The sequence below is a fragment of the Oryx dammah genome, unplaced genomic scaffold (genome assembly GCF_014754425.2).
Source record: "Oryx dammah isolate SB20612 unplaced genomic scaffold, SCBI_Odam_1.1 HiC_scaffold_14, whole genome shotgun sequence".
Lineage (NCBI taxonomy): Eukaryota > Metazoa > Chordata > Mammalia > Artiodactyla > Bovidae > Oryx > Oryx dammah.
In genome coordinates, this window is record NW_024070198.1 from 255472 (window position 1) to 327560 (window position 72089).

Consider the following 72089-nt stretch of genomic DNA (forward strand, 5'->3'; position numbering starts at 1 on the left):
GGCCTGAAGGAAGACAAAGACCTGGAAGAACTGACCTATATATATAAATGACTTAACTGCTGCTTTACGGAGTTCCTCCTCACTAAGGGGACACCCACAACCTTTCTCTCTGGGTGTGCATCTCTGCCTTGCTTCTGTCTCAGCTAAACAAACCGTTTCTCTATGTGCTCTCCCACTTGCTGTTGTGCTATGTCTCTAATAAGAAACTTTGTACCTGCATTTACAGTTTCTGCCTCCTTGATATTGCATTTTTCATTGGGGAAAAGATCCAGGGAAAAACAGCCTCTAGCCCTTTCTCATTTGATGGGTAGGATCACTGGTTTTCATCCAGGCTGCCCAGGTCATCCAGGTTCAATTCCTGGGCAGAGAATTAAGATCTCACTTCATACCACTGCTCACTCCTGTCTCTCTGAGATCAGATGGTTACCAAACTGAGATTTAAGGTAAACTGCGGGTTTCACCCAATCTGCTGGCTGGAGACTTCTGACTTTTGCTGTCTGTCTCTCCTCCATGAGATCTTGGTTGCTCTCACTCTCCCTCTTTCCAAGACCTTCAAGGCTTAGTCCTAATCACCTCAGTGAAGGAGCCCAGGAGTTTTTCTCTTTTCTCTCTCCTTCTTTCTCTCACTTTGCCTAAACTACAACTCCCAGCATGCCCCATGCCCAAGGGCTGTATCTTCATCAACTTTGCGAGTAGTGCACTGGGAAATCAGAGCTCAGCACCTGCCACTGCTTGCCAATAAATTGCACCCTGCTACATGATACAGTTTATTTCCTGGGATAGAAAAATTATATCTCCCAGGCTCCTCTGCCTTCCAGCATCTTTTCCCCTGAGAGGCTCTCCTGCACATACACCGTCCTTTACTTTTTCTCCTGCAATTTTCTTACCTACTCTACCCAGAAAGTAAGGTTTCTTTTTCACCTAACACTTATATCCCCTTCAATTTTATCTTAGACACCAAACATCAGGGTAACAGACTTGGGGTTCTTCTGCTGTATATTCTTCCATCTTGCTCTGTGACCAAAAATCCTCTATGGGAATATTCTCAGCCCTCAAATCCTGATCCCTGTGACATTTCCCACTGTGGCAAATTCCAGTTCCTCCATGAGTTCCCCCTTCACTCCAGGCCTTGGCAACCCATACACTGAAATGAATAGCCTATTGAGTTGGCCACTGTAGTACAGACCATGATGCTGCAACAGACCTCTTTCAAGGAGAGCTCTGGCAATGCACTAGAGAAGAAAAGCCCTTCTCCAGCCATGCTGGGTTGGGTTCTCTGCACAGGGTATCAAAGGGGGCCCAGAGATGTCTGGCTACTATTCGATAGGGAAGTAGAGGATGCCCAAAACTCCATCAGAGAAAAAGATTCAAGGGAATTCAGGAGATGCTCTGAATCCCCTTCTGGTGCCTCCCAAATGTATCTGGGACACTAGATTGCATTTCTAGGAGCACTCAGTTCTTGGTTGTAGGCTATTCAACAAGGGAGGATCCCTTTCTAAGCTAGAAGAAAACCCCTGTAAGGGGTAAGAAAGGGGGAAAAAATTAAGTCTTACTGTGGCAGTGCCTGGTCTTTATTTCCCTGGTGGCTCAGACAGTAAAGAATCCACCTGCAATGTGGAAGGCCTGGATTTGATCCCTGAGTTGGGAAGATCTCCTGGAGAAGGTAATAGCTACCCACCCCATGGCCTGGAGAATTCCATGGACAGAGGAGCCTGACAGGCTACAGTCCACGGGGTCACAAAGAGTCAGACACAACTGAACGACTTTCACTTCACATGAAAAAAAAAAAAAAAGTCGGGGGTGGGCCTGAAAGTTAGTCTCTATCTTATTGCCACAGGATGGGAAAATTGACTGAGGTTCCCTTATGTCTAGGACTGTCTCTTATAATCAAAAGCTTGAGGATTCAGAAAAACACTCCTAACATTCTAAAGAATTTCCTTCTAATTTCTCCTCTCTCTTGGTGGGGAGGGGATGGGGGAGAGGAAAGAATCAAGCTTCCCACACTCCTATATTTTCCCTTACTGTTCAGATTCTTCTAATGGGACTAAGACCTCACCTAGCCAGAGAGACAACCCCTCTGGGACAAGATTTTATCAGCCAATATGCCTCTGTTATCAGAGTCAGTTGGAGCTCTCTCTGGTTTAAATTTTAGCTAGAGACTATGACCACAGAAAGAAACAAGACAGTGTGAACACAATATTCTTTAGACTCTGGAAAAAATTGGCTAAGACAAAATTTCTTTTGATTTGCAAAACTGGTTTTTTTTGCACATGAGATTAAAAACAACTAGTTTATTATTATTATTTTTAATGCCTAGAGGAAACTTGAAGTTATCATGTCCATGAGATACACAGCCTACTTTCCTGAGACTTCAGCCTCAGGTTAATTATTAATAGTACTACTTCAAGCCAAGGGGAAAAATAGTGGGGGGGGGGGTGGTAAGAGACATTTTAAATATAAAGCAGAAACTATGAGATCTCTGTATTTCTGGGTATATATGTAAGTCTCAGTATGTGTTTCTGTCTTTGGATAATATTGCTGAGGTTAATTTGTAAATGTTGTTGCTGTTCAGTCATTCAGTCATGTTCGACTCTTTGCAAAGTCATGGAATACAGCATGCCAGGCTTCCCCATCCTTCACCATCTCCTAGACCTAGCTCAAACTCATGTCCATTGAGCTGCTGATGCCATCCAACCATCTCATTCTCTCTTGTCCTCTTCTCCTCCTGCCTTCAGTCTTTCTCAGCATCAAAGTCTTTTCTAATGAGCCAGCTCTTTGTATCAGGTGGCCAAAGTATTGGAACTTCGGCTTCAGCATCAGTCCTTCCAATGAATATTCAGGACTGATTTCCTTTAGGATGGACTGGTTGGATCTCCTTGCCATCCAAGGGACTCTCAAGAGTCTTCTCCAACACCACAGTTCAAAAGCGTCAATTCTTTGGTGTTCAGCCTTCTTTATGGTTCAACTCTCACATCCATACATGACCACTGGAAAAACCATAGCTTTGACTAGATGGACCTTTGTTGGTAAAGTAATGTTGCTGCTTTTTGACATCGCACACAAAGATAAACTCAAAATGGATTAAAGATCTAAATGTAAGACCAGAAACTATAAAACTCCTAGAGGAGAACATAGGCAAAACACTCTCCGACATAAATCACAGCAGGATCCTCTATGATCCACCTCTCAGAATTCTGGAAATAAAAGCAAAAATAAACAAATGGGACCTAATTAAAATTAAAGCTTCTGCACAACAAAGGAAAATATAAGCAAAGTGAAAAGACAGCCTTCTGAATGGGAGAAAATAATAGCAAATGAAGCAACTGACAAACAACTAATCTCAAAAATATACAAGCAACTCCTGCAGCTCAATTCCAGAAAAATAAACCACCCAATCAAAAAATGGGCCAAAAAACTAAATAGACATTTCTCCAAAGAAGACATACGGATGGCTAACAAACACATGAAAAGATGCTCAACATCACTCATTATTAGAGAAATGCAAATCAAAACCACAATGAGGTACCACTTCACACCAGTCAGAATGTCTGCGACCCAAAAATCTGCAAGCAATAAATGCTGGAGAGGGTGTGGAGAGAAGAGAACCCTCCTACACTGTTGGTGGGAATGCAAACTAGTACAACCACTATGGAGAACAGTGTGGAGATTCCTTAAAAAATTGCAAATAGAACTGCCTTATGACCCAGCAATCCCACTGCTGGGCATACACACTGAAGAAAGCAGAATTGAAAGAGACATATGTACCCCAATGTTCATCACAGCACTGTTTATAATAGCCAGGACATGGAAACAACCTAGATGTCCATCAGCAGATGAATGGATAAGAAAGCTGTGGTACATATACACAATGGAGTATTACTCAGCCGTTAAAAAGAATACATTTGAATCAGTTCTGATGAAATGGATGAAACTGGAGCCGATTATACAGAGTGAAGTAAGCCAGAAAGAAAAACACCAATATAGTATACTAACACATATATATGGAATTTAGAAAGATGGCAATGATGACCCTGTATGCAGGACAGCAAAAAAGACACAGATGTGTATAGCGGACTTTTGGACTCAGTGGGAGAGGGAGACGGTGAGATGATTTGGGAGAATGGCATTGAAACATGTATAATATCATGTAAGAATCGAATTGCCAGTCTATGTCCGATGCAGGATATGGCACGCTTGAGGCTGGTATGCGGGGATGACCCAGAGAGATGTTGTGGCGCGCCGCCCTCGCAGCGCGATCATGTTTGGGAACGCATGTACACCCGTGGTGGATTCATGTCAATGTATGGCAAAACCAATACAGAATTGTAAAGTAAAAATAAATAAATAAATAAAATTAATTGAATGAACAACAACAAAAAAATAATATGCTGTCTAGGTTTGTCATAGCTTTTTTCCCAAGGAGTAAGTGTCTTCTAATTTCATGGCTGCAGTCACCATCTACAGTGATTTTGGAGTCCAAGAAAATAAAGTCTGTCACTGTTTCCACTTTTTCCCTATTTATTTGCAATGAAGTGATGGTATGGGATGCCATGATCTTAGTTTATCCAGTGTTGAGTTTTAAGCCAGCTTTTTCACTCTCCTCTTTCACCTTCATCAAGAGGCTCTTCAGTTTCTCTTCACTTTCTGACATGAGGGTGGTGTCATCTCCATATCTAAGGTTATTGACATTACTCCCAGCAATCTTGATTCCAACTTGTGCTTCAACCAGCCTAGTATTTCACATGATGCATTCTACATATAAGTTAAATAAGCAGAGTGACAATTATGCATCTTTGACATACTCTTTTCCCAATTTTGAACCAAAATTCATATCTTTGGATATTGCTAAAAGCCGATTTAAAGAGTAGAAGAAATTCAGCATGCTTATTTTGAGGAAATAATGTTATTAGTAAACAAGATAACCTACATTGTCTGCTCTCATGTTATTGTAAAACACTCTATCAATACAAATGATAATAATTATAATTTATTGCTTGACTGCATGGCAAACATGTTAATATATTTTATCCCTAATCCTTTCATAAACCCTACAAATAGGGATTCCTTGTGTTGTACAAGTATAAAAACTGGTATTCAGAGAGATATATAAGAAGGATTATCTTCCTTCTTGCATCTTGTTAAAACTTTCCACCTATGTATCCACAATTTACAGCTTTGAAATTATATTTAATTCTATGTTAAGCATAACACAGGCAACTCAGTCATGAAGTTGCAGTAGTTTTTTATTTTTTTGTTTTTGGTTTTTTGGCCACTCTTTGTGGCCTGCAGGATCTTAGTTCCCAGACAAAAGATGGAACCCATGTCCCCTGCGGTGGAAGTGTGGAGTCCTAACCACTGGACCACCAGGGAATTCCCTGGTTTTTGGTTTTTGTTTCTTTGAATACTCCTTCACAATCTATATTTTCTTTTCTAACCTCATAAAAATTCTTTCCTGACTTCAACTAATTAGTGGATTGTTATGAATAACATCTGAAGTTCCTTTATTCACTCATTCAGTCATTCAAAAACAGGTTTGAATTTTTAAAAACTGTACACCCACAAGTGTGTAAAATAGTACACACAAGATCTGATTTAATGATGATTATATGCCAAAGCCTTTGACTGTGTGGATCACAACAAACTGTGGAAAATTCTGAAAGAGATGGGAATACCAGACCACCTGACCTGCTCTTGAGAAACCTATATGCAGGTCAGGAAGCAACAGTTAGAACTGGACATGGAACAACAGACTGGTTCCAAATAGGAAAATGAGTACGTCAAGGCTGTATATTGTTACCCTGCTTACTTAACTTATATGCAGAGTACATCATGAGAAACGCTGAACTGGAAGAAGCACAAGCTGGAATCAAGACTGCTGCAAGAAATATCAATAACCTCAGATATGCAGATGACACCAACCTTATGGCAGAAAGTGAAGAGGAACTAAAAAAGGCTCTTGATGAAAGTGAAAGAGGAGAGTGAAAAAGTTGGCTTAAAGCTCAACATTCAGAAAATGAAGATCATGGCATCTGGTCCCATCACTTCATGGGAAATAGATGGGGAAACAGTGGAAACAGTGTCAGATTTTATTTGGGGGGGCTCCAAAATCACCACAGATGGTGATTGTAGCCATGAAATTAAAAGACACTTCCTCCCTGGAAGGAAAGTTGTGACCAACTTAGATAGTATATTGAAAAGCAGAGATATTACCTTGCCAACAATGGTCTGTCTAGTCAAGGCTATGGTTTTTCCAGTGGTCATGTATGGATGTAAGATTTGGACTGTGAAGAAAGCTGAGCACCAAAGAATTGATGCTTTTGAACTGTGGTGTTGGAGAAGACTCTTGAGAGTCCCTTGGACTTCAAGGAGATCCAACCAGTCCATCCTAAAGGAGATCATGCCTGGGTGTTCACTGGAAGGACTGATGCTGAAGCTGAAACTCCAATACTTTGGCCACCTCATGAGAAGAGTTGACTCATTGGAAAAGGTCCTGATGCTTGGAGGGATTGGGGGCAGGAGAAGAGGACAACAGAGGATGAGATGGCTAGATGGCATCACCGACTCAGTGGACATGAGTTTGAGTGAACTCCGGGAGTTGGTGATGGACAGGGAGACCTGGCGTGCTGTGATTTATGGGGTTGCAAAGAGTCGGACAAAACTGAGTGACTGAACTGAACTGAACTGAACTGAACTGAATAGATACCTCAGTATTGCAGGTGTGAGTAGATGGTTTTTACTTTACTCATTTTTTTACCTTATATAAATCTGTTTTGTTTTTCATTTTTTCCAAAATACAACAATAATATTTATCATTAAACATTTTTAAAACTTTGTTTCTAGTAGAAGCCACTGCTATGCTAAATATTGCAATGAGTTCTAAAAATACAAAGGTGACTAAGGCATGATCTATCTGTTTAAATCTCCTGGAAGAGTAGGGAATGGCTGCATAGAGTAGGTGACATTTGAACTATTTTTTTTCAAGCAAGGAAGGGTAGAAGTGCTTTCCAGAAAAGGGAAACAGTATGTGCAAGTCACAGATGCACAAGGATATGGTGTCCTCAGAAAGATAAAATATATGTGAAAAGGAGTGGTCTGAGACAACCAAAGAGATTGGGTGGCATTAGTTTGTGAAAGGCTATGTGTGATATGTTAAGGAATTTGTTAGCAAAAGATGGACAAATAGCTTTTTAGGCAGCTTAATCTCATTTTTAGAAATATCTCTTCCAACGGCAACCCACACTAGTACTCTCATCTGGAAAATCCCATGGATGGAGGAGCCTGGTAAGCTGCAGTCCATGGGGTTGCTAAGAGTCTGATACAACTGAGCGACTTCACTTTCACTTTTCACTTTCATGCATTGGAGAAGGAAATGGCAACCCACTCCAGAGTTCTTGCCTGGACAATCCCAGGGACAGGGGAGCCTCGTGGGCTGCCATCTATGGGGTTGCAAAGAGTCGGACATGACTGAAGTGACTTAGCAGCAGTAGCAGTAGCAGGCACATGGAAAGTGATGAAAATGAGACTGTAAAGAAGAGGATGAATTAGGAGGCTATTGCCATAACCTAGGAAAGGGGTTGAGATCCTGAGATAAGATTCTGCCATGGCTCACACTTCAAAGGAATTTCTAAGTATAATCAGCAGGCTTTCATTAATACGTGGAAGCCAAGAATTATTCTGAGGCTGCTAGTATGACGGACTAATCTAATTCCAGTTCTTTACTCTGCTAAGTAAGTATCCCTAAACAAACACTTTTATTACATCATTTTGCTGATTAAAAACTTACAATGATTTCTTGTGCATGTGTGCTAAGTACGTCAGTCATGTCTGACTCTTTGTGACCCCACAGACTATACCCCACCAGACTCCATTGTCTATGGGAGTTTCCAGGCAAGAATACTGGTGTGGGTTGCCATACCCTCCTCCAGGGGATCTTCTCAACCCAGGGATTGAGCCCAGGTCTCCTGTGTCTGTCTCCTGCATTGACAGGTCTGAGTTCTTTACCTGGGAAGCCCCATTGATCTTTTCAGTTCAGTTCAGTTCAGTCACTCAGTCATGTCTGACTCTTTGCAACCCCATGAATTGCGGCACGCCAGGCCTCCCTGTCCATCACCATCTCCCGGACTTCACTCAAACTCACATCCATCGAGTCAGTGATGCCATCCAGACATCTCATCCTCTGTCATCCCCTTCTCCTCCTGCCCTCAATCCCTCCCAGCATCAAAGTCTTTTCCAATGAGTCAACTCTTCGCATGAGGTGGCCAAAGTTCTGGAGTTTCAGCTTTAGCATCAGTCCTTCCAAAGAAATCCCAGGGCTGATCTCCTTTAGAATGGACTGGTTGGATCTCCTTGCAGTCCAAGAGACTCTCAAGAGCCATCTCTAACACCACAGTTCAAAAGCATCAATTCTTCAGTGCTCAGCCTTCTTCACAGTCCAATTCTCGCATCCATACATGACCACTGGAGAAACCATAGCCTTGACTAAACGGACTTTTGTTGGCAAAGTAATATCTCTGCTTTTCAATATGCTATCTAGGTTACAGGCCATCAAATCAAGGTTTCACTTTGAGGTAATCTGCATTCTCCACCTAAGCTTTTCTCTCTTTAATTGCACACAGATTTACCAAGGCCATTTTTATTTGTTTTTACTGTATTATCTCTGTTTGGTTTCTCTTATTTGAATGAATGTCTTCCCCACTAAAGTCAGTTCACTCAGTTGTGTCTGACTGTTTGTAACCACATGAATCACAGCATGCCAGGCCTCCCTGCTGCTGCTGTTGCTAAGTCACTTCAGTCATGTCTGACTCTGTGTGACCCCACAGACGGCAGCCCACCGGGCTTCCCCATCCCTGGGATTCTCCAGGCAAGAATACTGGAATGGGTTGCCATTTCCTTCTCCAATGCATGAAAGTGAAAAGTGAAAGTGAAGTCGCTCAGTCATGTCCAACTCTTAGCAACCCCATGGACTGCAGCCCACCAGGCTCCTCCATCCATTGGATTTTCCAGGCAAGAGTACTGGCCTCCCCGTCCATCACGAACTCTCAGAGTTCACTCAAATTCACATCCATTGAGTCGGTGATGCCATCCAGCCATCTCATCCTCTGTCGTCCCCTTCTCCTCCTGCCCCCAATCCCTCCCAGCATCAGGGTCTTTTCCAATGAGTCAACTCTTCACATGAGGTGGCCAAAGTATTGGAGTTTCAGCTTCAGCATCAGTCCTTCCAACGCACACCCAGGACTGATCTCCTTTAGAATGGACTGGTTGGATCTCCTTGAAGTCCAAGGGACTCTCAAGAGTCTTCTCCAACACCACAGTTCAAAAGCATCAATTCTTCAGTGCTCAGCTTTCTTCACAGTCCAACTCTCACATCCATACATGACCACTGGAAAAACCATTGCCTTGACTAGACGGACATTTGTTGGCAAAGTAATATCTCTGCTTTTCAATATACTATCTAAGTTGGTCATAACTTTCCTTCTAAGTAGTAAACGTCTTTTAATTTCATGGCTGCAGTCACCATCTGCAGTGATTTTGGAGCCCCCAAAAATAAAGTCTGACACTGTTTCCACTGGTTCCCCATCTATTTGCCATGAAGTGATGGGATCAGAAACCATGATCTTAGTTTTCTGAATGTTGAGCTTTAAGCCAACTTTTTCACTCTCCTTTTTCACTTTCATCAAGAGGCTTTTTAGTTCCTCTTCACTTTCTGCCATAAAGTGAAAGTGAAGTCACTCAGTCGTGTCTGACTCTTTGCGACCCTATGGACTGTAGCCTACCAGGCTCCTCCGTCCATGGAATTTTCCAGGCAAGAGTACTGGCGTGGGTTGCCATTTCCTTCTCCAGGGAATCTTCCCGACCCAGGGATTGAATCCAGGTCTCCCGCATTGCAGGCAGACACTTTACCATCTGAGCCACCTGGGAAGCCCTAAGAGTGATGTCATCTGCATATCTGAGGTTATTGATATTTCTCCCAGCAATCTTGATTCAAGCTTGTGCTTCTTCCAGCCCACTAAAATATGCCATTTAGAACCCTAAGTATCATCTGAGACCCAATTCACTCATTTGTTTACTCACTAAGTGTTTGAGCTCTTGTGTGCCAGATACTGTGCTAGGTCCCAAGGAATCAAAAATGAGAAACAGTAAGGACCTCATGGTTAATAACACTGATAATACAGCATGGTGAGGGTACTGATAAAGATACACACTGGGGGTAGAGTGACGTCAGCAGACAAAAGTGTCTCTCCACAGACAAAAGTGCCTTTGTGGGAGCTATAAGTGTCTATGATGAGGGATCTGGGAGGAATCTTGCCCAAATGTGCACTGGGTAATAGACATACAAACCATGATCTTGGTCCTGGCTTTGGACCCTGCAGTGGCCCATGAACTGGCTCCAGCCCTTAATGTCCTCAGCTCAGGAAAGTGAGAGTGTCTGAGTGACCACCTGGCCTCCCCAGCTGTGTGGAACACAGAAAGGAGCTCATTTCCTTTTCAGCCCATTCATGAACTGAATCACAAACTTCAGGACTGGGGAGTGGGAAGAGTCTGGGAGGACACCAGATAGAATTCTTGGAGAGTGTTGAAAGAACATAGTTCATACTGTGCTGTGGACTCCATCAAGAAACCATAAGCTGCTGGGGATGCATCACTCATGATCCCCATAACTGGTGCACAAGCACTCCCAGATCTTGGCACAACCCAATATACACACATGCCCCCACCCTGTGTCCAGCTCCCTGTGTGCATTTCTGAAAACAGTAGTGATAAAACTGAGTGGGGCCCCCGGGCACAGAGGCCTCATTTTGATCCCTATTTCTTTAGGTAAGATTCCAGCCTTCATGACCTTCCCTGAATTCTGAAGGGCAGTTTCAAACACACCCCTGTTAGTGCATGTAGATATCCCTCATTCTACTTAATGGGTACATAGCAGTAAAGAATCCTCCTGCCAACGCAGGTGATGTGGGAGACACAGGTTCGATAACTGGGTCAGGGAGATACCCTGGAGTAAGAAGTAACAACCCACTCCAGGATTCTTGCCTGGAAAATTCCATACACAGAGGACCACAGTGGGTTACAATCCATGGGGTCACAAAGAGACACAACTGAGCATACACAGAAAACTAGCCAGAATCTGCAGGCCAGAAAGAAAACCATAGCTTTAGTCCCCACCTTGGGGAAAACAAAAGGGAAACTATCAGCACTTGGCAAGGTAGTTAAAGGTTTGAAGATGGCATTTTAGGCACCATGAACAGATTGACCAAAGTGTGAGACTGAGAAGCACCACCCTACCGGAAGTGGAAGGTGTTGGTGGCCAAGGGGAAATGCAGGAAATTTGGTGGGAGGCGGGGAGTGGAAAATGAGTCTGGAGATGCAAGCCACATCAGATCACGACAGTCCAGTTTTAAGAGCTTAGTACTTTAATTCTGCTGGTTGAAATTGGAAATGAATGTGTGAGCCATAGGACACATATAAATCTGATAAAAATGAGCTTCAAAGCAAAAGTGTAATTCAAGGGCTAACCCATTAGTATCTCCATTCTCTCTTTCCCAGACTCCTCTCCAAAACCTCTGAGGCTGTGGGAACTATTATTAAACTTTTTTTTTTTTTTTGGCTGCACCATGCAGCATGGAGGATCGTAGCTACTCCACTAGGGATTGAACCCTCAACCCACAGTGAAAACACTTCACTTTCTGCCGTAAGGGTGGTGTCATCTGCATATTTGAGGTTATTGATATTTCTCCTGGCAATCTTGATTCCAGCTTGTGCTTCTTCCAGGCCAGCGTTTCTCAAGATGTATTCTGCATATAAGTTAAGTAAGCAGAGTGACAATATACAGCCTTGACATACTCCTTTTCCTGTTTGGAACCAGTCTGTCGTTCCATGTCCAGTTCTAACTGTTGCTTCCTGACCTGCATATAGTTTCTCAAGAGCAGGTCAGCTGGTGTAGTATTCCCATCTCTTTCAGAATTTTCCAGTTTATTGTGATCCACACAGTCAAAGGCTTTGGCATAGTCAATAAAGCAGAAATAGATGTTTTCCTGGAACTCTCTTGCTTTTTCAATGATCCATCAGATGTTCACAATTTGATCTCTGGTTCCTCTGCTTTTTCTAAAACCAGCTTGAACATCTGGAAGTTCACAGTTCATGTATTGCTGAAGTCTGGCCTGGAGAATTTTGAGCATTACTTTACTAGCATGTCAGATGAGTGCAACTGTGCGGTAGTTTGAGCATTCTTTGGCATTGCCTTTCTTTGGGATTGGAATGAAAACTGACCTTTTCCACTCCTGTGGCCACTGCTGAGTTTTCCAAATTTGCTGGCATATTGAGTGCAACACTTTCACAGCATCTTCTTTCAGGATTTGAAATAGCTCAACTGGAATTCCATCACCTCCACTAGCTTTGTTCATAGTGATGCTTTCTAAGGCCCACTTGACTTCACATTCCAGCATGTCTGGCTCTAGGTGAGTGATCACACCATCATGATTATCTTGGTTGTGAAGCTCTTTTTTGTACAGTTCTTCTGTGTATTCTTGCCACCTCTTCTTAATATCTTCTGCTTCTGTTAGGTCCATACTCTTTCTGTCCTTTATCAAGCCCATCTTTGCATGAAATGTTCCCTTGATATCTTTAATTTTCTTGAAGAGATCTCTAGTCTTTCCCATTCTGTTGTTTATTTCTTTGCATTGATCGCTGAGGAAGGCTTTCTTACCTCTTCTTGCTATTCTTTGGAACTCTCCATTCAGATGGTTATATATTTCCTTTTCTCCTTTGCTTTTCGTTTCTCTTCTTTTCACAGCTATTTAAGGCCTCCCCAGACAGCTATTTTGCTTTTTTTGCATTTCTTTTCCACGGGGATGGTCTTGATCCCTGTCTCCTGTACAATGTCACAAACTTCTGTCCATAGTTCTTCAGACACTCTATCTATCAGATCTAGTCCCTTAAATCTATTTCTCACTTCCACTGTATAATCATAAGGGATTTGATTTAGGTCATACCTGAATGGCCTAGTGGTTTTCCCTACTTTCTTCAGTTTAAGTCCGAATTTGGCAATAAGGAGTTCATGATCTGAGCCACAGTCAGTTCTCGGTCTGGTTTTTGCTGACTGTATAGAGCTTCTCCATCTTTGGCTACAGAGTATAATCAATCTGATTTTGGTGTTGACCATCTGGTGATGTCCATGTGTAGAGTCTTCTCTTGTGTTGTTGGAAGAGTGTGTTTGCTATGACCAGTGTGTTCTCTTGGCAAAACTCTATTACTCTTTGCCCTGCTTCATTCCGTATTCCAAGGCCAAATTTGCCTGTTACCCCAGGTGTTTCTTGACTTCCTATTTTTGCATTCCATTCCCCAAAGAATGTACTAGGAATTAAAAGAATGATGTGGAGATCTAACACTAATGATCTACAGCCTCCCTTTTAACCTGGGGCAATTAATCTGGATGTGTCATAAGGCTGAGAATTCAGGCTTGATCTCTGAGAGTGGCTGTTCATAACAGAAAAGCTAGTAGTACTTTTGATGATTATATTGAGCAGAAGTGACAAAATGGTGGACTTGAAAGACTTCAAACGTATGGTTAGTCCTCCATCAAGATAGTTGCCATATTGTGTAACTCTAAGAAGCAAGAGGCTAAACCTGTGAATCAAAAATACCATTGAAAAGCAGAATGAAATTTCTTGTAATTTCTCTGGTCTGAGGAAACCAAGAGAATCCTAGAGGGTTGTGCACTATGCACGAGGGTAAACCAGACATAGACTGAATCTCATAAAACTACAACCAGCTTCAACTAAGCACAGACCCTGATTGCCTTAGAGTGATCATCTTTGCACATTATTTGTCTGGCAGAGGAGAGGGTGAGCCCTCTCTTGTGGGAGAGAACAGTGTCTAGAGATTCTACAGTTTCTATACACAGTATATGGCTTTCAATAAAAGCATGAAAGCACATTCACACAGGTGATTCATTTCTTTGAAGTTAACAAAGACTTAAAATAATGGTAATTAAGGACTTCAAAAATAGAAACATGGACAAAATAAACAATTTTGGAACAAAATAGAAAACTAAAATATGTTAAAAAATCAAATGATAGTTCTAGAACTGAGAAAGACAATCTGCACTTAACTACAATATCTGAAATTGAGGGGATAGTTTTAAGAGCAGATTGATATGCAGGAGACAGGATTAGTGAACTGGAAAAGAAAAGATGAATACAAAATTTCCAAACAGAAACTCAAAGGAGAAAAAGAGAAAATATAGGGAAAAGGTTAGGAAACAGGTCTAGTACATTTTATACTGGAGTCCTGAAGGGGAAAAATAGAATGAGACAGAGGAAATATTTGATGAAATAAGGGCCAACATTTTCCAAAACTCATGAAAATGTATCAACCTATAGATAAAGAAGCTCTGTGAACCTCAAGCAAAATAAGATGAAGAAAATTATATGTTGTAACATCACAATAAAACACTTAAGTAAAAAAATATATATATAATCTTAAAAGAAGTCAGAGAAACTAGATACTTTTTAAAGCAGCAACAATAAACCTAATAGCAGATTTCTCAACAGAATTGTGGGATCCAAAGACAATGGAATGATATCTTTAAAGTGCTGAAAGAAAATAGCAAGCTAAATCCTACTTCCAAAGAAAATATACTATATAAATGATAGCAAAACAAAAAAAGAAAGAAAAAGAGTATTTGTCACCAGAAGACTTGCACTAAAAGCAATACTAAATGAAGTTCTTTAGTCAGAAGGCAAATGATCTCATATAGAAACATGAAAATTCAAGAAGCAATGAGGACCACTGGAAAAGTATATATGGAGATCAGAATACTGGCAATAACATATACAATAAGACTGTCTTGTGGAATTTAACATATATGTAGAATCAAACTTCATAATGATAATGTAAAATGTGGGAAAGGAGTTAACAGGGCCCAAATAGTTCTCACATTATGGGAAAATGGTATAAGTAATAATTTACATTAAACTGAGTTAAGGCAAAGATGGGTCTTTTAATTCAGGGTAGTTACAAAAAAAATAAAAGGATGTCTAATATGTTATTAGGGAAAGCTGAGACTATTATAAAACCTAAAACAAAAGAAGACAAGAAAAGAAGAAAAAACAAAACATGATTTTAAACATATCAGGAACATGGGAATTCTCTGGCCATCCAGTGGCTGGGTGCTTTCACTGCTGTGGCCAGGGTTCAATCCCTGGTGGGGAAGCTATGATCCCACAAACTGAACAGCACAGCCAAAATATCAATTATTAATTTTAAAAAATCAGTAACATAGTAGGTAGAAACCAAGCTATATCAGTAATTCCATTAAATGCAAATGACGAAATACTTCAATTAAAATACTAAAATTGTCATGTTGGATTAAAAATCAGAGAAAACCAAACTATAATTAGTACAGGAGACACACGTTTTTTAAAAAGACACAGAAAGACCCAAAATTAAACAACACAGAGATACACTACAATACTAACCGAAAAGAAAGCTGTATTAATATTAGACTTTAAGCTAAAAGCATTATTAGAGATAAAGACATTTCTTAATGAGAAAGGGATCATTCTGCCAGTAAAATATCATGATTTCACCTGCAAGTGTAGTGTGTGTGTGTGTGTGTTTCCAACAACATGACTTCAAAATCTTTACAACAAATATAAACTAAAATACAGACAATTTCACAATCATAAAGGGGAAACTTTGGACTTCCCCGGTTAAGAATCTGCCTTCTAACTCGGGGGATGTGGGTTCGATCCCTGGTAGATGAACTAAGATCCCACCTTGCACGGGACAACTAAGCCTTTGCTCCACAACTAGAGAGAAGAAACCAAAACCTGATGCAGCCAAATAAATATTTTTTAAAAAGAGGGTGGAAAATTTGCACACATCACCCATAATGGCTGTGAGAACAAATATCATAAGCACAATTAACAAACTTGAACTTTCAAGAAAGAACAGTCTTGTCAATAAATTGTGCACCAGGTTGGCCCTCAGCTGGCATCTAGGAACATTGCTTTTGAAACTCTTCCTATGCAATGTGAGGTTATCTGCTGTGCTGGCATCATTTCAGTGAACACCTGCTTACCTTCTGGGAGCCTACAGTTTTGGTGGGCCACATATGCCTACATGGTTTAGCCCCCAGTAAAGCCCCTGAACACTGTGCCTGTGTTCCTGCATCTACCGCTGGAGGAAGACTCCATTCTGTGTGGCCTCTTCAGAGGGAGCTTCATGGTTTCCTCTAGACTCTGATCCGTGTTTTCCCCTTAGAGATGCAGCTGCATACCTCTTCTGTGTTGCTGAAACAGATCAACAAATCTTAGCTGTGAGTATGAGCATATGCTTCATCTTGTGAATTCTTCTATTGGCACATTGAATGTGTGGATGGTCATGGGACCAAGACGAGTGTATTGGAAGTGCTTACACAAATGGCATCACAACTGTTTCCCAAAATGTATATTGAGTTTACAATAAAATACTGTACACACAACTCATAGTGTTCTTTTGCACTAAAAAGATTTCAACAAAAGCAAGCAAAAGATATGAGGAAAGCATAGCTCAGAACTTGGACACATGCCAGCATAATAAAAACAACTTCCTCCTGGGGTGAGAAAGGCATGCCCCTCCCTCTGCCACCACAAAACCTAAGAGAGTGCTGAAAGTAAGTTTTTAAAGAAATGTATCCTATTATATGAAAATGCCTTCAACTGCTAGAACTTTTAGGTGACTATTCCCTCTTCCTATTAATACAAAACCACATTCTTACATATACAATGAGCAGAAATTTAAATGTAACATGATACAAATAAGTGATAGAACACTATTTTAGGTTATCACCAAGACACTATTGCATCACAAAATATTTCTAGAACCAAAAATGTCAGCTGTCCACAAACTTTCTGCTACTTTCTACTACAAAGTTATTACTATTAATGAAAAAACTCCTTGTCAAACTGTATCAATATGCAGTTTAGGAGTTTGCAGATCTCAGTACAAAAAAAAAAAAAAATTTAGAAATGACTAGTTTTGGGCTTCCTTTGTGGCTCAGATGGTAAGGAATCTGCCTGCAGTGAGGAGAGCTGGGTTCGATCCCTAGGTCAGGGAGATCCCCTAGAGAAGGGAATGGCAATGCACTTCAGCATTCTTACCTAGAGAACCCACGGACAGAGGAGCCTGGTGGGCTACAGTCCATAAGGTCGCCGAGTCACACATGACTGAGAGACTAAGCAGCAGCAGCAGCAGTTATCTATACATAGGAATTTCTACTAGTGAAATCAGATGAATCTCTACCTGCTATCTTGTCTGTACAACACAACTGTCAGAGCAGTCAGAGAAGTACTATAAAAAATGAGAACTGTCACAAATAATCGGCATCACATTTTAGGGCCATTAAACTGCAATTAAACTGCTGCTTTAAGAAAAATTTTTGGAAGTCATAGTTAACAGTTGATAGAGTGGTGGAAATAAACTTTTAAAATCTGGATTTGTCATTTATTTTATTATATTAATAGTCACTTCAATAGCTTCACCAAGAATCTCTCTTAATCCAAGGGGAAAATAAATGTCCCTAATCTTTCCACATTAAAAATACAGAACTGTGAAAGAGCAGGATTCTGTAAAACATCAATGAGTAAATCATGTACAAAGAGGTCATTGTGATAAAACAATAAAGGAAATGAAAAACTACATATGGTCATGTTTTTATCATTTTTTAAAAAGTTACTGTTTTGAATACTAACTCAGCACAAGTTACCCTTGTGCTGTTTGTGTTTCTCACCTAACCCATTTGATTCTTTTGAAATTGACAAAGTAACTTTAAAAATTCCCCTAAGAGAATTCATGGAGGAGTAGCAAAAATGAATAATCATATATGGTTTACATAGGCATGTGTAAAGCTTGTTCAGGAATCATATGCTTTTGAGATAGTTGGGGAATAAGGGTTAGGTTATCCTGCACAGCCTGATAAATATACAATAAATGGCAGTTGTCAGTGTCCAGAATCCAATTTCAATACGGTTTCTACCTGTCTCAAAGCACTGAGGACCTTAAAAGGTGGGATTCAAAAGACTACCTATTTTCCTCATTCCCAAGAGGTCCTTAAATTAATGGCTAATCTATGAAAGAAGGTCCTTGTCTTCAGATTTAGTTAGGTACTGATGTACTTTTTTAGAATTAAACATATCAATAAACCCAAAATAGTGATCTGACTGATCATTATGCTGCTTCTGACTTTTAATTAATGATGAGAATTTGTGCTCACTCTTCAAGAGAGTGGCTGTACATTTCATATGTAAGCAAAGGCAAACAAGAGTTAGGCAAGCTTCAAAACTTTAATACAGAAAAACAGACACTTCCAAAAATAAATGTCACACAAATAAAAGGTTTTTAAAAAGTGAAAGATATTCATGGAACAAAACCGTTTATTATCAAAATATACTAAATACTTAAATCTAATGATGTTGAGTGTTCAAATTCTGGGCCAACGTAGCTTATTAATAATATAGTAAAGTAGTGTTTTTCATGATAAGGCTGTTTAAAGACATCACTTAATATACTTTTTAAACCTATATTTTCTTAAACATCCATTTCACAATTCATTTATTTATTTTACATTCATTTGTAAAAACACATTTTATAACACTGGGTTATTTTGTGCTTTAATAATAATGAACCATGGTAAAATACTTCAGTGATTTAAAATCTTTGCTAATGACTATACCCATTACAGAATTTCTGGACACTTATACAGCTACTGCAATAATCAGAAGACCTACAACTCTTCTTAAAAATGACACTCAAGTTTGGTAAACATGCTAATAATTAGAGATGTATTTTTTTCTAAGTTAGATCATCAGGATTTTCTAGTTTTTTTTTTTTTTAATCTGCAAAGATAATCTGCTCATTTAAGTCACTTTAAACTGACAAATTATAAAAAAGAGGAAAAGTGTCATTTTAGAATTTTCTTTATAATTTCTATGGTTAAAACATGGATGTCTTCTTTTAAACTGTGATAGCAGTAAAATTCTATTTTTGAAATTCTAGATTTTAAAATGTTAAGAAATACAATGCTAGTTACATCCACAGGGGTATTTCAATGAAGTAACCTAATTATTCTTCAGGCCTATAAAGATTTTTCTTCAGTGTGGGTGACACTGCCACAGTCACCCACATCCATCTCAGTCCTCTAGAAAATGATTCACTTTATCTGTGATCCAAGATAAATCCTGACACATTCTAAATTCTCTTCTATAACAAAGGACTGACGTATATCACCCTTTAGATTGACAACTTAGTAGACAGATACAAATCTAAAGCAAAATTTATATAATTAACGGTGCTTAAGTTGGACACAACTGAGAGACTAAGCACGCACTCAATGCCAAGTACAACAGACTTCATCCTTACAATTTGGAATTAATTTTCATGCAAAATTTTATATAGAGTATTGATCCTTACTTGTAGATAAGGCAGATTTTTATCTTTCAAAGTAACCAAGACAAATAGTAGAAAAAGCATTTTATTTAAATGGAAAGAGCTACATTAAGATCTGTAAAAGGTGTCAATATAATATTGCTATACAGAAAAAATTCAGATGTGAATAGCAACAAATAAAAGTTATACATCTTTCTACTTAGCAGTGCAATTAATTCACATTGTAATAAAGTTAAGTCAAGTATAACAAAATCAAAACATTTCTCCATAATCAGTATACTGAGAATTACAGTGTAAAGATCATTTCAGGTTTAAGAAACCTGCAATCAATCTACAGAATACCCCAAGACAAGGGAGACAGTTAATTCATTTCATTATCAGCTGTTGGGTTTTTTCAATACTGTTCACAGGAAAAAAGTAACAAGTTGACATACATGTAAATAGAATATATTTAGTCTATACAATAAAAAAATACAAATTATAAAGTGAGCTAACAAAGAATGAAATCTGAATACAGATTTATAAAACTGACAACATCTTAGATAACACATACAGTATTTTTCATGTAAAAACATCTAGTTTCAGCAAAAAATAATTTGGTTGCTTTTCAGATGCATTGTAGATCTTGTAAGCTGAAGATGCAGATGTCCAAGTATCTTAAAAACCATAATAAATGTCTTTCTCGATGCATACAAAATGATAAATGCTCTCATCACAGTCTCAAGAATATTTTTGGAAGTTTGTTTTGTCTTGCTTCAGAAATACATTTAAAATGGGTAAAAATAAGGATTTCATGGTACAATGAAACAGTAAACAGTGCTCAATTTACTGCTAATTGTTGAAAAAAACCTAGATTTTACAGTACTCTGGTATATATGAAATTTTTTTAAATTTTACATTGCATATTTCTGAGTCCATTCTCTTGCGTGTCTGTTGTATCTGTAGATATACAAAAGGGATACAGTAAAAACATACAAATTAAATGTTTTAGAAGATCTGTCTATGCAAAACTAACTTTTTACATTTAATCACAATAATCATACACATACCAATTATTGGGTCAATGTGACTTTGGTTCATACATAAATAAAACAGAAAACATAAGGGATTTCTTAAACTAATAGATCTCTTTACAATCTATATGAAAATGTACCTAAGTTATAAATAACAAAATAAAGAAGTCATAAATAACAAAATAAAGAAGTCAATTTCTAATACAAATCTATAAAAGCCAACCCTGAATGGTCATTATCTGTAAAATACAAATGAATCAATGGTACCAGCAAGGTGTAGGTCAGTTTAGGGGTAGTTAGGGATAACTTCTCTTCCTGGGAGAAAGTAAAGAATATGACATTCAGTACTTTCCAATTACCAACTTCTTAAATTTTAGATTTACTACTTAGAATTATATATAGCTTGACAGTTACTATCAAAAAACATGCATATTATGCAAAGGCAAAATAAATACTACTAAATAGTAAAGGATGAAAAAATAAGTGGGAAGGGGTGAGATTTTTTGCAAAAAGAGTAACAGTTTAAAAAGAAAGATTTACTCCTTTGGAAAGATAAACTTAACAAAAATAATAAGTGTAACTAAATGTACTTAAATACACTGATAATACTTATGTTTTGGCAGACTACATAGAAATGCATAGAAACCAATATAAGCAAACACTTACTTTTCTTTGTCTGATTTATAGATTTGTGCAATATCTGGTACTAAGGGATCATCTGGATTAGGGTCACAAAGCAGAGAACATATGGACAATAAAACTAGATTTAAAAGAGAACACCATATTAGGTAGTGAGTTTTCTACTTTATACAAAAGTACATATGTAAAAATAACTTTAATGAATAGACAATAAACTTATAAAGAAAAAAAAGCAAAATGAACACATTAAATTACATTTGAGATTAAAACACACAGACTCCAAATACACAGTTGGAAAATATTAGAATAGCATCCTAACCTCAGATGTTTCTTAGAGATACTTTTTTACTTTAACAAGAAAACTGTCCACTTTTTATCCTATTTTAATGCAAAAAAATCTGTGTTCTAATCAATTCAAGGTAAAGCAATCAAATTATAGTTAATAGTTCAAACTATTTTGGGTGACTGAGCTCATGCACTTCTTATTTGGGCTTAGAGCTGAAGAGGGAAGATATGTAAATTACTTTCAATGAAATTTTTTATTACATGTACAGTATTTCTATCAAATGCATTTAAAAATAATATGCACAGCTATCATTACATAACTTGTATATTTTACAATGTAAATTAAAATTGAAAAACTATAGTAGTTGTTTCTTGCCATGCTGAATCCAAATACCGATGCAAATATCTATACTTTAAAAAGCAAAAACAAACAAACAAGAAAACTAAGTATCTGAAAAAGAAAGGAACAAGGACTCTGGTTCCTCATTGTCTGCTTCCATGCCACCACTTCCAAGGGGATACATGGAGTCTTTGGAACAATCTTCCATCTTCACCTTCCTCTACTATGTTCATTTTTCCTACTGTTACACATCCAAAGGTGAATTTATAAGGCAGATGTGATCCTTAAATGACCTGGAAAGGGGGCGATAAGGGCTAAGAAAAACTAACATTTCATTCCTCTTTTATCTTCCATCTACCCAATGAAATTTTAAGTCTGTATATTAAACCAACAGGGTAAATTATCTGGGCTCATGTCTCCAGAAAGTTTCTAAACTTAACTCATGATAAAAAGTGAAATACAACATTTAAAATATTAAACAGTGAAAAATGAACACATATAAGGAAAATACAAGCTACTTTATAAACTAAGCAAGAGGGAGGTTCCTCATCTCCCCGCTCCTGCTACCAAGAGCCCTGTACCCTGATTTCACTATTATGCACACAAAACAAATGTTTTAAGGGAAAAGGTAACAATAGTTAACGTTCATTTGAGGCCACAGGATTGGAAAAGGTCAGTTTTCATTCCAATCCCAAAGAAAGGCAATGCCAAAGAATGCTCAAACTACCACAGAATTGCACTCATCTCACACGCTAGTAAGGTAATGCTCAAAATTCTCCAAGGCACGCTTCAGCAATACATGAACCATGAATTTCCAAATGTTCAAGCTGGATTTTGAAAAGGCAGAGGAACCACAGATCAAATTGCCAACATCTGCTGGATCATCAAAAAAGCAAGAGAGTTCCAGAAAAACATTTATTTCTGCTTTATTGACTATGCCAAAGCCTTTGACTGTGTGGATCACAATAAACTGTGGAAAATTCTGAAAGAGATGGGAATACCAGACCACCTGACCTGCCTCTAGAGAAACCTATATGCAGGTCAGGAAGCAACAGTTAGACCTGGACATGGAACAACAGATTGGTTCCACACAGGAAAAGGATTACGTCAAGGCTGTATATTGTCACCCTGCTTATTTAACTTCTATGCAGAGTACATCATGAGAAACGCTGGGCTGGATGAAAGAAACACAAGCTGGAATCAAGACTCCTGGGAGAAATATCAATAACCTCAGATATGCAGATGACACCACCCTTATGGCAGAAAGTGAAGAAGAACTAAAGAGCCTCTTGAGGAAAGTGAAAGAGGAGAGTGAAGAAGTTGGCTTAAAGCTCAACATTCAGAAAACGAAGATCACGGCATCTGGTCCCATCACTTCATGGCAAACAGATGGGGAAACAGTGGAAACAGCAGCTGACTTTATTTTGGGGGGCTCTAAAATCACTGTAGATGGTGACTGCAGCCATGAAATTAAAAGACAGTTACTCCTTGGAAGGAAAGTTATGACCAACCTAGAGAGCATATTAAAAAGCAGAGACATTACTTTGCCAACAAAGGTCTGTCTAGTCAAGGCTATGGTTTTGCTAAGTCACTTCAGTCGTGTCTGACTCTGTGCAACCCCACAGATGGCAGCCCACCAGGCTCCCCCGTCCCTGGGATTCTCCAGGCAAGAACACAGGAGTGGGTTGCCATTTCCTTCTCCAATGCATGAAAGTGAAAAGTGAAAGTGAAGTCACTCCGTCATGTCCAACTCTTAGTGATCCCATGGACTGCAGCCCACCAGGCTCCTCCGTCCATGGGATTTTGCAGTATGGATGTGGCAGTTGGACTATAAAGAAAGCTGAGCGCAGAATTGATGCTTTTGAATTGTGGTGTTGGAGAAGACTCTTGAGAGTCCCATGGACTGCAAGGAGATCCAACCAGTCCATCCTAAAGGAGATCAGTCCTGAGTGGTCACTGGAAGGACTGATGTTGAAGCTGAAACTCCAATACTTTGGCCACCTGATGCAAAGAGCTGACTCACTGGAAAAGACACTGATGCTGGGAAAGATTGAAGACAAGAGAAGGGGACGACAGAGGATGAGATGGTTGGATGGCCTCGCCGACTCAAAGGACATGAGTTTGGGTAAACTCTGGGAGTTGGTGATGGACAGGGAAGCCTGGAGTGCTGCAGTCCATGGGGTTGCAAAGAGTCGGACATGACTGAGCAACTCAACTGAACTGAACTGAGTGCTTTACTATGTGCTAGTTGCATAGTGACCATATGTGGTAATACTATTATAACTTCTTATTTGACATATGAGGAAACTAAGGTTATGTGAAACTGTTCTTAAAGAACCACTTCTAAGCTAACTAATGAGAACTGACTGTACAGCACAAGGAATTCTATTCAATGCTCTATGGTGACCTAAATGAGAAGGCAATCCAAAAGAGAGGGGATACATATATATGTAAAGCTGATTCACTTTGCTGTACAGCAGAAACTAACACAATATTGTAAAGCAAATATACTCCAACAATTTTTTTTTAAGTTTCTACAAGTCGACAAAATGAATTGTTTTTTATAAAAAGCTACCAATATCAGAAGTATTTAACACCTGGCAGTCTGCACTTTCTCTTGTAATTATCTAGCTGCATAATTCAGTCAGTTCAGTCATTCAGTTGTGTCCAACCCTTTGCCACTCCATGGACTGTAGCATACTAGGCTTCCCTGTCCTTTACCAACTGCTGGAGCTTGCTCAAACTCACGTCCATTGAGTTGGTGATGCCATCCAACCATCTCATCCTCTGTGGTCCCCTTCTCCTCCTGCATAAGCTAACTGAATTTCATTTTGTGATACTATTGCAGTAAAGTTTATTAATTTGAATAACATTATGACAGTTATCTTTCCTATATCTAGTATGTAACAGTTATGTGAAAGATTTTTTTAAAAACACTAGCATCTACACAAACATTTTATAGGGACATTTTAGGTCAGAAAAATTGCTATTCATAAACAACTAACTGATCTGAAGCACTGTTACTTATCTAATCCTTGAAATAATCATGGCTGTGGATACTGCTTCCTATAAAGCTTATCAATTTTTACACAAGTTATATAATCAGGTAGCATTTATTTTTAAAAAAATGTTAATGATCGTCAATTCTTCCTCTAAATTCTTCAAGAGAAATAGTATCCTTAAATTTTATAAAAAGGGAAAACTACCAAGTTACTCTGAGGGGCAGATGTTTCTATATCAAAATAGTAACTCAGGCTCTCTTCTGTTAGAAACAAGACAAAATTAAGAGAGTGGCAAAGCAAACAGCATTAGTGAATTAAACAAACAGCTTCAGATGCCCTATATACACATCTCATAATTTAGGAAAGAATAATGCTATATAACTGTGAAAGTTGAGAATCTGCATGGAGTATATATCAGTCCTTACAATGATGCTATTAATTGCCTGAAGTTTAGACTGACTAACATGCTATATGTATTGCATTATTCTAAAGTGTAAATATGTCTTTCTTTTTTTTTTTTTTGGCCATACCATGAAGCTTGTTCCCAGATCAGAGATTGAACCTGGGGCCCTTGGCAGTGAAAGTCTAGAGTCCTACCCATTGGACTGCAAGCGAATTCCTGTCTTTTTAAATCATTTACTTTATCTGCCTAGTTTGCCATTACTTCTTAGATGAAGTAAAAGAGAGGTAAAGCTTTATTATGTCAATAAATAATTCCATTTAATGAACAGGTCCTAAAATCTTATTTTCACTTCTATGTGTGTATCTCTTTCTGTGTCCCTGTCTGTTTTTAAAGATAAAGCCCAAACTAAAGGAATGAAATGTCAACAAGTTTATCCCCAAATTTCTAGTTCTACCATTTTAAATTTCTCTCATTTCATCATTTAGATCAGCCCATCAACCCCCCAAGCATGAGTAATATAAAAGCTATGAAAGGAAAACAAAAGCAAAGCAGAAGAAAACACAACTGATTGGTGTTTTGTTTCAAACTTTAGTCTCTAAGACCTTTTCACTGTATTTTTTATGTCTCACTGTTATTAACTGTTTTAAATCTGATAAATGAAATTACCTTTTGACACAGTCAGAGCTGGTGACCACTGTGACCTCAGGATATCAAGACAAATACTTCCATTACTGTTTATGTTTGGATGGTAAATTTTTGTTGTGAAAGCAATCTAAACATAAAACAAAACAAAATTGTTGATAATCCATGAACTATGAAAGCAAACAGAACCAATTTGCTCTAGGGTAAAATGTCCTCAATTTCATATGACCTTAGAGAAGAAATGTATTCAACACAAACTGGATGAGCATGTACTTTATCCGAATGTAGCTTTAGCTACTGATAATATGAAAGCAAATAAATTCAGTTTCCTGCTCTTCCTAATGCCAAGCAATTGAGAAGTATTTTAGAAATTGTAATAAATAAGTCTGTAATAGCTGGTATGACTAGTTGAGTAGTACCTGAGATAATTAACCATAGCTTTCATTACCCCTCAAACCGATCCTTCCCTTAATTTAATGATCAATTGACACCTGGGTCTAGAAACAGAATGCTGACCCTATTCTGGAGGAAAGTTAAGGGGCCCCAGCTTATTACCTATCCTAAGAAATCTACCAAGAATTCTAATCTTTCACAAAAATTGTTATATCATTTCATATATAAAGTTAATCAGATGTTTTTAAAAATCTAAAGTAATTATCTCGTGAGTGACAGAATTTGTTAATGATTCACTCCCTGACACTCCATCATTTGTTGGTTTCCTCTTTAGAGCTAAGCTAAATTTAATAAGAATGTGTTTTAATCTTTCCTATTTTCGTGCTTAGTTGCTCAGTTGTGTCCAACTCTTTGTGACCCTATGAACTGCAGCTCTCCAGGCTCCTCTATCGCTGGGGATTCTCTAGGCAAAAATGCTTGAGTGGGTTGCCATGCCCTCCTCTAGGGGATCTTCCCAACCTAGAGATCAAACCCAGGTCTCCTACATTGCAGGTGGATTCTTTACCACAGAGCCACCAGGAAAGCCCAAGAATACTGGAGCGGGTAGTCTATCCCTTTTCCAGGGGAACTTCCCAGCCCAGGAATCAAACTGCGGTCTCTTGTATTGCAGGCAGATTCTTTACTAGCTTAGCTAGCTACCAGGAAAGCCCTTAATCTTTCCTATACTAAATATAATAAAAGGACTGTATCTTATTTATTATATTTTGTATTCCCCAGTGCAACAGAATATGGTAGGTGCTCAATAAATATTGGTTGAATACTTTAAAATTGAGAAAGAAGGACCAGCCTTGGAAAGAAAATCCCCTGAATGGAAAAGTCTAATTCTTGACCATAAAAACTTCCAAACTACACATATGTAACAAGGAAGGTAAGACAGGTTAGGGAAGCTAATTTCTAACCTAACAGATACTGCTTTTTGTTAACAGACATAGTAAAATATTTGATGAGGAAACATATTTTAAATTCTGTGGCTTTATATAAAAGTTTGGACACACCAACCCACCCACAGTCTTTTGACATCATGAAAATATCTCTGGATAGAGAGTAAATTCCCTGACATAGGGGTGACATCAATGATAAAAATAAAAATACCTTTGGTGGTTTAAAAGGATAGTCTGTCGGAAAATGTACAGTGAGAAAGAAGACTCCACCTTGATATGCGCTATCAGGCTGAAATTACAAAATAATTACATCAGTGTCTGACTGCTGTATTCATTTGTAATCCAAGATGATTCCCTCCAAATATAATGGATTGAAAAGAAAATGCCATCCTTTTGTCTTAAGTTCAAATCATTTACCTTGAAAATAGGTTTCTCTTTGTAGGCATGAAGGAGGATTTTCCAGCAATCATGCCAAAATCATAGTTTAAAACAAAACAAAAATAGGACACACACAGTAGAGTGGTGTGACTTGCCCAAATAAACCTGTTTGTGAGTACAGGTTGTTAAAGATAAGCATACACACAAGACTCTGTGAGAAAAGAATGATGATTCGCAACAGTAATCAGTATCAAAGAAAAGGGCTGAGGCTAGTATATTTCTTCTTAATTATAAAACCTAAGTTTCCGTGCTCCTTCCCTTAAAGGGCCAAGAATCAAATCTTCACTTAGCAACAGCTTACAAAATAATGTGGAAAATGGGAAAAAGCCACAAATGAAACTAGAGAATTTCAGTTTTATAAAATTATCAAATTAGGAATCAACTTTATAAGAGGAATTTAAGTTTGGCCATATGCCTTTATAGTAATTAGGAAATACTTGTTACAAGCAAGAAAAAAAAAAAAGGATGATTTTAAAAAGGGGGAAAGGGAAAAAAAGTAGCAAAAATACTTTTAAATTTTATTTTAATTTTTTTATCTTAATTAAATGTATAATGTTATACTCTGTCAACATGTTGGGAAGAACAGAAGGCTATCATTACTTCCTACTTAAGTTTCTACATAGATATTAGAGGACCATATCGAATAATTATTCTTACTATATACATTGTTTAATTCTAGTTTAGCAAAAATTATAAGGAATGTAGAAAATATAAGTTATTACAATCAACAGATATGATCTTCTTAGATACTCAATTAAACTATACAGTGGCATATTTACATTACTAAAATAAATGGGGGTAAGAGTAACATAAATTGCTGCATGTGATTCAGCTGAGAAATATTTGTGGAGGGCTATAATTCATAAGGGTGAGAGGTGATATTTTGAAAGTTCTTGGTAAGCAATGAAAAAAGATTCCTATCAAAGTAGTTAAATAAATATGGTGCACTTCACCCTTTAAAAAATGAACTTAATGTAACAATTTAGTGATTTAAAACATTTTCCCAGGACTCCTGCTCTGAAAATTCAGTAACTGGTGTATCTTTTAAAAGTTAAGCATGAGGCAATTATGATTAAAAACTCTATGGCTTCCTGGATAAAGCTCTTTCAAAGGAGGGAGGACAGAATGATGCTCATGGAAACATGTTACTGCTGCTGCTGCTAAGTCGCTTCAGTCATGTCCGACTCTGTGCGACCCCATGGACGGCAGCCCACCAGGCTCCCCCGTCCCTGGGATTCTCAAGGCCACACATGTGACTAACACACTCTTATCCAGAAGCAGACCTGAGGTGTCAGTGCCCATTCTCACGCAATCAGATTTTTGCCCACAAAAAGAAAAGTCACAATTGCTTCTCAGGTGTAGAAAGAAATAATCTTAACAAAGGAAATAAGTATAATAAGAAGCCAGTTACAGAAGAGCAGGTGATTTTGAATTCAGGACAATGCAACAAAAGAGGCAAGCTCATGAGATGGCAACAGAGCCACTGCAAAATTGTATCTGATCTCTCACATAGGGATGAAACGCTGCAGTGAAACTTACTGCTCGTTACTTGTAGGAATTCCATTATTGGGTTAATTAGACTTATATCTAACCTACTAAAATGTTGAGAATAACTATGCTTAGTTCCAAACAACTTTCTGTATTTAAAGAAAGATAAAGCAAACACGAAGCCTGGTTGCAAATTGTGTGTGTTCCATTACTACGCATAATGATCAGGGATTTGGCAAAGCACTGTAAATGTGTTCCGAGCAAGTATTTGCCACCAGGGCTCTAAAAAATCATCATAAATCCTTTACTCATATTTTGCTTCCTGAGTGAGTCAGAGTACAAGAAAATTCAACCCTAGCCACAAACATCTGATCAAAGATGAAATGGTAAGAATGAAGGATGGCTGAAGGGATTAATTTCAAATATATGAATCATACTTACAGGCCCCATAATAGTTGCTTGCCAGTGGAACACTGAAACAAACAAAGGGAGTTTTGGAGTCATTAATAAGAGTTCAAACCTGTACTATTAATGGTAGCAAAATCCTAGCAAGAGAGTAAAGCTTACAGTCATCTCCCACAGGTCCAGCCGAACAGTGGGCAGGTGGGTCACGCTGTAGATCACTTAACTCCTGAAGCAAAGCAAAAATACTTCAGATTAATTCTTTTCCAGTGAAATAAGTACAATAATCCATGAAGACACAAACAATTCATTTAAATATCATTTTAGGCAGTTCTATTCAAAATATGGACACATAAAATGTACTATGTCATTGATGGATAGAATATGGAATAAGATATTAAATTCCTTCATGAGACAGCTCCAAATTTTAAAAAATTAAATGAATTAAAATACTGTTTTTGTTTAAGATCCCTAATACAAAATATTTTTGAGTATCTTTTGTATGCAGGGTAACTGAGGATTTTTTTTTCCCCCTCATAGATTCCTTATAGATTAAAAAAAAAAAAAAAAACACAGATCCTACTTCAACCAGTTTATAATCTAATTTGGGAGAGTGAAGGCTCACGGACAGATGGATGTTTAACGAACAACATAAAGGTTAAATGGAAAGAAAGGAGAGCAGCTGGGCCATATCTTAAAGCCTAGCACATTGATTCATATGCTCTTTTCTGCTTTCAAGGAAGCAAAAGATCATGGAAATGGCACAGTTGTAGTTGGTCAGTCCTAGCTTGGCATTCCAGTCCTACCATAACTAACGCTTTCACTGTGGAGAAGTAATTTACCTTCAGTTGGGAAGGAAATGACCACCACCAACTATGAAAGGCATAATTTCAATAAAAACGACTGTAAATTAGGACTGAAGAACCTAATTTAGTTAGGCAATCAGTTAGGGAATGTCTTTGAGGAAGTGACATTTCAGCTTAAATCTAAAAGGATGAGTACAAGTTAGTTTTGGGAGAACTGATACTGTCAGGTATGCCAGCATAAGATGAGGTTGAAAGAACAGGCAGAGGCCAGGCAGAAAACTGAGAACAATATACACCATATTAAGGATTTGGGGCTTTATACCAAGTACATTGGGAGGGGTTTTAAGAAGTAGCATAATCTGATTTAAAAGATGGCTCTGAATATGTACTGAATGGATCAGAGATGGGAAAAAAGGGAAGCTACAAAATTAATTGCTACAGGCAATAATAGAGGCTTGGACTAGAGAAGAGGGAGATAAAAGAGGATGGATTTGGGATATTGTGAAAAGACTGCTTATGACAGGACTGATGATGAATTACGCGTATAGAGGAAGGAGAAAAGTCACAAATATACATGATAAAAACAAGCAGCAGCTAATATTTACTCAATGTTTTATCATCTTAATAATCCTGTCAGGTAGGTGTTATTATGCTTCCCATTTTATAAACAAAGAATAAAAGTGACATGGTTCATTTTGTGCTCATAGAACTAGTATAGTGTAGAATTGGGATTCAGACCCTGGCAGTAGGCCTTCTACAGGTGTAGATACCATTTACTGAGAAGTGGGAATATACTAGATGATGTTGACCTGGAAAGTAGATACACCAAATCTGCGATCCCTGTGATATCAAAGAAAAATGTATTCAACATACAAGGCTAGACCTTAAAAGAGAATGATACTATAAATTAGAAAATCATTGTGTATACTCTGTATTTGAAAACTGTGGGGATGATATGAACAGTTTCATGGGAAGGCATGGAAACAAATATTGCTTTCATCAAACCTAAGATGCTGTCAATGGCAAATCACATCCTTATGTGTCAATAATTAAGCACAAATATTGCTGATTAATTTTAAGACACCATCAATTACAAGGCACATCCAGATTTTAGAAATATTAAAATGAAAAAGATGGGCATCTTAGCATCATTGCAATGAGTTTAGTGCTTTAACAGAGACAAACAAGAAAGAGGATGTGGTAGGGAAAAGCTTTCCTAAGAATCTGATACATGAGCTAAGTAACCAAGCTAAGTGCAAACTGAGGTCTCCTTCCAAGTTTTCTAGTCCCTTCCAGAGTAACTCGGTACTTTCCTTTTTGTTTTCGTTGTTTCTTCCCCACAGTTTGTGCTGTGCTTCTCTTCCTAACAAGAATTAACTAACAGAGTTAGCAGCTTCTTTGGTCCCAGTATAGTTCAACGATAAAGTGAAAGATTTCAGTGATAGTGTTAAAAAAGCAAGGCTTTGAAGTTTAAGTCCAAGTACCATCACTTATTTGCCACATGATCTTGGGCAAAATCTCTTTTTCCCTCTACAAGTGGCTTGAGGAATCAGTTCCCCAACCAGGGATCAAACTTGGGGCCCCAAAAGTGGAAGCACAGAGTCCTTACCACTGAACCGCCAGGGAATTCCCCATAGCCTCATTTTAGAATGACTGTTTTATTTAACCATTTTCTAATTTGGGCTTTTAGGAAATTGCTTTTAAAAAGATTCATCACGTTAAGTTTTCTAAACATTAGTGTAAATGAATAAATGGAACTTCTTGGCCCTTATTTTAACTAGAAAACTAGTTAAAAAATGACAATGTCTTATGAAACTGAAACAGAATCACACACATAGCTGGAGGAGGGGTGGAATGGGAGGTTGGGGTTAGCAGATGTAAGCTTTTAAATATAGAATGGATAAACAACAAGGCCCTACTGTATACCATAGAGAACTATATTCAATATTCCTATGATAAACCATAATGGAAAAGAAAATATACATAAGAATGTGTGTGAGTGTATATGTATATATACATGTATAACTGAATCACTTTGCTATATAGCAGTAATTAACAACACTGTAAATCAACCAAACTTTAATTTAGAAATAATTTTAAAAAGAAAAAAAAGTCTCTAACTGAGATTTAAAAAACTGTTAATGATTTGCATGTATATATTTTACAGAGTGATGAGTATGTGAGTAAATCATACATAAATACATACAAAATTAATTTTACTAACAAAAAAATCCCAAACCATATTTTACTTGGAATAGCCTTGAAGAGCATTCAAATTTCAAATGTCAGACTGTTCTTTCAAATCCCTTCAAAATAGTATAGAAAAATACTCATTATCATGTTCTTAAATTTTTGTGCCCTGATTCTACCTCCTGTTGGAAGTTAGAGCTAAGGATGAGAAAGAAAAAATCTAACAAGAGAACTCCTGCATAGGCCAGGTTCTTAAGTTGTCTATTTAAAGCTGACATTTTAGGAAAGCTCACTTATTATAGAAAAGAGGCAGCTGATGGTACATCAAACATTCTTAACAGTCACATCAATCGTTCAGTTCAGTTCAGTTGCTCAGTCGTGTCCGACTCTTTGCAACCCCATGAATCACAGCACGCCAGGCCTCCCTGTCCATCACCACCTCCCGGACTTCACTCAGACTCACGTCCATCGAGTCATTGATGCCATCCAGCCATCTCATCCTCTGTTGTCCCCTTCTCCTCCTGTCCCCAATCCCTCCCAGCATCAGAGTCTTTTCCAATGAGTCAACTCTTCACATGAGGTGGCCAAAGTACTGGAGTTTCAGCTTTAGCATCATTACTTCAAAATAAATCCCAGGGCTGATCTCCTTCAGAATGGACTGGTTGGATCTCCTTGCAGTCCAAGGGATTCTCAAGAGCCTTCTCCAACACAACAGTTCAAAAGCATCAATTCTTCGGTGCTCAGCTTTCTTCACAGTCCAACTCTCACATCCATACATGACCACTGGAAAAACCATAGCCTTGACTAGATGAACCTTTTTTGGCAAACTAATGTCTCTGCTTTTCAACATGCTATCTAGGTTAGTCATAACTTTCCTTCCAAGGAGCAAGCATCTTTTAATTTCATGGCTGAAGTAACCATCTGCAGTGATTTTGGAGCCCAAAAAAATAAAGTCTGACACTGTTTTCACTGTTTCCCCATCTATTTCCCATGAAGTGATGGGACCAGATGCCATGATCTTCGTTTTCTGAATGTTGAACTTTAAGCCAACTTTTTCGCTCTCTACTTTCACATCAATCATTAGTTACTACTAAAAACGACACAAGTGCTTTGGTGAGAAGACTTACACATCCTAAAATTTTTAGGAGGGTCTTGAGAGTCCCTTAGACTGCAAGGAGATCCAACCAGTCCATCCTAAAGGAGATCAGTCCTGGGTGTTCACTGGAAGGACTGATATTGAAGCTGAAACTCCAATACTTTAGCCACCTGATGTGAAGAGCTGACTCATCTGAAAAGACCCTGATGCTGGGAAAGATTGAGGGGAGGAGGAGAAGGGGATGACAGAGTATGAGATGGTTGGATGGCATCACTGACTCAATGGACATAAGTCTGGGTAGGCTCCAGGAGTTGTTGATGGACAGGGAGGTCTGGCGTGCTGCAGTTCATGGGGTTGCAAAGAGTCCGACACGACTGAGCGACTGAACTGAACTGAAATTTCTAATGTTCTATCCCTTTATCAAAATATATATCTGGTGGCTAACAAACACATGAAAAGATGCTCAACATCACTCATTATCAGAGAAATGCAAATCAAAACCACAATGAGGTACCACTTCATGCCAGTCAGAATGGCTGCTATCTATAGCCATTCTGACTATAGGTACAAGCAATAAATGCTGGAGAGGGTGTGGAGAAAAGGGAACCCTCTTACACTGCTGGTGGGAATGCAAACTAGTACAGATGGAGATTCCTTAAAAAACTGGAAATAGAACTGCCTTATGACGCAGCAATCCCACTACTGGGCATACACACAGAGGAAACCAAAATTGAAAGAGACACGTGTACCCAGTGTTCACCACAGCACTGTTTATAATAGCCAGGACATGGAAGCAACCTAGATGTCCATCAGCAGATGAATGGATAAGAAAGCTGTGGTACATATACACAATGGAGTATTACTCAGCCATTAAAAAGAATACATTTGAATCAGTTCTAATGAGGTGGATGAAACTGGAGCCTATTATACAGAGTGAAGTAAGCCAGAAAGAAAAACACCAATACAGTATACTAACGCATATATGGAATTTAAAAAGATGGTAATGATATGGTAATGATAACCCTGTATGCAAGACAGCAAAAAAGACACAGATGCATCGAACAGTCTTTTGGACTCTGTGGGAGAGGGAGAGGGTGGGATAATTTGGGAGAATGCACTGAAACATGTATAATATCATATATGAAATGAATCGCCAGTCCAGGTTCAATGCAGGATACAGGATGCTTGGGGCTGTTGCACTGGGATGACCCAGAGGGATGGTACAGGCAGGGAGGTGGGAGTGGGGTTCAGCATGGGGAAAACATGTACACCTGTGGCAGATTCATGTTGATGTATGGCAAAACCGATACAATATTGTAAAGTAACTAACCTCCAATTAAAATAAATTTATATTTAAAAAAATATGTATCTGAAAATATGCCTTATTACACTGTTTGGAAATATGTGACTGAAACTATGGTATATACGCACAGACAGAGTGACCAACAAAAAACACAATATATACCCTCCCCTTCCTGGAAAAACACAGACCTCAAATTTGAAAAAGGAAAAATTCTGAGATACCCTAAGGAGGCGAAAATATAAAACAAAATACTATAACCAGACATATCAAAACTGTACCTTTTTGCTCTAAGTCTATTCAGAGGCCAGTGTACTTTTAAACACAAAAAAATCAAAGACTACTTATACTTCTCCCTTTTGATTTAATTTACTCAAAGTTTTCCAGAAACTGCCCTGTTACCTGATTTATGCTTTCTCTACCATAACTGGAATTCTTATGTATCTACTTCAAGCATCACAGCCACATATGGAGTATTAAAAATAATTTAATGACTCTTATTTTAAAAAGACATGCCAGGGTCAGTAATCTCTTTCTTTGCTCTTCTCTCCACTCTTTAAGAATTAATACTGAACTACTGTCTTGTGAATTATACAAGTTGCTCAAGTCCATAAGATCCTCATAAGATCCAATGTACTCCGTGCTGATCAAAAGCGAAAGATCTCAAAGACAAACCATTTAGAATCATTCATTTTAATTATTGTGTGTGTGTATACAAAAGCAAAACAAAGCAAAATAGTGCTTTGTAGGCAAAAATAAGATAAAGCAATGTATAAACTGTAAGATACCCAAATCAAACCACCATCACCTTGTTAGAATACCTCCATTATGACTTTGGCAGGAAAGCATGTTACTTGCTGTTGGAGGGAGTATAAGTTGAGACAGTACTTTCTGGAGGGAAATTTAACAATAATTATCAAAGTGCAAAATGCATAGTCTCTGATCCAGGAGCTTCACCTCATAGTAATAATCATCCAAACAGACAAAGATACACATATAAAGATGTTTAGTCAGGCATTTTGCATAATTATGAAAAACAGAGATAACCTAAAGGCCCATCACAAAAGGAATGGTTCCTTGGAATGATACAGCCATGTTATCAGATACTACAGCTGTTAAAAAGAATGAGAGAGGGATTTCCCTGGTGGTCCAGCGGTGAAGAATATGCCTTGCCATGCAGGGAACATGAGTTTAATACCTGGTTGGAGAACTAAGATCCCACGTGTGGAGCAACTAAGCCCACGTGCCTCAAGGAAAGATCTCAAATGACTTGAGTGTCACAACTAGGACCTGATGCACCCAAACAAATAAATGTTTTTTTTAAAAAAAAAGAATGAGAGGACTTCCCTGGTCGTCCAGTGGTTAAGGCTCTGTGCTTTCACTGCAAAGGGTATAGGTTCAAATCCTGGCCAGGGAGCTAAGATCCCACATAATATAAGGCTAAAAAAAAAGAAAAAAAAAGAATGACATATGTATGATGTATGCTGACATCAAACAATGTTGTGTGAAAATAATACAGTTTTTGAGTGAAAAATATATGTGGTAGAAGTATGCCCAAGAGATCCCATAATACTATATATGCATAGAAAATAAACTAAAAGAATACACACCAAGCTCTTAATAGTAGTTATCTCTAGGGGTGTGTTGTCACCTTTTTTTTTTTTTTTACATTGTTCTAAATTTTTACAATAATTTTTCAACTTTTTTTAATTTTAAAGATAACTGCTTTACAATGTGTTGGTTTCTGCCACACAACATGAATCAGTCATAATTATATATATATATATATATATAAATTTACATATATATCCCCTCCCTCTTGAGCCTCCCCTCCCACTCTCCCTAATTTTTCAACTTTTTAGAGGAAAAAAAATGCTGTTTTACTCAGCTTCTTATGCATTTTAAGAGCGATTAAATGACACTTTTCTCCTCCACTACATATAAGCATCTTCTTTTTTTTTAAGTCACTTTAACCTATTTATTTTGGGTTGCCCTGGGTCTTCAGTGCTGTGCACCAGCTCTCTCTAATTGCGGTGAGGCAGGGCTACTCTTTGTTGAGATGTGTGGGTTTCTCATTGCCCTGGTTTTTCTTGTCATGGAGCACAGGCGCTAGGCACACAGGGCTCAGTAGTCGCAACATGTGGGCTCAGTAGTCGTGCTGCGTGGGTTTAGATGTCCTCTTCCTGGATCAGGGACCAAACCTGTGTCCCCTGCATTGTCAGGCAGATTCTTATTCACTGCACCACAAGGGAAGTTCTTCTGTTATTTTTAATTAAAAAAATTTTACAAGACAAGGAAAGGCTGAGGAACTGTCACAGATTGACGTACACACACACACACACAAAGGGGGTACAATAACTAAATCTGGGATCCCACATTGGATCCTTAGACAGGAAAGGATCCCAGACTGGATCCTTGGGCAGGAAAACAACAGTGAAAAACTGAATGGTAAAATCTAAATTAGGTCAGTAGCTTAGTTTACAATATTGTATCAATGTTCCTTTCCTTATTTTGATAACTGTAAAGAGTCGGACACGACTGAGCGACTGAACTGAACTGAACTGTACTATGATTAAAGTGAAAGTTGCTTAGTCGTGTCCAACCCTTTGCGACCCCATGGACTATACAGTCCATGGAATTCTCCAGGCCAGAATACTGGAGTAGGTAGCCTTTCCCTTCTCCAGGGGATCTTCCCAACCCAGGGATCAAACTGGGGCCTCCTGCATTGCAAGCAGATTCTTTACCAAATGAGCTATAACTATGATTATGTAAATTGTAAATAACAGGGGAAATTAAGTGAAGGATTTATGAGAACTTTCTGTACTAATTTGGCAAATTTTCTATAAGACTAAATTATTTCAGAATAAAAAATTTAAAAATAATGAAAAATATTTTTTACATATTCTGAAACTTATTTCACAATTTTCCTTCCCAAGCTTCCTTATTTTGTGTCCCCTTTATTTATTAATGGAATTATTAGTCTCCTAGTCACCAGGCTCATTTTGACTCCCCTTTTTCTTGTTCACCTCGTCAGACAAACAAAATAATATATTCTACCCCAATACCTATTTGTTGTTGTTGTGTTGTCACTAAGTTGTGGCTGACTATTTTGTGACCCCATGGACTATAGCCTGCAAGCCTTGTCTGTCCGTGGGATTTCCCAGGCAAGAATTCTGAAGTAGGTTGCCATTTCCTTCTCCAGGGGATCTTTCTGACCCAAGGATTGAACCCTGCTTGGCAGACAGATTCTTTACCACTGAGTCACCTAGGAAGCCCCCAGTAACTATTACCTCCAAAGCCTATTACAGTTCAACTATAATTGCTTCCTAATACTCTATGAATTACTTGCATAACAGTCTTCTAAAAGCACAGTTTGATTTATTTCATTTTTCTGTTTAGAAAATGTCAGTGGTTCCTTATTACTTATTAAAGACCAAATTCAACCAATGAAGGTCTTTTAATTTTCTAGTCCTAACCCTACTCTTTCAATAGGACTCCCATTCACAAACATGTCCAATAATTCTCCAAAGAATGCCCTTGGGTTTTCTAAAACACATTCGGGAGATCTGTGAAGTCAAAAGTAATTTCATAATAAGACTAAAATATTTGTATTTTTCACTCTCAATTATCTCATGGGTATAGAGTAGAATTTTCCAGGTTAAAGATAAGTAATACTGTGACAGACTGAATGCATGAGATGTGAGAATTCAACTATCATTTATAAGCCTGACTATAATGAGATCTGAAAATGTATAAAACAGTAGCACTTTATTTTTGTTGTTGCTGTTTTGGAATATATAGTTGTTTTAATAAAAATGTTATTTATGTTAATACATAATCCTCAGTTCAGTTCAGTCGCTCAGTCATGTCCGACTCTTCGTGACCCCATGAACGGCAGCACGCCAGGCCTCCCTGTCCATCACCAACTCCCGAAGTTTACCCAAACTCATGTTCATTGAGTCGGGGATGCCATCCAACCATCTCATCTTCTGTCGTCGCCTTCTCCTCCTGCCCTCAACCTTTCCCAGCATCAGAGTCTTTTCAAATGAGTCAGCTCTTCGCATCAGGTGGCCAAAGTACTGGAGTTTCAGCTTTAACATCAGTCCTTCCAGTGAACACTCAGGACTGATTTCCTTAGGATGGACTGGCTGGATCTCCTTACCGTCCAAGGGACTCTCAAGAGTCCTCCAACACCACAGTTCAAAAGCATCAATTCTTCGGCACTAAGCTTTCTTTATGGTCTAACTCTCACATCCATACATGACCACTGGAAAAACCATAGCCTTGACTAGACAGACCTTTGTTGGCAAAGTAATGTCTCTGCTTTTTAATATGCTGTCTAGGTTGGTCAGAACTTTTCTTTCCAAGGAGTAAGCATCTTTTAATTTCATGGCTGCAATCACCATCTGCAGTGATTTTTGAGCCCCCAAAAATAAAGTCAGCTGCTGTTTCCCCATCTATTTGCCATGAAGTGATGGGATCAGATGCCATGATCTTCGTTTTCTGAATGTTGAGCTTTAAGCCAACTTTTTCACTCTCCTCTTTCACTTTCCTCAAGAGGCTCTTTAGTTCTTCTTCACTTTCTGCCATAAGGGTGGTATCATCTGCATATCTGAGGTTATTGATATTTCTCCCGGCAATCTTGCTTCCAGCTTGTGCTTCCTCCAGCCCAGCGTTTCTCATGATGTACTCTGCATAGAAGTTAAATAAGCAGGGTGACAATATACAGCCTTGGCATACTCCTGTTCCTATTTGGAACCAGTCTGTTGTTCCATGTCCAGTTCTAACTGGATGACTTTATTGTTATTTTAAAATTGCTAAATATTTTTATATTTCTGTTTTAATTTCTCACATGGTAAATAGTAATTGATACAGCCTATACAAAAAAAGCTCATTGATGCACTCAATGCTTTTAATATAAGGGGGTCCTGAGACCAAAAATTTGAGAATCATGTAGTCAGGTCTGGCCTGAGTACCTGGATGTTTGCTGAACATGGCTAAGTTTTCTGGCCTTCAAAATTTTCCCTCTTCTAAAACAACCTTCCGTCTATCTCCCTATGCCCAAATTTGACCCCTTCTTCTTAACAGTAACAGTGCTGTCTTCTCAATGGGCACTTTAAAAACAAGAGGTTTGGAGTCAGATCTGGCCTTACTACTGACCCTTACTAGCTATGTGACCTTGGGCAACTCCCTTAACCCCTTGCTCAAAGGCCTCATATGAGGACATCGCTGGAAGAACTACGCTGCTGCTGCTGCTAAGTCACTTCAGTAGTATCTGACTCTTTGCGACTCCATAGATAGCAGCCCACCAGGCTCCACCGTCCCTGGGATTCTCCAGGCAAGAACACTGGAGTGGGTTGCCATTTCCTTCTCCAATGCATGAAAGTGAAAAGTGAAAGTAAAGGACTCTTTGCAAACCCATGGACTACAGCCTCCCAGGCTCCTCCGCCCATGGGATTTTCCAGGCAAGAGTACTGGAGTGGGTTGCCATATTGAGAATTAAATGAAAACATGTAAGTGAAGTAGCTTAATGCCTAGCATGTATAATAGAACCTCAAGAAATACTAATTTTCTCCTTCCCTCTTCTCTTCTACCAGAATCTTATTTTAAAACTAGGAATTTTTTTGCATTTATTCATGATCTCCTCCACTATACGCAGCACAATGCCTTTCATATAACGTGCTTGATACTGTTTGAGTTAATACAGTTGAAGAAACAGTGTGATCAGCAGAGCATAGATCTCTCAAATTTCTATTTTTTTTTTAAAATGCAAATAATTAGATTTGACAACAGAACCAGAATCAATACTCCCTTATGTAGATTGCATATAATAAAAAAAAAAAATCTTAAAAACAGGTGTTAGAGAACAGTGCAGGTCACTTAAAAAGGCAGGGGCAGCCTTTTAAATAACATATAACAACATCTAGAAGTGCATCTCTAAAGAATATTCATCATTAAGGTATCAAAAACATATGCTGCCATGACAACTATTTTCAATTTATAGAATGTATGAGATTCTAGCAAAGTGTCTAAAGCCACACAAAATTTTTGTTAAGACATTTTTTGTTGTGGTTCTTCTCATTTGGAAGACCTCAAAAGTTTAAATATTCCATCCTTATTATTTATTTAACATGCTGCTGACCTACTTTCCGAACATAGCTTTGGGCTGCCTTTCCAAGATGAGTTAGGGTTTTGTGCTGAGCTGACCTAGTCTCAAAGTTAAGCTGTCTACCAGTCACCAGCGATCCTTGGTGGCAGAGATACCCACAGACAGAGCTGCACTCTGTAGCACCGACAGAGGTTTTTTTTTTTTTCTTACTTGTACCAAGTTTGATTTAACCAGCTGAACTAAGCCTAGCAGGAATGAAGCACTTCCATATCCTTCCTAATAGGGGTCATGATTCTGATTTTACATTCTTGTCCCAACTCCACTCCCAATGTTTTCAAGATTTCTTTTAATGGTATAAGATTATGATGTTAATAAAAAAAAAAAAATCCTCACAAGTCACTGGTCAGGCACATTTGCTGATGATTAAAACCAGGGCATGAAATTTGAGGAGAAGTTATTTGTGGAGAAAAGTAACTTCATTAGATATAGCTTAAAAGATATATGAAAAAGGTCCTCTGGAACCTTACATGTCTCCAGGAAAATACATATAAGAGTAGCTACAGCCCTCAAGGGTCACCTCCTCAATGTGTGAATTAAAGTTTAGATCACTCAAGGGAGTCTTGGAAAGTTTCTTCTAGGACAGAAAGTGTGATCTAGAAAGGAACTGGTATAAAATATCTTGGCTGACTCAAACTTCTTTCTAGATAAAGTTATAAGAGCTAGGAAATTCTGAACAGCCACACGAATCACCTCAGAGTTTTGTTTTCTTTTCTCATTCCACTTCTTTAAAATTGTGGCACATCACAATATTTGACCACAAATAATGCTCATTTGTTAAAAATGTGGATTGCTGGCACACAGAAAAAGGTAATGGTTTTTCTTTTTTAATTTGCCAGTTACTAAACACAGCACTCACGGTTGCTGCATTTTGTCCCATAGGCCATGCGCACCAACTCTAAGTGGCACCATTCACGTATATTTCAGTGTGAATGGTGTTCCCCAGGGCTCTACAAAACTTCACTACAGAAAGCTGCATGTTTAAAAAATGGAAAGCATACCTTTTAAACCCAACTTAGGATATGATCTGTTTTGAATAAACAAATAACACTTTTGATATAGAAGCAAAAGGGATGGTGTTTGACATCTGAGTGGTACTACCAGCACTTACTTTAATTTCAACAATGTACTGAAAATGGAAAGAAAATAGCAAGCTTGGAATTTAAAAATTAAAAGTGAAGACAGTGACATTCTAGTGGAGGGAAAAGTTTTTTTTTTGATAAGCGCTGTCAGGTCAACTGGGGGAAAAAAATGTAGGAGAAAAAAAACAAAAAACAAAACTTGATCTCCTCTACTTCAAACTTATCAAAAAAAGTCAACCAATTCTACATAGATCATAGATTTAAATATGGAAGGTAAAGTAGTAGTGCTTTAAAAAGAAAACATAAAATGTATTCATGACCTTGGGGGAGACAGAGATTTCTTAAATAAGACACACAGAGCATTAGCTATAAGAGAAAAAGAGAAAAACGTGAACTTGATTAAAATAAAGAACATCTATCTGTTCAGAGAAAAGACACATTAAAAGTGTGAAAAAGTAAACCATGAAATAAAAGATATTTGTAATACATATATCTGACAAAAGGCTTGAATCTAGAACATGTTAAAAAATATATATATTCCTACAGATCAATTTTTCAAAGACAGACAAATAAGCACATTACAAAAGAGAGTATCCAACTGGCCGACATGCACCAGCTTCATTTGTCATCGAGGAAATGCAAATTAAAACCAAAACGCTACGTCACTATAAACCTCAAAGGATGGTGAAACTATAAGAAGAGTACAAATGATAGCAAAGATGAGAAGCAACTGGAGCTCTCACATGCCGCTAGTAAAAAAGTCTGACAGTGACCATTCAAGGTGAACACAGGAATATACCATGATCCAGAATTCTACTGCTAGTTACACAGAGAGAAATCATATAATGTAAAAGATTGTCATCAAATAATGAGACTATATATACAGCTGTAAGTCTATATATGAAAAGAACTCGTTATAGTTAACACATTGTGTATACATATATTTTGTGTATCTTTCAATTTCTTTTCTGGTGGCTTTTTAAATTGAAAACTGAAATACATAGTTTCAACTTTTGTCTTCTTTGAGACAAAGTAAGCTTAAACTAATGTTATATTTAAACAGAGACTATGCAATAAATATCAAAGTGGTGAATGCACACCCCAAAATAGTCCATGTCAATGAAGCAGTTTTCTATTCCAATCTGACACTCAAATTAAAAATAATAATAATAATAATTAGGGTATTTAAATTTCCAAAAAAAAAAAAAAAACAAGATACAGTAATGAAAAGCAGATTACAAGATACTGTTCCTGTACTATGACTAGCACTATAAAAGCACTATGAATCCACAAAAACATGTACTTAATCAATTTATATAGCCTTACATGGCTAAGCACCTCTACTTTAGTTCAGATTTGTACATCCAACCAGACACAAAGAAAAGTACTGAGAGGCCTGAAACTGAATTTTAAATTGGCACAGATGGCATGTTTATAACATCCCTACAATATGCTGAGTGTTCTCCATAAAACCAACCTAGACACAGTCCCTGCCTCGAGGGGACTTAAAATCTAAAAGTAGATGAGGCAGCCTAATTCAAAGAGAGTAAACAAATAAAAGGAAACAAAGAAGGGAATGTAAGAGAAGAGAAGCCTCATTAATCTCTCAGCTCCCAGAAGGCTAAGAGCCCAATCTGAACAGTGGAGAAGGAAAGCTGACGAGTCAGAGTTTCCTTATTTACCATCATCCTTAATATGACAGGATGCAGTAAATATTCTCCAACAAATTGTGCTGACCAGACTGAAAATGCTTTGTTGTTCTCTAGTCTCAACATTCAGAAGGTCTCAATCTCCATAATAGATAAAATATATATCCCAATGGGTATGCGTAAAAGACATTAGCAGCCCATGCACAGGAACTGATTTACAGTCCAAAATCTAAAATACTGAATCCAAAGCATATGAAACTGTTATTTAAAAAATCCTGGCTCAACAGGCAATTAATTAAGGTGACAACCATCTTTATCTCAAAACTCCTAAAACAAGACAGCAATTCTTACTGCATTGCATTTTTTATGTTGTCTCTAAAAGGATATATGAGCTATATTTGGTTTGTCTGTAAATAAACAATTCATGGGCTTACAGTTCAGACTCTGATCTCCTTATCCAGTTGACTAGAGCTATTTCAATAAGGAGATGTCAAACAATTCTCAGAAATGTCTCTGAATACAGAACCTCTCTAAGCCCTTGAATTTAAAAGAAAAGAAAAAAAAGTATTTTAGACCATGAAGATTCCTTCTGGAAGACTTCAAAATGCTGATGACATCCAATTAATTAAGTTAGAGGAACCAAATTTACTTCAATAAAAAGGTCCTGGCTGCTTCGCTGTCTCTTTGGATAAGGTTTCTCTGGCAAAGACTGTCTATTAAAAATGATATCGCAGCCAAATCCCACACAAAAAGATGATCAAGAAAGAAATGACACTATTGACTTTGCTGCATCAAAGTATTTACTGAGTCTGAACTATAAAGAGCACAATTTAGAATAAATGTTGGAGGTCACTTAGGGACATTATCTAGCCAGTGTCTCAGATCTGTAACCACTTTCTCCCAGTGCTCTCTACAGTACCACAATATGATGACTTTCAATTTCCCAAAATGTTATTTTGCCTCTAGTTTAAAACATGACTTCCATTTAAAGAAAAGACTCAAGAATCTCCCTTTCTACATAATATTTCCCTGGTAGCTCTGCTGGTAAAGAATCCGCCTGCAATGAGGAGACCTCAGTTCAATTCTTGGGTCAGGAAGATCCACTGGAGAAGGGATAGGCTACCCACTCCAGTATTCCTGGGCTTCCCTGGTGGCTCAGCTGGTCAAGAATCCGCCTGCAATGTGGGAGACCTGGGTTGGGAAGATCCCCTGAAGAAGGGAACAGCTACCCACTCCGTTATTCTGGCCTGAAGAATTCCACAGACAGCAGACGCTTGCAGGCTCCAGTCCATGCAGTCGCAAAAGTGGGACATGACTGAGCGAATTTCACTTCATACATAATATTTTCTCAGGAAGATCTCCTGGAGAAGGGAATGGCAACCCACTCCAGCATTCTCAACTGGGAAATCCAATGGACAGAGGAACCTGGCAGGCTACAGTCCATGGGCTCCCAAGAGTCAGACTCAACTTAGTGACTAAACCACCACCATACATAATATTTCCACCCTAGGACTTACATGTATATAAATATATCTTGACATATTCAAGGTATCCCAGTAAAAACTGTGAGTCCACCTTATGAAGATTATGATAAAAATGCACTTATTCCGGTAACCTGAACTCTAAACCTTGGGATCTCCATGATCCCTTCCTTCCTGAATGCCCCGCCCCCTCTACACCAACCAGTACCAGGCTGTGCAGATTCCGCTTTAGTCCAAATCCTCCCAATGAAAGGGTCCCAGGAGGAGGCCCATCACGTAGAAAAGCAGTTCCAAAGGGCAGAAGAGTCGGAGAAAAGTCATGTCCCACTTTTGTGACCCCATCGACTGGAGCCTGCAAGCCTCTGCTGTCTGTGGAATTCTTCAGAATAACAAGCCAAAGGTCTGAACCAGGGAGACGCTATTAAAGAATCTGGGATCAGACTGGGCAGTAGACCACAGAGTCTGTAGAGACTCTAAGGCCCAGAGCCTGAGATGTGACTAGAAGGGTCAAGCACAGGGAGGGGTGGTGGGTCAGACCAACTCAAAAAGGCCGGGTGGTACAATCAACCTTCAACTTTTCGCATATATCCCTCTTTCCAAATGTCCTCTGCCATCAGGCTAGCTCAGACCCTCCTGGACCTCACATGAACAAGTGCAATAATGTCTTAACTAACCTATTTCTCTACCAACACTCTGTGGTCAAAGTATCTTAAAGTACCCTGTCAAACCTTTTCAATGTTTTTCATTAGCCTTAATAGAAGATTTATAAACCCTTAAAATGACTTTGAGGATCTGTCCCCTCTCTAGCCCCACATGTGCAACCACTTTCCCCCAACCATTCTCTGTATCAGTCATAATGACTTTCACTTCCCCAAAATGTTGTCTTGTCTCTAGTTTCAAACATGATTTCCTTTTAGACAGAAGACTCTTAATCATGCCCCACACCACACACACATGCAATCACTTTATCGCATCTTAAATACCATTTCCTTAAGGGGGCTTTCCCTGAACCCTCCAAAGAGTCCCTGCTATATTTGCATACACTCTATACATCCCTTTTTGTGACAAATCTATAAACGGTAAAGAATCTTGTGTTCTATGAGGGCAAGAATGTATATCTAGTAATAGGATTAAGAATGTTACTTCCTTACTTTAAAACCTTCAATGGTATCCCCCAACTTCTGCATTAAGAACATTTGTCAGCATGGTAGCTCAGACAGTAAAGAATCCACCTGCAATGCAGGAGACCTGGGTTCCATCCCTGTGTCGGGAAGATCCCCTGGAGAAGGGAATGGCATCCATTCCAGTATTCTTGCCTGGAGAATCCCATGGGCAGAGGAGCCTAGTGGGCTACAGTCCATGGGGTTGCAGAGTCAGACACAACTGAGCGACTAACACTTGTCAATACAGGTATTCAAGGCCCTCCACAGTATGAAGTATTAAGTTCGTACTATTTTCTGACCCCACAAAACAGGATTATCTGTTCCTTTCCAAATAAGTCATGTACTTTCTAGTGCTTGCATTTCTGTAGCTTCCTCTATGAACCTGGTTTCCATGTCTTTGCTACCCAACACCATCATTCCATTCTTTTTTTTTTTTTAATATTTACTTATTTATATGGCTCTTCTCAGTCTTAGTTGTGGCATGTGGGATCTAGTTCCCTGACCAGGGGATGAACCTGGGCCTCATGCATCGGGAACATGGATTCTTAGCCACTGGACCACCAGGGAAATCCCATTCTACTCTTTTTTGGTCTGCAGTTTCTGAATTTTCTACAATAAACATGGATTTCTTTTATAATAGAAAAAAAAAATGCTACCCAATCTTCCAAACCTATATCTAATTCCATCTTCTCCATAGACTTTTTCCTGATTTCCCCCAAATAAATTTGGCCTCTCCCACCTCTGACTCCCTTTATGCTCAAATATGGTGTATTTTCCTTAGTATCCAAGTTGTTGTGATACATCTCATATCTTTATTAGTTTAAAAGTTCTCAGATAATGCTGCTTATACCTTGCTTTCCCATACATCTTCTCATCATATTTTGCATATACCTTATATACGTAAGTGAAAGTGAAGTCGCTCAGTCGTGTGCGACTCTTTGCGACCTGTGGACTGTGGCCCACCAAGCTCCTCCATCCATGGGATTCTCCAGGTAAGAATACTGGAGTGGGTTGCCATTTCCTTCTCCAATACATAAGGTGCTCCATAAATGCATTAATTTGAATCTGAAAAATCTACTGTATGTAAAACAGTTGTCTAGGGCAGTTGTCTAAATATATGGATAATCTTTTTTTTTTTTTTGGTTGTACTGGGTCTTTGTTGCTGTTCACAAACTTTCTCCAGTGCGGTGAGCAGGGACTACTCTCTACTTGCAGTGCATGATGGGCTTCTCATTGCAGTGGCTTCTCTTCCTGTGGATCACATGCTCTAGGTACAGGGGCTTCAGCGGTTGCAGCTTGTGGGCTCAGTAGTTGTGGCACACAGGCTTAGCTGCTCTGTGGCATGTGAAATCTTTCCAGACCAGGGATTGAATCCATGTCCTTTGCATTAGTAGGAGGATTCTTATCCACTGTACCACCAGGGAAGTCCTAAAATTATCTTTAAAGTACAAAAGATACCTGTGAAACAGATGGGTGCTAAATGGAATGAGAAAATCACATTATGTTACCAGTATAAAAAGAGAAATAAATCTTATTTGCATCTCAAATAAATGCTCTTTAATCAAAAGGTAATATATCTTTAGAGACTCATTAATTTTATATTATACACAAAGCTAAACATTCAGAAAACTAAGATCATGGCATCTGGTCCTATCATTTCATGGGAAATAGATGGGGAAACAGTGGAAACAGTGTCAGACTTTATTTTGGGGGGCTCCAAAATCACTGCGGATGGTGACTGCAGCCATGAAATTCAAAGACACTTACTCCTTGGAAGGAAAGTTATGACCAACCTAGATAGCATATTCAAAAGGAGAGACATTAGTTTGCCAACAAAGGTCCGTCTAGTCAAGGCTATGGTTTTTCCAGTGGTCATGTATGGATGTGAGGGTTGGACAGAGAAGAAAGCTGAGCACCGAAGAATTGATACTTTTGAACTATGGTGTTTGAGAAAACTCTTGAGAGTCCCTTGGACTGCAAGGAGATCCAACCAGTCCATTCTAAAGGAGATCAGTCCTTGGTGTTCATTGGAGGGACTGATGCTGAAGCTGAAACTCCAATACTTTGGCCACCTCATGCGAAGAATTGACTCATTGGAAAAGACCGTGATGCTGGGAGGGATTAGGGGCAGGAGGAGAAGGGGACTACAAAGGATGAGATGGCTGGAAGGCATTACCGACTCGATGGACATGAGTCTGAGTGAACTCTGGGAGTTGGTGATGGACAGGCAGGCCTGGTGTGCTGTGATTCATGGGGTTTCAAAGTTGGACACGACTGAGCAACTGAACTGAACTGAACTGGATACCCACATTTATTTCAATTCTGACAATTTAAAATAGAATTTTAATTCAAGTTTCATGTAGCAGCAAAACAGTATCACTGCTCCATATTTATTTTTATGACCATTTTTGCTGTTTACAGGACAAAAGGAAAATAGCACATGACATTAGTTAACTGTGCTGAAAATTATAAGTCAGAAAGGGCCACAGTAGTTACCTAGTTCAACCCATTAAATTTCTAGATAAAGAAAATAAGGACTGTGAGTTTCTTGGCCAAGGTCACAAAGCCAAAGCCAGGACAAAGGCTCAGACCATCTGACTTCCACTTCAGCACTCTTCCTACTGCAAAACAATACTCATCTCAAGGCTGTAATAACTAGAGCACATTATTTTCATTTGACACTGAAGCCAACAATGCTCCGGTACTGAATTAAGGCCATTTGCACATTTTCAGTCATGCTCAAGAGAAACCAAAGTGTGACAAATGAAGGAATGAAAAGGAATTCTTATTATCTTTTCCCAGGAGGCTTCTCCCTTATAAACGGATAGAAATGAACACTACTTCACAAGCTTTGAGAGCGTCTGTGTTCAGACACTCTGAAAAGCAAGAAAAACATGATAGGAAATTACATACATAATAGAATTTTGACACATGATGGAACACGCAACACAGAGCATTTTAAATGCTTCATTATCAAAAGTTATCATTTATTTCATAGTAACCAAGAAAGATATGCTTCAGGGAAAGAGAAAAAAAGGCAGCAGCCTATTTCTCAAAGCCTACTTAAAACACAAACCTATCTACCAATATTTACATTTTTAGTTTCATCCCTAGTAACTGGCACATAGTAGGCACTTAATAAGCATTTTCATAATAAGGTAAGTAATCTCTCTTAGTATCACCCAGTACTATTCTTAAATATTGCAGCTGTATGCAATGACAGTTTGTATCAAACAGAAATGTTTCAAGACTAGAACATTTTATGTGTTATGTACATGTATGTCTGTATGTGTGCCTGTATGTATGTATATAGGTTCATTTGCTTTCTCTATATATATATGTACACATATAGGTATATGTATGAATATATGGTAGGCTTCCCAGGTGGTTCAGTGGTAAAGAATCAGCCTGCCAATGCAGGAGACAGGAGATACAGGTTTGATCCCTGGGTCAAGAAGATCCCCTGGAGAAGGAAATAATAGCAATCCATGCCATTATTCTCACCTGTGTAATGCCATGGACAGAGGAGTCTGGAGAGCTAAAGTCCAAGAAGTCACAAAGACTGAGCAACTGAGCATGCATGCATGCATAAATATATGGCATGTATTTCTGACAACAGTGATCTTACCTAAAGATCTTATACTATGGGACAGTGATTTTGAAACTTTCATTACAGCAATTACTAATAAAAAAAAAAAAAAGGATTATACACCACAAGCTAGTCCACATAAGACACATGCACTGGAACACATATAAATAACTACAACTAAGGTCTCATGAAACACCATGACTATATCCAAAGCACTAATATTAGCTATTCTATTTTTAAAACTGCTGTTTGTGATCCACTAAACTGATTTTGTCATCCCTGTTCTGAAAGCTCATAAAAGGGCAAGAAAACACTAAAATATCAGCAAGGTGCATTCAATCCTTAGACCATAGCCTAGAAGCCAACAAGACACTGGGAAAATGAAGACTAGAAATCCCAGGTAGCTCAGACAGTAAAAAGCCCATCTGCAATGCAAGAGACAGGGGTTCAATCCCTGGGTCATCAGGAAGATTCCCTGGAGAAGGAAATAGCAACACCCCACTCCAGTATTCTTGCCTGGAGAATCCCATGGACAGAGGAGCCTAGTGGGCTATAGTCCATAAGGTCACAGAGTCAGACACAACTGAGCAACCAAACAAAATGCCCAGAGATGGGCAAAATTAAGACTAGAAATCACTAAACACTATTCATTCCAAAATCTATGTTGAATGCCAGAAGGATGTTATTATTGTGTAAGTAAAAAATAAAGACCATATTCTTGACCATAAAACAGGTCAAAAATTTTAAAGGCATCAAATGATAACACATATTATGATCACAATGGAATTAAGTTAGAAATCAGTAACAGAAAGCTCTGTAACATCCCAATTATTTGGAAAATAAATCATGTTTTTTAAATAACTCAAGGACCAAAAAGGAAATCAAAAGGTAAATTACAAAGTATTTTTAACTAAATGAAAATACAACACATTAAAACTTGGGGGAAGTAAAAAAACACCCTCAAGAGTTTTACGGGTTTAGAGAAGAACACCAGGCCCAGGTCACCTTCCCTCTCAGTTCAGTTCAGTCGCTCAGTCGTGTCTGACTCTGTTACCCCATGGACTGCAGCACGCCAGGCTTCCCTGTCCATCACCAGCTCCCGGAGCTTACTCAAACTCATGTCCATTGAGTCAGTGATGCCCTAGAGCAATCCAAACTGCTCACAGAAGGAGGGTGGCAACCTGGAGGAAAAACCATTGGGTTAATTTTACTGCTAATAAAGGAGAAGGAATCAACCCCCACCTCGCCTCAGATAGAAAGGCTTTCCTAAATCTGAAAAGAAAGTAGGACTCTAATAAGCTGTCAGTGAAGGAGAAGAACCACGCAAACAGGATAATATGAACACAGAAGAGTGGGGACAACATCCAGGAAAAGGCAAGACAGGAAGCTCCGGAGAATGGTGGTGATCCCACCCACAGTGGTAGATGAAGTGTGTCATGGTGGTTTCCTCCCCATACTGAGGACAGCTCCTGGAACACAGGAGCCTATCTATCACTACTGTCTAACGTAAGTAACTGAACCTTCAGATTCTGCCCAGAACCAAGTTAAATTTGGGGGGAAAAACCCTCAGCTTCTCAGAGGCCATATAGACCAACAAAAATAGAAACTGTCTTGCCTTCAATTGTTCTGAGGTGCCCTGAGGGTCCCTCCAATACCCAAACCTACAAATCTGGATTATATTAAATATTCCAGTATTTTTTTTTTTAAGATTTATTTATTTTGGCTGTGGTGGGTCTTTGTTGCTGTGAGTGGGCTTTCTCCAGTGGCAGTGAGTAGGGGCTACTCTTCATTGTGATGCATGGGCATGGGTTTCTTCTGTGATGGTGGTTTCTTCTGTTGCAGGCACTGGCTCTAGGTGCATGGGCTTCAGTAGTTGTGGCCAATGGGCTTAGTTGCTCCAAGGCATGTGGGATCTTCCTGGACTAGACAGATTCTTAATCACTGGGCCACCAGGGAAACCCTATTCCAGTATTGTTTAAGCCAGCATACAGGGTTAAGAGGAAACAGGATAAGTATTTAAATACTTATTTTTAATTAAACATATTCTCAATTTATCCAGTGTTTAAAAAGGGGGAGGAGGAGCCAATTCATTATAGACAACCATTAGCTCAGTTTGATGGAAAGTATTACTAACTGATCTTTCTGATTAGTGGGGTTCCTTAAATATGTTTTCTACATGTATTTCGGGGAACTAAAATGAATAAGGATGCTACTTTGCTTTGCTGGAGGCAATCCCACATCCTGCTAGGTTTAGTTTTTATATGGGCCTCGCTTCCTAAAATAGGCATAAACTGCCATATTTAGATCTATCCTATTTATTTCCACAGAGAAGGAACCTCAGAACTTTTAAAGTAGGATAGGTTATCTAATTTTTTACACCTTTGTTGTGATAAAAGAAGAAAAATACATGATCCTGGAGGCAAAAGAAAGACTGAACTTAATTACAAAGATTTAAAGCAGAAAAATTCATAGTGTCTTTTTAGAAAAAGAACATTTCTTCCTTTCATCTCAAGGCAAAGCATTTATCTACCAACAAGCACTAATACTGTGTTCCTTCTTTTTAAAGCTTTTTAAGTCATATCCTTTTTAATGGAAAAAACCTGGAGTCTTAATCTTATAATCTGAAAATCTTTCTAACATATCTGAACTGTTGACTACTTTTAAAAGTCATTATAGGAACTAATAGCTAGATTAATTCATAAACCATTTTCTCAAAAAAAAACAAAACTTCACAATGAAATTTTCTTTTGACAGAACATTTATGAATTATAACCATTTTTTCCTAAATCCTTTCAGAGGGGAAAAATTTAAGTGATAGAACAAAGATAAACAAAGTTATATTATTCTTTTACCATGTTAACTGATCTAGTGCACATCACTTTAAAGCAGAAATTTACAATGCATAGTCAACACACTGAATGATGTGTCTATGAAGATGATTAAATATGCCAAGGTATTAATTATAATACCACTTTACATTTGTATAGAATGTTTCAGTTTGCAAAACATGCCCATAAATTCATTTGACTCTATGTCCTTCAATTTAAGTACAACAGAAGATGTGAGTCCATCTGGATATACCGAAATAGTTAAGAGCAGGGATTCTGGAGACAACTGTCTGGTTTGGACTCCTAGCGCTGCCACTTACAATTACAGAATGTGATTTTGAGTACATTACTCAAAATCTTTGGGCCTTAGTTTCATCATCTGTAAAATAGGGATAATAATCATTTCTACCTCATGGGTCCACTAATGATTAAATCAACTAATATATGTCAAGCACTTAATCCAGTGTTTAGCAAAGAGTAACCATTATATGTCATACATGCCAATTTTACTTATCAGCAGCATAATTGTATGGATAGGGAAACAAGCTAGTAAGTCACAGAGCCAGGAATAGAAACCATAGCTTCTTCTCCCATTTCATGTTTCATCCACAAAAGGGTGGGGTTTTGTTGTTGTTGGGGTTTTGTTGTTGTTGTAATTTTGAAGTATCAGAAGGTTTTCCAGACTGACAAAAAGTAGTGTAATGTGAAATTGTACAAATCAAAAAATTCAACAGCTCAAAACACTTATAAAGTTGTTTAATCTATATTATATATATACATTTTAAGTTAAACTGAAATTAAATTAAAAATATAAATATTCCATTTTGTTGACAGAAGTATACACTGAGGAACAGTCATCTGTGTTGCTATATTTGAAAAGCAAAACTCAAATCTAGAAGGAAAATACTAAGATGATAACTGTGTTAGAATTTCCTTTTTTTTTTTTTCTGGTTTTCAAGACATTTAGGACTATGATATTTGCAATTTAAAAAATGATTTCCAAAATATGTTTACAAAAGTTGGTATTCATAGAGAGAGTGAAGTCACTCAGTTGTGTCCAACTCTTTGCGACCCCACGGAATGTACCCTGCCAGGCTCCTCTGTCCATGGGTTTTCCAGGCAAGAGTACTGGAGTGGGCTGCCATTTCCTTCTCCAGAGGATCTTCCCAACCCAGGGACCGAACTCTGGTCTCTCGCATTGCAAGCAGCCTTTTTACCATCTGAGCCACCAGGGAAGCCCCACTGAGAGAAGAAATACTTCAAAAAAAAAAGAAAAGAAAAAAGGAGAAGAAACACTTCAGAATTAATTCTAGAAAATAATAAATGTCCACCTGAAAAACTATACTCTTTTTTCAGACATGTTTGAGGGTATCTTTCCTCAGACTTTGTTCGAATTTTTTTCCTTTAGTGATTTAAGTGACTGTGACATCTTCCACTGTATCTAAAAATAGGGAAAGAGTGTGTGAATTTATAAGCTGAAATGCAAAACTGGCACTGGACGTCTAAATTAAAGTATTAAATAACTTAGCATACTCTTAGCATAGAAATATATTTTAAGCACTCATATCCGCATGCTTTGTATATGCATACAAATACATTGAATTCAACCATCTTTCATCTTTTCCTATGAAGTGAAAAACTGTGAAGTCATGACCTTTTTAAAACACACCAAATCACTTCTTAAGAGATTAACTTGGACAAAGCACTCCACTCCAAACCTCAAGCTCCTTCTCTGAACAACAGTGAGTAAGACCAGAATGTCAGTCAGTGGTTCACGACCTTTTTTCCACAGCAGCCCATCTGAGGGACTCACCAGCATCTCTCCATTTACAGCAATGGTTCATTCAGTTCAGTGGCTCAGTTGTGTCCAACTCTTTGCAACCCCATGGACTACAGCAGTGGGGATGGTCTGAAATGTCCCATGGTTGATTCTGATGTACTACCCTAGAAGCTGTTCCCCTCCCTGCCTTTTACTCCTGAAAGTACTTTAAGGTTCTGCACAGTTCCAAAGCCTGCCACTATAGACCCAGGAAAATCACAACCCAATGACCTTACCTGACAGTGTTACTTTAATATATTTTAAAAGAGAGGCCAAAAGTTAATAACATGGATTCTTTTGTTGAAGCACGGAAGATTCAAAAAAAATTTATATACTGATGATATCAAAGAGGGCTCTGTAACTTAACTGTTCATATGGCAAACAGCATACCTCCCCTGGAATTCACTTCTCATCAAGAAGGTAGTAAAGAAAGAGAAAATGTGGGGAATCAAAATACTTCCTAAAGTTGAGAGTGGTCTGAACAAGTGATTAATGGAAAAGAGATCTGTACAAATCACTTTTTTTTTGGTAACAGAGAAGGGGAGCCAAAGATTGACACACAGAGATGGGATGCTATGTCATATCCAATTTTTTTTTTAACCAGACAACTCTGTTATAAACTAATAATAACTAATAATGACTAAAAATATGATTTGAGTATATGCCATATTATAAATATAAGCCAAATACATTGGCTCAGCAAGGAGATTGATAAACTGCCCAGGACACTTAACAGTGTCCATTTTCTTTGAATGTTCACTTACTGTCGACAAATTTTACACTATTTGAAGCTACTGTACATGTAGTCTTGCAAAAAACTCACAACTAGGGAAGAAGGAAATGGAATTTTAAGACTTCCTTGGAAAATGTGTGTTTACCTCAAATGTGAGCCAACATTACATCATCATTTAAAAGTACACAAGGCATGGCAAAGATGCTGAGTGGGGTTTCAAAATTAGAATCATGTATATAAAAAAAAGTGTGTAACTGCATTATCTTCAAATCAGAAAACATATCAACACATGCTGATTTTAGCTATGTGCTTTACAGTGAGAGTAACCTTAACAGGCACAAAAAATAACAGTATTTCTCAGATCTATCATTTGACCCCTCCCCATCACCACCACCGCCACCAAATTGGCTGGGTCAGAAAGTTGCTGTCCTCTGTACCAGAAGATGACATCAATGGTAACTGAGAATACAATATATACTTCCCTATCACTGCCCTATTGATTCGTGCCCAAAAAAGTTGATAAAAAATTTTTTCGGTAGTATTTCTTCTGAAATCCTTTACAAAACATGCTGTCCATCTCTGGCTTAACTTGCTGAACGCATTTCTCATTAAAAAAACAAATTCTCAATGTTCTCCACATGAACCATAATAGTAAAGCCTAAAACTTGTGAAAGGGAACAGACCAAATAACCCAACAAGAAACAAAAGTGAACAGAAAGAAAACGCCCCAATCTCAGGTCTGTAACATGTTCACATTAGACACGGTAGCAAAAAACATTCATGAGAAAACAATTCCTTACACTGAGTTGGGACGGATACATATTTGTTTAATGTATATACACATTTCTTCCTCATTCTATACCCATGTGTCAAAACATGGAACTATTTAATTTGTGACAGTTTCTGTTGTGTCTCAAACTTTACATATAAGTTTATCATGGCGAGAAAAAAAAAAAAAACTGCTTGGCTTGACTCACCATGAATCACAGCCAGGAGGTCATCTTGTTGTGTATCAGCAACTATGTTTTCACTACAGCTATGTGACCTCAAGTGGCAGCAGCAGAGGCACCAAAATAGAAGGGGCAGGAGGCTTCTCCTGGTTTCTCGGCCCCAAATGGGCTTTTCCAGCCCATTCGGGCATCTGAGCAAGAGCCAACAGCAGAGGAGAGAAAGAACAAACCCAACAGCTCCGCGGAAGAAGGTTGCAGGCCCACCACACCTTCCATGCCCTCCCGGGAGCACGGGAAGGCAAAATCATAAAAGAGGACAGGTTTCAGAAACAGCATGAAGAAAGCAGCATGACAAGGGCCAAAGCTAGCCGGGTGTAAGTCAAAATCCAGAGACCCAGCGGCACGTAGGTCTGGAGGTCTGGAGACAGAAGAGGCTCTCCTGCCAGGGATCCCCGGGCGCAGCTCCGGCGTGAGCGCACATCGGGCCCCCTGCCTCCAAGCACCTCCAGCACCCGGGACCTGTCGCTGCTCCCACCTCACCTGTCGGGTGCCCGCTGCCCCGCCGGCGTCTCTGGCCCCCGGTCCCCGCCCTAGCCCATCTTCCCTGCACGCTCCCTCCCGGCGCGTCTCTCGGGACCACCACTGGGGTCAGCGTGGGCAGCGAGCCGAAGCCCGCCCCGCTGCCCCAGGCCCGGCCCCGGCACTCACTTTCTGAATCCGCTTCAGCGCCATCGGTCAGGGAGGGCGGCGGGGACACTGGCCGGCGGGGGACGGCTGCAGGGCTGGGGGGGTGGGGTAGTGCGGGCTCGGATCGCCGGCTGTTCGTCGGGCTCAGCGGGTGGGTTCCCGGGTCGCTGCTGTCTGGCTAGCTCTGGGCGCGGGTGCCTTCTCTGAGTGAGCCCGAGCGCTAGTGTGCGAGTGTGCGGGCGGGGACGCCGGCGAGACTCTTTTGTTTCCGCTTTTGCTTCTGGGAAGGAACCTGCGGCCGCCCGGCCCCGCCCCCTCCCGCCAAGCGTACTGGGAAATGTAGTTCCTGCATCCTACTCGGCCGCTGCCCGGGTCGGAGACCTTCACCCACTGTCTGGGCTCAGAGGTGCCAGGTCTGGGTTAGTCTCTGCAGATGGATTTCGATCAAGTAACTGAAACTGGAGTTCCCAACCTGTAAAATGAGAATAACAAATTAGCTCGAAAAACATGTACCGGATTCTAATGGGTGCTGCATCTTGTAATTTTTTTTTCATCTTCCCTTTTTCTGTTGCCAAATCCTCTTATCAAGAGTTAGAGTGCCCTAGAGTTCCAATCTCAGACCTCTCGCCATTAATATCTTCCTAGACGACAGACCTAGTGTCCTCCCGTAAACTGGAAGGCCACCCAACATAGCCAGAGAAGCGTGGGCTTTGTGGACTGACCCCTCTCTTGGGATGGAATCCAAGCTCTGATCCCTATCCACTGTGTGACCTTGTAGCACTTAAATTCTCTAAGCCTCAGTTTCTGGTGTCCAAAGAAAAATAATCTCCATATATTATTGTAAGAATTAACTGATATTAATATAATGTGCCAAACACACTACCTAATATGTTTAAAATGCTCTATAAAAATTATTTCCTTGTTTTTATGTATATGATAATGATTTTAAGATCTCTATTTCCAGCCAAACTCTCACCCTAGTTTCAGCATTTCATGTCCAAAAACTTCCTGGACATGTCCATCTTTCTTCCCTGTGGCCAGGAATCAGATTGTGTTACAAGGCAAGGGTTGGAAGAAAGCTTTCCCGGAAACCCTAAACAATAGCCACCATACCATTCTAAATGCTTACAAAGAGCAAGGAACAAAAATCCACTCAGGTAACTTAAAAGAAAATGTTCAGGGAAATAAGATAGTGAAAGAATGATAGAAATATTAATATAATCTGAAATTTAATTTAGAAGCCTCTCATTCTACCTTCTCACCACCCTCTACATCCAAAATAAACAAAAACGAAAACCAGTCTGGAGTCTGACTACTCTCTTATTTTCCTTTTCCTGAGATCTTGGTTCTCTCTGCATGCTGGCCCACCCTCATTTTTCCAGCTCCCCCTTAACTTCTCTTGTACAGGGTATGAGCTCCCACCATCCTTACTCCACTTTCTGACACTCTTCAAGCAACTGTTTCTGCTGCTAAATGGCCAAGCCTTTTGGTACTCCCTATTTATCTCCCTAAAGGGAAGAATCCCATTGACACAATTCATCTTTTTACTTCAGGCTATACATTTTCAGTTAGTGAGCAAAGAATAGATTGACTACTCTTGGATTAGTTTGCCAACCATGGTCCAATCAGCTGTGGGAAATTTGAAGTACTTTGGGGCAAATAGGTTTCTGAAACACACCAGCAAGGTCGTATGATCCTGCAGAGAGGTGTACTGGGGCTAGCTTGATGCGCCATCTTTGGGCTCCTGAAAGTGGGACCCTACAAAACATTGCTCTTCCTTTTCATAGGGCAAGTGTGAGAGTGTCCTTGTAAATAGGGGAGAAACAGTCTGGATTTGGGCACCAGCTGCATTGGAGAGTTACATTCCCAAGCTGATAGTATCTGGATATAATGCAGCAAGTGAGGCCATCCCCAGCCACTCGCACTATGGGGAAGCACTAATTCCAAGTAAGTGCTCATTACCAGGAAGCCCAGGAAAAAAACTTCCAGTGTTGTTAAATGGACAGTCCTGATAAGTCAGTCTATCACCACTCTATAGATAAAAACAAACAATCAGAGATGACAATCAGGGTAGTTTCATTCAAAACACACTGAGAGTCTAAGACACTGGCATTAATTTCTCCCTTTTCAAGGCTATCGTGTGTGTGTGTGTGTGTGTGTGTGTGTGTTCAGTTGCTAAGTCATATCTGACTCATTGCAACCCCATGAACTTCAGCATGCCAAGCTTCCCTGTCCTTCACTGTCTCCCAGAATTTGCTCAAATTCATTACCATTGAGTTGGTGATGCTATCTAACCATCTCATCCTTTGCTGCCCCCTTCTCCTTTTCCCTTCAATCTTTCCCAGCATCAGGGTCTTTTCCAGAGTTAGTTTCTAGGTTACTGTACATACTACTAAAAGACATACGATTCATATCACTCCACTGCTTAAAAATTTCTATTGGAAGTTCAGTGCCTCAGTGTACTGAAAAATACTTATCCCGATTTGTCCCTAGATGCCTCATTTTCATCTTGTAGCTCACACATGGTCATGTCTCTATGCACAATATATTCTCTTTGCATAGAATGACCTCCCACCATGCAGCTGACAAACACATCCTTCATGACCCAACTCAAATGATACAGACTTTATAAGAGGGATTGTGCTCACTTTCAGAAACTCGTATTTCAGGATATGAAACAGTCATTCTTAGCACTTGGAATATGGAATGGTTGCCAAATGCTGTTTATTGGGAAGAAGCATGATCCTGGGGAAGAAACTGAAATAAGGAATTAAACCATTTGGAGAAGTTTCTGGAGAGGTTTGCTCACTGAGTAAAAGAGATGTATGAAGAGCTTCTTGGGACCAGGAGGAGAGTGCTGACTCTTTGATAGAATCAAAGCCACAATCTGGGCAGTTTAATGAAGACCCTAGAGAAACTAACACATTGTTCTCACCAGAAATTTTCAGAGTAAATTTTCAGAGTAGAGTGAAAAGGAAGGGTTTGATGAAAAGATTCAGGCGTTCCTGATGAGTGTGGCATGATGGAACAGGGCATGAGTCAGGAGTCCAGAGTCCATAGTTCCTGAACTTAACCGTGGATAACTGGGGCAAGCAGAGTGACTGCCCTGCTAGGAATACCACCACCAGCTCTGCCTCTTTGGAACAGAAGTTACTTGTTTCCTAGGTACTTCTGGAAGCAGTCACTGATTGCCAATTTTGCTTCTCTTCCACCTGTTCTCCATGAAAACACATTTGTCTTTGCAAATATAAGAGCTCCTTTTGGTTTCTTCTTTGTGCCTCTTTGTGGCTGTGCTTTCAAAAGTCTTTGTAGGGCTTCTCTGGTGGACTAATGGTTAAGAATCCATCTGCCAATGCAGGGGACATGGATTCAGTCCCTGATGTAGGAAGATCCCACATGCTGTGGAGCAATGAAGCCTGTGCACCAAAACTACTGAGCCCACAGACCACAATTACTGAGTCCAGAGCACCTAGAGCCTGTGCTGTGCAACAGGAGAAGCCACCAGGATGAGAAGCTGAATCACTGCAATGAAGAGTAGCCTCAGCTGTCTGCAGAGAAAAGCCCATGCAGCAATGAAGATCCAGGGCAGCCAAAAATAAATGAATAAATAAAAGTCTTAGTGAAAGACCTCCCCACTCAAGTGCTCCCCTTTCTTTTGACCTCTGCATGCTCTTTTCAGCTGATGAGACCTCTTATTTGTCCTAGAACAGTCAACCTATGGTATGGTCTTCAGACACAGCAGGACCTTTTTCCCTTGTGAGTCTATTGTCCCATAACTGAAAACCAGAGTCATCAGGAGGCGAAACTCAGTCAGGAGAGTTGGGATGGCTCAGAACAGGTATTTGGCACACATATAATTCAAGTATTCTTTCTTGAATACCTTTAAAAGTATTTCCAGAATATCTGTCTGCTTGTTGGCTCACAGATTCTATCCTTACACCCCCCTCACTAACTCTCTCTAGCTATAGGCCAGAAGATTCAAGGCGACCATTCCCCAGCTGGGGCTTGGGCTTGAAGCACGAACTTCCTTGTGCCCAAGTAAATCTCCATAGGGTCAGAACCCAGTGTTGACTGAGTGTCTGCTTGAAACTAGGCCAGAACCTAGAAGAGTATTAAGGAGGGCACAGTGCAGACAGCCTCAAAAGTTGTGAGGTCAACCATAAACTTTTCAGGAGTGACAGGCAGGTACTTCCTTTATGGGTATTTTCTGTTACGTGTAACCTTCTAGGGCCTATGGGTCCTTCAAAACTGTTTTTGTCCATTTTTTAACATATTTTTAAATGGTTAATTAAAACCAACTGAGCACTGAACAGCAAGCACAAGAATGTTTAAGTACTTTTTGTTTTCTGTTTGATGAGGTCTGAGAAGGAAAGTGTGCTGTGGTTCCAGTCATAACCTATTTTAATAAAGTTTGAATCCACCCTGTGTATTAGGCAGGACTCTCAGGAGAAACAGAACCAGTAGGGTTATGGTACATAGATGTGTAAGAGGAGATTTTCCATAGGGATTGTCTTACATGATTATGGGGGCTGAGATAGGCCATGATATGCTGTCTGCAAGTTACAGAACCAGGAAATCCAGTGGTGTCCAAGTCTGAAGGTCTAAAAATCAAAGTAGCCTATAATGTAATTTTCAAACTTAGGCCAAATGCCTGAGACTGAGGAAGAAAAGAGACGGGTATTGGTGTAAACTCTGGAGTCTAAAGGTCCCACATCAGGGACTCTTGTGTCCTCTTATGTCCAAGGGCAGGAGAAAATGGATGTCTGAATTCAAGAAGAGAGAGAGACAATTTGCCCTTTCTCAGCGTTTTTCTTCTATTCACCCCTCAAAGGATTAGATGACACCTGCCCACATTGGTGAGGATGGATCTTCTATATTTTATTTTATTGGAGTATAATTGCTTTACAATGCTATGTTAGTTTCTTCTGTACAGCAAAGTGAATCAGCTTTACATATATATATATATCCCCTCTTTTATGGATTTGCTTTCCACTTAGGTCACCACAGAGCACTGGGTAGAGTTCTCTGTGCTATACAGTCAGTTCTCATTAAGTGAAAAGTGAAAGTGGAATTTGCTCAGTTGTGTCCGACTGACTCTTTGTGACCCCATGGACTATACAGTCCATGGAATTCTCCAGGCCAGAATATTGGAGTGGATAGCTGTATTCTTCTCTAGGGGATCTTCCCAACCCAGAGATTGAACCCAGGTCTCCCACATTGCCCGTGGATTCTTTACCAGCAGAGCCACAAGGGAAGCCCAAGAATACTGGAGTGGGTAGCCTATCCTTTCTCCAGGGGATGTTCCCAACCCAGGAATCAAACCATGATCCACTGCTTTGCAGATGGCTTCTTTACCAACTGAGCTATCAGGAAAGCCCCCCCACCCCAGTTCTCATTAGTTATCTATTTTATACATAGTAGTGTATATATACAGGGCTTCCCAGGTGGTACAGTGGTAAAGAACCCTCCTGCTAATGCAGGAGATGCAAGAGATATGGGTTTGATCCCCTGGGTCAGGAAGATCCTCCAGAGAAAGAAATAGCAACCCACTCCAGTATTCTGTTTGGAAAATCCCATGGACAGAGGAACCTGGAGGGCTATAGTCGATGGGGTCATTGCAGTTAGAACTGGCCATGGAATAACAGACTGGTTCCAAACAGGAAAAGGAGTATGTCAAGGCTGTATATTGTCACCCTGTTTATTTAACCTTTATGCAAAGTACATCATGAGAAATGCTGGGCTGGAAGAAGCACAAGCTGGAATCAAGATTGCTGCAAGAAATATCAATAACCTCAGATATGCAGATGACATCAACCTTATGGCAGAAAGTGAAGAGGAACTAAAAAGCCTCTTGATGAAAGTGAAAGAGGAGAGTGAAAAAGTTGGCTTAAAGCTCAACATTCAGAAAACGAAGATCATGGCATCTGGTCTCATCACTTCATGGCAAATAGATGGGGAAACAGTGGAAACAGTGTCAGACTTTATTTTGGGGGGCTCCAAAATCACTGCAGATGGTGATTTTAGCCATGAAATTAAAAGACACTTACTCCTTGAAAGGAAAGTTATGACCAACCTAGATAGCATATTCAAAAGCAGAGACATTACTTTGCCAACAAAGGTCCGTCTAGTCAAAGCTATGGTTTTTCCAGTGGTCATGTATGGATCTGAGAGTTGGACTGTGAAGAAGGCTGAGTGCCGAAGAATTGATGCTTTTGAACTGTGGTGTTGGAAAAGACTCTTGAGAGTCCCTTGGACTGCAGGGAGATCCAACCAGTCCATTCTGAAGGAGATCAACCCTGGGATTTCTTTGGAAGGAATGATGGTAAAGCTGAAACTCCAGTACTTTGGCCACCTCATGTGAAGAGTTGACTGATTGGAAAAGACTCTGATGCTGGGAGGGACTGGGGGCAGGAGGAGAAGGGGACGACAGAGGATGAGATGGCTGGATGGCATCACTGACTCGATGGACATGAGTCTGAGTGAACTCCGGGAGTTGGTGATGGACAGGGAGCCCTGGCGTGCTGGGATTCATGGGGTTGCAAAGAGTTGGACACGACTGAGCGACTGAACTGAACTGAACTGAAAGAATCAGACATGACTGAGTAACTGAGCATACACACACACACACACACACAGTGTATATATGTGAGGGCGGCTCTTATTTACTCAGTCTAGTGGTCATTGTCTCACACTCACCCAGCTGTCTTGACATCCATTAGTTCAATCAAGTGAACACATAAAGTTAAGCACATCTGGGTAGCTAGAACTCTTCTTAAACAGAGCAGCTGAGTCACCTCATTCTTTAGCACAGTGTCCAGCAAACAGGCTCCAGACTGTTTTCTCTGAGGCAGAGCAGTGTTTCCCTGAAGCCCCAGAAGCTAGGACTAGGATTGTGGAAGGAAGGACAAAACAGGGGAGAGGGCAGATGAGTAGATGAGGCTCTAGGCCTGGCTTCTCTCAACCTCCAAAGGCACTGGAGTAGTTCAGTATGGAGCTGTTTTTCTAAACTATCTTAGTGGACGTGGGTAAGTTTCCTCATATAAACATGGGTTTAATAGAACCTACCTCATATAATAAAATGAGGTAATGCATGTGAGGCGCAAGCACAGCGAGGGGATCATGGCACTTTCCAGAAAAATGTTAACTGCTATTGTGTTTGGATTCTACTTTAGACTTGGTTAGAAGGTTAGCTTCTATGTACTTGAAAAACGGGTTTGGGACTCATTGATGTGGCCCTCATTAAAAAACTGTTTTGATAAATTATATAACTAGTACATGAATTCATTTGTGTAAATTTTTTTAAAGAAGTAACAATGACCATACAGCAGTCTCCCCTCATGTTTTCTTCTCTAAAATGAGGGGAAAAAATATCTCTGTAAGATAATGTCATGAATTAACTCAGTTCAAATTTTTAATGTAAAGCAGATTAAGGCAGTGATAGTCCTAGAGTGGAAAGCTATATGTAGAGAGAATTTTATTCCCTGATTAGACGTGGTCTACTCTTTTGAAGAATTCTTCCTTCTCAGATCTCTCTCTCTTTTTTGCAGTTCCATTTACCAATTCTCTCCCTATGCCAGGACATCTCTTGCCTCTCCACAAGTATTTTCATTAACTTAGTTTTTTCATTCTTTGATACAACTTGTTATATTAGGCTATAATATAAATATTATGGATGCAGCCTTTCATCTTCACCCCCACATTTCATTGCTCTGAGAATTTTCGTTCTATTTTACAACAGTTGTTCCTTTTCCATTTTATATTGCCATGTAGTGGTAAAGATTATTCTTTAGAGGCAATATATGACTGCCCCACTGTAAATCCTCCAAGTAATCCAGGACAATTAATGACAATTTACTGAGAAAGGGATGTTAGTAACTTTTCTCCCCAGTTTAAACAATATTAAGCATGTTAATGCTATAAAAGCTATTTAACATGGACTTCCCTGGTGGTCCAGTGGTTCAGAATCCATCTGCCATTGCAGGAGACACCAGTCTGATCCCTGGTCCAGGAAGATTTCACATGACGTGGGGCAACGAGGCCCACGTGCCACAACTACTGACTCCAAGCGCTGCAGCTACCGAAGCCCGTGAGCCTGGAGCTGCAACTATTACAAAATCTAAAAGTAAAACGAAGTCAGCTGCTTGGCAAACAGTGAAGAGAAAACATATTTGTCCAGGAGAAAGAAACCGAGACTTTTACTTGTGAGAGAACTCCACCCATTGCTGGAGTTCTGCAACAAGAGAAGCCGCTGCAATGAGAAGCCCATGTGCCACAACTAGAGAGTTGCCCCTCTCACAACTAGAGAGAGCTGGCCCATGGCAATGAAGACCCAACACAGCCAAAATTAACTAAATGAATAAATAATGAATTTTAAAATAGTTGTTAAACAAGTCTACATGATATAGCCCTTTAACAAACAAACTCATTTCCAGGTGCCCTGAATCATGGCAGGATGTGCTTTTCTGCAAAGTCTAACAGGATCTAATTATGCACAATAAATGCAAACCCAACTGCATAATCAATTTAAAACTGCAAGGACTCCAAAAATCAGTCTGGCCTGGAAGACCTTTCTATATATAAATATATATTTCTGCCTTCTGAAAGGCAGAAAGGAGATTACTTCTGACTTCCTAGGGGAGTTTGGTGGTTGGGCTAACCTTGGCCAAAACGGGATAAAGTGTGCATTCCTAATTTCTTTCTGTATTTCTTTCTCCTTTTCAGAAACTTTCCTCCAGAATATCCTTCTCCTATCTTCCTCCCTCTTTTCCTTCTCTTTCCCCTTCCCTCCCTTGCACTTAAGACTGCACAAGAGACTTTGCTTAACCCTCAGGGTGATAAATGTTCCTTAGCGTTTAAAAATCCATGCCTTCAACCTAAGAAGAGAAGGAATAAGTCTTGAGGACATTATGCTAAGTGAAATAAGCCAATCACTAGAAGACAAATACTATGTGATTCCACTTATATGAGGTATCAAATTCATAGAGAAAGTAGAATAGTGGTTTCCAGGGTATAGGGAACAAAAAATAATAAAAGAAAAGAAAATATAAAGTAAAATAGATTGTCAGAAATCCTAAACGACATCCCAATTGTAAATATTTAAATCCAAAAAAAGTCCACATTTAAATTAAGGAAATAACTCTTAAGCCCTTTTTATATATATAGAAACTAAGATTTGAAGAGAAAAAGTTATTTTGTGAGGTCACATAACCTGTAAGTGACAGACCAAATATTCCATGTTGTTAGCCATGGCACTTTAGTTCCTTCCACTCCACTAGAATACACTTTTTCTAAATGTATAATATATGCTGTCTCAACAAATAACCCCCCTCTCTTGAGAACAGTTGATCTCTCAGTGTGGAATGTGGCATTCACTCTGCCAACCCTTCTATTAAAGAGACAGCAGATGGGTGACTCAACTCAGAGCCAGTCCCTTTTACACACTGTCTCTGGCTTTTATTTGTGAGAAAACTCCATCCATTGTTGTCCTAAAGAAAAGATACATACTCTATCATTAGATGATCAGGAAATGCAAGAGATGAGAAGAGACTGAAAATGAGGGAACAATCTACCTTGTAAAACTTAAAAAGAAGTCATCTGCCTAACAAACAGTGAAGAGAAAACATATTTGTCCAGGAGAAAATGTGCAAGACTTTGGGCAGAGGCCCTCTGTTTGCTAGGAGACAACTGTGCTGTTTTGAAGCTTTCCTGTTGGGAAATCAGTTTAATTCAGTTCATTCGCTCAGTCGTGTCAGACTCTTTGCGACCCCATGGACTGCAGCACGCCAGGCCTCCCTGTCCATCACCATCTCCTGGAGTTTATTCAAACTTATGTCCATTGAGTCGGTGATGCCATTCAACCATCTCATCCTCTGTCATCCCCTTCTCCTCCTGCCTTCAATCTTTCCCAGCATCAAGGTCTTTTCAAATGAGTCAGTTCTTCACCTCAGGTGGCCAAAGTATTGGAGTTTCAGCTTCAATATCAATCCTTCCAATGAGTAAATATTCAGGACTGATTTCCTTTAGGATGGACTGGTTGGATCTCCTTGCAGTCCAAGGGATTCTCAATAGTCTTCTCCAATACCACAGTTCAAAAGCGTCAGTTCTTCAGTGCTCAGCTTTCTTTATGGTCCAACTATCACATCCATACATGACTAATGGAAAACCATAGGGAAATGGGAGAGGGCAATCGTATAGAAACGGGAAAATGTCTGGCTTTTGACAAAAACATTGCATAAAGGTACACTTATGTAAGTGACTGCTATTTAGTTAATTTCTTAAGTCTCCCCAGCCCACCACTCTAGTAGGGGATGGGAAAAAACTGAGTTACCTCTGAACATTAACATCCCACCCACCCCCAAATAAAATAAATGTTTGGCATCTGGACTGAAGTTTCTTTTGCCTTTGCAGGAAAAAGGAGGTGGAATTAGTGTGGATGTAGGTGTTGTAGTTACATAGCTACTATAGCCTTCATACCTTAAAAAAGAAAATCACCTTATTCTGCTGGTGTTAAAATGTCTCAGAAAACTGACAAGTTTAAGAACATTAAGCCTCTTGGAATAGTTTTCAGATATTTCTAACACAGAATGCTGGGGAAGGGAGAGGGAAAGAGAGAGTGTGTGGGAGAAAGAGACACAGGAACCACAAGAGAGAAAATTCATTATCAGAGGCAGGGAAACTGCAAAGTCATCTCTGAATGTCATTTAATACTAGATTCCACAGTCCCCTGGGTTACTGTGTAGTTTAGCATTTGGGCAGCCATAATACAGCTGCCCTGAGTTTAGAGTATAAAGGAGTAAAATTTAATGACAATTACATTACATAGAATTATGAACACATGAATTGACCCAGTGGCAGGCCAAGTGAGCTGTACACCCTGGGTACAGACTGTATGAGGCTCATTGTAGGTAATTTAAGAATAATATAAAACTTCCAGTGATAAAATTCTCCTACCCACAAAAATCTTTCATTGATGTAAATTCTAGACTATTGCTGCAGCTCCTTTTGAGCTTTTAAAAGTACCTTTACTGTGATATAATCCACATACTGTAAAAGTCACCTGTTTATACAATCAAATAATTTTTAGTATATTCACAGAGTTGTTCAGCCATCACCACAATCTGAGTATGGAACATTTTCATCACCTGTTGGGTTTTAGTGATACATATGTAAGCTTCTAATTAGCACATCTTTATTACTAATCCTTAATAGCTGTGCATACTACACAGAAGTTAATCTAGAGAATTCCAAATATACTGTTGACTTCTGACCCAGTAGAATTTAAATATATCCATTCATTTGGAAAATAAGTTCATAACGATCAAGAATTGTTAGGTCTCTGGGCAGTTTTTGCCTCCAACCCTTGTAATATATATATTCTTAACATTTTAACTGCAGATTCAAAATAAGCAACAATAGATGTAAGGTTGTTTGTTGTTGTTGTCTTTTTTTCTGGTATGAAAATTTTAAATAAAGTTAATCAGATATGAAAATGCTTGCAAACAGTGAGAACCAGACTTGAATATCTGACAAAATACCACACCTTGAAATTGCTTCCTGAAGGGCTATGCATAGAAATTGGGGATTAAGCTATCCAACAACCAAATGTAAGGAAATGGTATATTTACATTAAAAAAAGAAGAAGAAAAGCTCAAAGAATGCCAAAAGGAACAATGAAAAATTCTGGTCTTACATTGCTAAAAGAAATCAAAAGTCAATGTTTGAATCCCAAGCCCTGGACACCCATTTTAAAGCAATGAATAAAAATAAATGCCAATATTTACTATTATTCTTTCATTTTTTTTAGATTTTGTAATGAGATACAAAAAGTTGAAAGTGTTTACTAAATTACCAAGAAAGTAATCTCTGATAAAGAAAACATTTTAATAGAAAATGTTTGATCGTGGGGACATTTGAAAGCCTCTAGAATCATTCGTGAAGACAAAGGCATGAAGCATATTGCAATTTCTGGAATTTCTTGTTAAATTTTATTTTTATAACTCTGCCAAATTTATCCTCATGTTTAAGCCTTTCCCTAACTCTTTGTATGTCTGTTTTTTTTTGTGTGTGAAAGAAACTTGTCCAAGTTAAAATTATTAAAACATGTTGTTTTGCTCTAAAGATAGATCGACAAATCTATTGAAGGTGAAGATATGAATAAGGTCTGCTTTGATGACGTCACTGACAAATTTCTCTAAGTCAACACCCCCAAAACAGAAAATGTAATGTTAATTATTTCCGTCACAGACAAATATGTACCTATTTTTCTTTTCTTTCAAGAAATACATGAATATAATTTTAAAACAATGCTTATTTTTCCTTTATTTTACTGAAATATTTTTAGTTTTTACCAGCATGCTTATATATATATAGATACATAGATAGATTTTTGTTTTATTTATATATATATATATATGAAGCTAAATAAAACAAAAATTTCTCCATCTCTATTTCTTTTCTGGCCACTATTATTATTTATTCCCTTTTATAATCTTACTGAGGCTTCCTGAGTAACACTAGTGGTAAAGAATCCACCTGCCAAAGCAAGAGATGTAAGAAACTCAGGCGAGTTCAATCCCTGGGTTGGTCAGATCCCCTGGAATAGAACATTGCAACCCACTTCAGTATTCTTGCCTGAAAAATTCCATGGGCAGAGGAGCCTGGCAGGTTACTGTCCATGGGGCCACAAAGAGTCTGACATGCCTGAGCACACACACACAACACAATATTGCTAAAACTATTTTTTTCTTGTAGAATAGAACGTGTTTAAAAGCAACAACAATAAAATAATCTGCTCTGTCAGGTAAGCAAGCTATTTGATCACTATGTTGATGATCTTTGAAAATTACTTTTACGTTTGGTTTCTTTTTGACATGTATTATTTATTTTATCTTTTTATTTATTTTTTTTATGGTAAACACATTTAAATTTATTTATTTATTTAAATTTATTTTTTATTTTACTTTACAATTCTGTATTGGTTTTGCCATACATTGACATGAATCCACCATTATCTTTTTAATCTTCAATTATGGGTTCTGAATTCCTATAGGTTTTTTCAAACCTATGTTATCATAAATAAAGATAAACTAAGCTGGAAAATTCCTGGCAGTCCAGTGGTTTGGACTGTATTTTCACTGCCCTGTGGGGTGGGCTGGGGGTGGGGGATGGGAGTGGTGGGGAGATAACATTAATGACTTCCTGAGAGCACATCTGTTACTCACATGTGTGAGATGCTAAGACAGTTTCTCCTGTGCTTGAATCAATCATCCCAACTCAGTGGGTAGGTCTTACTGTTTTCAACTTACAGATGAGGTTTAGAGAGGTTTAGCAAAGTAAACCAGAGAAGGCAATGGCACCCCACTCCAGTGTTCTTGCCTGGAGAATCCCAGGGACGGTGGAGCCTGGTAGGCTGCCATCTACGGGGTCGCACAGAGTTGGACATGACTGAAGTGACTTAGCAGCAGCAGCAGCAACAAAGTAAACAAGTTTACATAGTAATGTGCTTTCTAACTAGTGGATTTGAATCCAGGTCTACTTGGATGAGAGGACTTGTGTTGTTGGTGTTTACAGCCTAACTGGGAATTCAGAACCCATAATTGAAGATTAAAAAGATAAAATAAATAATACATGTCAAGTGCCTGACCAACAACTTTACTGAGTCAAAAAATGGAGCCATTAAAAAAAAAAAGGAACCATCACTAGGAGTTCTCGCAGTTGAGAAGGTTTTGTGGGGAGAACATGGAGCAGGGCCTGGAGGAAGTATTTATATACAGAACTATAAAAGAAAGAGGAATCTGCGTAAATATGCACATACAAAATATACATTTTCACAGAAAAGATAGCTATGGATAAAGCACATGCATATTCTTTTGCACCTTTTTAAAAATTTAATATCAGCACATAAAGGTATGCCTTAATTTTCTTTAATATTTATTCATTTGTTTTTGGCTATGTCCAGTCTTAGCTGCAGCAGCACATGGGATCTTGACTTGTGGCACGTGGGTTCAGTGGCCCCTTGACATGTAGAATCTTAGTGTCCCAACCAGGGGTTGAACCTGTGTCTCCTGCAGTGGAAGGTGAATTCTTAACCACTAGACAAGGAAGTCCTGAATTTTTTATTTTTCAAAATAGTGAAAAAATTCCTTCATAGAGGTTGGCATTAATAGTTTTTTACTTACCTAGGACCAAATTATTTTCCTGTAGAAACAAAAGATTGATCCAGGCTTTCCTGGTGGCTCAGTGATAAAGAATCCACCCGCCAATGCAGGAGACATGGGTTCGATCCCTGGTCCAGGTACATTCCACATGCCGCAGAGCAACTAAGCCTGTGTGCCATAGCTACTGAGCCTGCACTCTAGAGCATGGGAGCCACAAGTACTGAAGTCCATGCACCCTAAAGCCTGTGCTGGGAAACAAGAGAAGCCACCATAGTTAGAAGCCCGAGCACCAAAACAAACAGTAGCTCCCCCTCTCCACATCTAGACAAACGCTCTTGCAGAAACTAAGACTCAGAACAGTCGGTGGGGGTGGGCAGAGGTTGGGGGGGCAGGGGAGCGGAGGTGGGGGTGGGAAAGATTGATCCATTAGTATTTGTACTGTCTTCTGGGTCCACTAAAGCAGCCTACCATGAAAGTGCAGTCAATTCATTTCAGTCCATATTTCTGGAGCCTGTGAAGAAAGAGGGGGAGAAATGGGAACATATTGTAAATACTAAGAGAAGAAAAAAAAAAATCCTTCTTCACCAAAACACCCACTTTCACACAGGAGGAAAGTACAATGAAATCTTGAAAGAAGAGCCCTTTCATGTTTTTCTCTAAGGCCCCTCTCACAGCCTTGAGAAGTCTAGGACAGGCAAGATGGGGAGGTTGGGGGGTCCCAGTCTTCAGACAGGCAGGAAACTCTGGCAACAGAGGTCAGGCTTGAGTAAGTACACTGAGAAAATGGATACCATCAAGGTGCTCAGCTAAGAAAAAGTCTGGGTGGTTGGTAGTGGAGAGGAGGGAGAAGCTTTAGAAGGGGAACCAGTGGGGAAGATGGATTGGGCCTCTTGAGAGGCAGAGAGGAAAGAGATTATAAAAGGAAAAGGTAAGGGGAAAGGATTTGTTGAAAATAGGTTTATTATAATCTCTTTCCTGCCATT

At 39.0% G+C, this 72089-nt stretch overlaps 1 protein-coding gene across 4 annotated transcripts; it reads right to left on the reverse strand.

The window, feature by feature from the left end:
- Window positions 1–18308: 18308 nt before the first annotated feature.
- UBE2D1 (ubiquitin conjugating enzyme E2 D1) lies at window positions 18309–57220 on the reverse strand. Of its 4 annotated transcripts, none has more exons than XM_040254651.1 (7): window positions 56972–57220; window positions 29577–29640; window positions 29451–29482; window positions 27295–27372; window positions 25774–25879; window positions 21105–21198; window positions 18309–20364 (listed from the first exon to the last, which is right to left on the reverse strand). In XM_040254651.1, exons 1-7 carry the CDS (start codon window positions 56993–56995, stop codon window positions 20319–20321), a joined length of 444 nt encoding a protein of 147 aa, XP_040110585.1. In that variant the 5' UTR covers window positions 56996–57220; the 3' UTR covers window positions 18309–20318. The 4 variants fall into 4 exon arrangements, with proteins under 4 accessions (XP_040110585.1, XP_040110587.1, XP_040110586.1 ...); XM_040254653.1 differs by lacking the exon at window positions 56972–57220 and adding an exon at window positions 51044–51060; XM_040254652.1 differs by lacking the exon at window positions 27295–27372 and having other exon boundaries at window positions 56972–57218.
- Between the last annotated feature and the right edge of the window lie 14869 nt (window positions 57221–72089).

Bases quoted from the DNA above. Each gene is read 5' to 3' on its own strand.
- UBE2D1 (XM_040254650.1), bottom strand. From the start codon at position 56,995: ATGGCGCTGAAGCGGATTCAGAAA. The intron at 29,641-56,971 runs GTGAGTGCCGGG...GCTTTGCTTCAG, and splicing joins CGCTGAAGCGGATTCAGAAA to GAGTTAAGTGATCTACAGCG. The intron at 21,199-25,773 runs GTAATTTCATTT...TTTTAAATCTAG, and splicing joins AGCTCTGACTGTGTCAAAAG to TTTTATTGTCCATATGTTCT.